General features: G+C 42.3%; 1 long non-coding RNA gene across 1 annotated transcript; it reads left to right on the forward strand.

The window, feature by feature from the left end:
• Positions 1-1,835: 1,835 nt before the first annotated feature.
• On the forward strand, positions 1,836-39,125 carry LOC117511624. Its single transcript, XR_004561004.1, has 2 exons — positions 1,836-1,977; positions 38,947-39,125. It is a non-coding gene; the product is annotated as an uncharacterized LOC117511624 (long non-coding RNA).
• The last annotated feature ends 32,964 nt before the right edge of the window (positions 39,126-72,089 follow it).

The raw sequence follows: 72,089 nt of genomic DNA on the forward strand, positions 1-72,089 counted from the left end.
AGCTGGACTGTGATTACAAATGTGAGAAGCAGCAAATGAATGTGTGCACTACTACTCATGAATGAAACAACAAAAAAACTAATGTGTTTTTTATGTAGTACAGTATTTTTTGAGTTTATAAATCTCACACGTAATGCAATATTTCAATGATGTAATTTTCTCATGTCATTACAATATAATGTAAAAAAAAGGCCCATATTTTGACTCTCTTAGATTTGTTACTTTGAAAGGTAATCATTGTAATTATTAATATTTGACAATTGGATATGGTAGTTCTTGTTCAGTAACAAACATACAAAATATTGGAAAAAATACACCAACTCTTCAGCACTGTTTGAAGCCATATAAGACTTTTTTGTTGTTTTTTGCCGACATTTTTCACAAATACTGATGGAAAAATTGCTATGAAAGGGGTGTTTTCCAATTGGTTAGTACACTTGTTTCCAGTGTGGAAGGTTCCCTTTTCAACACCACCCCTGCCCATTCTGCATGTAATATGAAGTTGCATCAGGAAGGGTATCCGGCGTAAAACCTGTGCCAAATCAGATCTGCTGTGGCGACCCTGAGTGAAACAAGGGAGAAGCCAAAGGGGTTGACAGAAAAATTGCTGAAAAAACTTAATTAAATAATTAATTAATTGCTTTGACTCACTCACTGCAGCAGCAAACTTTCCAAACCTCCACTCCACTATGTACGTATTATTATTAGCTGTAGCAGTTTTTTGGGTTGGTGGACTGTGATGCTTGCATTTGGGATTTTGGGAAACTGGAGTGAAGTAGTAGTTCTAGATAGGCCTAAGGCCCTATGGTACTGATTTTGTCTGGATTTTTTAGTGTGAAGTGGGTGAGAGTGTATGACTCCTCCTAGATGGGACCCCAGTTCATCACAGTTTGCTTCTCCAGCAAAGGTTTATGCCGCTTTGCAGCTGGGCGAATTGAGACAATGCAAATGAAGTCTTCTCCTCTTCTGTGCTGGTGCAGAATAAAATTTAAAAAAAAATCCACTACATGCAATGGTGAACTTTTGTGCTCTCAACTTGTTCTGATGAAGAATGGCTGCCTGTAAGATAGCCTGACAACCGGCCCTGAATTGGGCCAGATACTGGCCTCCATTTTGGAGTGGGAATTCCCACTCCTAAACGACCAATAGGAGAGCAGTGCCCGTGCCACATCAACGTGATAAAAAATCAGCATCTCAGCTGCATCCAATCACAGGCTAGGAGACAGAGGCCAGTATCTGGCCCAATTCATAGCCAGGCCGGTTGTTGGCTACCTGTAAGATTCAGTGGCAGAATGTTTGATCAAGTACCCATTATGTGTATGTGTCAATTTGGTGGAGTTACTGAGATGAGGTACTGCGGGGGCCTTTTCACTGCAACATATCTATTTCAGATTTTGCACCCCATAATTAATGGAGACAGCTCCCTTCTTTCTTGACATGATTGCCAGTGTCTTGCCCAAGGAGACAAACAGGCACTCGAACCTAATCCAGGTTTACATATTGATAGTCAAACTCGTTCTTACTTCATAATGCTTGAATTTTATTTTGAAGGAAGCACCATCAGGCGTCCTGTTTTTTGTGTCTGACTTGACGCCGCTGTCCTGTTCAAACCCTTCAGAAGGGAACGCTTGTCCTGTGCGCTGTCCACCGACACACACACACACACACACACACACACACACACACACACACACACACACACACACACACACACACACACACACACACACACACACACGACAGGCTGCGTTTGTTCTTTTGGGGAGTCACACCCACGCCCACACACATACTCACATACGCCAACCCGTGCACCCTTTACTTACACGGACTGTGTGTAACTTTTCCCCAAAAGTGCGCAGCTTTGGCTCAGACTGTGTGTTCGGGACGGTTCTGCTTCTTTGTGTGCTTCTGGACCTGAAGCTCGACTTTGCAGAATGGATCGGGACCGCGCATTGACTCACTTTGCTGACTAAACTGGTGAGTTCAAGTTGTTTTTCTGTTTTTTTTAAATTTTTTTTTTATTCTAATGTCATCAGTTTGAAGTGGAAACTTTGTGGTCTTCTGATAAACAGCCATCACACATGTTGTGTCTTCTTACACATTTATGTCACATTCATTCATTTATTAAGCATGAATGAGTCTGAAAATATGCTGAAATTCAAAATGATTGTTGAAAGAATGAACTATAACCTCATATCCAGCATATATGATGAATCACAGACATTTGCTCCCCAGAATGGGAGCAGGAGCTTTGGTCCATTGTGTGCACACATACACCCATATGCACACACTTTTGTCAGCTGGCACAGGAATGTGTGTGAGACAAATGTCAAATGCCTTGTTCACCTGCTGGCACTCTGCTGTGCAGACACAGCTGCCTCTTTGTCACCGCGTTCATTCTACAGCAGTTCTCTCTGACGGCGTTCGCTGAACTTTTCCGTTGGACATCATGATCATCATCATCATGGAAGTTCAAAGGATGCTCCCTTTCACTATGCTTCACAGCTTTTCACAATTACTTTGCACGTAATAAAAACCACAGCCAACTTTGGTCCTCTGTCCTGAGAAACCTTTACCGCCGGGGTCCGTGGATTGGATCAGGTCCACCTGTGACAGATTGACGGTGACTTCCTGGAGATGAGGTTGGACCTAGAGGGTCACCAGTGTGGACCCATGGTTGCTCCCACCTGACCTGCCATTATGCATGAAGTGGACCTGCACTTTTAAAACAGTTCTTACTATCTATATTATAATAGCCAAATGGCTTCTATGTGTGGTGTGTGTGTGTGTGTGTGTGTGTGTGTGTGTGTGTGTGTGTGTGTGTGTGTGTGTGTGTGCGCGCGTGTATGGCTTCAATCATGCAAAAACCAGGGAGAGCTGACATTTTCCATTTGGCATGCTTAGGGTATGTATTTTGGGTCAAATGAATGTTGCGAAAATGGAAAATTAATAAGACATATATTTTTGGAGAACTTGGCTAATTTTAGCTAACCAATCAACAATGGATACTGTGCTGCAATGCACCATGGGAGTTCAGGGTTTTGAGGTTTTAAATGTTGTTATTGCCATTTATGTTAGTTTTACAGTGTTGTTAGCATGATTGATTTATTGGGTTTTTGTAGCTCAATTGGCTTTGTCACTTTAAATAAGTCTCATGTTGCACTTACTATGAGTGAAATGTTTAGTGGTTTTAATGCCTTTAGTCACTGTCTTTGTTTGTCAAATTAAAACCACCTGCTTACAGCAGCTATGCATGCTTGCAGTTTTGCTCAGGGACAAACACAGCTGACATTTGCTGTTTTGCATGCTTATGTATTTTGGGTCAAGGATGAACAGCACCACAACTGAACACTGATAGGACTAAACAGGTTATTTATTTCAGCAACAACACAGCAGCATAAAGACAACATATCAAACAAATAAAAAAAAACAAGATCAAATTTAACACCGTGTGCATGAAAAGGGGGTGGGAACAAGCAAGCTTATAAATTACCCACCCCTCATACCCACATCCCAAAAGTCAAGTCCAACATATAATTACACTTATGCTCACACCTCCTATATACAATAAGCAATTAAATACATACATCCACAAATGTATACATCTTTTTTTTTTTTTTTTTTTATTATGATTTTCTTTATATCCAGAAAGTATTAATTTCTTATATGTTTCTTAAAACAGACTAAAGAACTACATAAGCTAATTTCCACAGGACATTTGTTCCAAATCTTCACCCCTTTAACTGAAACACAAAAACCCTTGACTTAGTGACGTACGGGAGCTTCTTAAAAACCATACATCCTCGTAAACTGTATTCAGATTTCTGATCTTGAACAGGCTCTGGACATAAGTGGCAAGGCCTGGTTATTAGCTTTGTACAAAGTTGTGTATGGTGATATAATCCACTAAATCTCTAAATTTCAGTAAATGTAAAGTCATAAACAGAGAATGTGTTGGCTCAAGATAAGGTTTATTACAGATGATTTCTGATGGCCTGTTTTTGTAAAAGAATACATGATTGGTATTGATTTGTAAGTGTTACCCCAGAGTTCGATACAATATGTCATATATGGTACAATTAAAGAATGATATAATCTGAGTAGCCCATCCTGGGACAAATATGTCCTTGACCCTGTACATGATAGCGATAGATTTTGACATTTTAAATTTTATATAATTTATATGAGGTTTCCAGCCTGAGGTTTATTGTCAATTATAACACCTAGAAATTTGTTCTCAGTTACTATCTGTATTTCCATATGTTAATGGTTACACTTTTACATTTAGGCACAAGTTTATTCCAAAAATCATACATTTGGTTTTCCCAAGATGAAGTGACAATTTATTAGCATCAAACCAAGCTTTGAATTTATCCAGTTCGTTTACCACCGTGTCCAGAAGCTGTCAAGATTATCACCCACTGCAAATACAGTGTGTCATCTGCAAAAAGAACCACACTCAGTACCCGTGACACATAACATATATCATTTATATATAAAATAAATAACAAAGGACCTAACACTGAACCCTGGGGCACCCCACACGTAATTTCCCGAAGTTCGGAATCAATGTTATTGTATTGAACATACTGATACCGACCATGTAAATACTATTTATCCAGTCATATGCTAATCCTCTGATTCCATATTTCTGTAATTTAGTTAGCAATATTTCATGATTGACAGTGTCAAACGCTTTCTGTAAATCAAAAAAAATACCTACTGTATATTGCTTGTTATCGACTGCAGTCGCTATATTTTCCACGAAATCCATCAATGGATGTGAAGTAGTCCTAGATTTTCTAAATCCATATTGTTCTTCACAGAGTATCTCTTGCTTTAGTAAGTAATTATCCAGTCTTTTTACAAAATTTTTTTCTAGTATTTTAGAAAATTGGGGTAAAAGTGAGATAGGTCTGTAATTTGAAAAAGTGTGTTTGTCACCAGTTTAAACAAAGGTATTACTTGGGCTATCTTCATCTGTGAAGGAAATTTACCAAAACTTAAATATATATTACAAATATAAGTGAAAGGTTTACTATACAATCAATGATTTTTTTTCAACAAAGCCATATCCAAATTATTGAAGTCCTTGATTTCTTACTTTTAGAATTCTGCACCAGATCAATATTTCTTTTCATTTGTTCCACCAACAAACATTGACACCGATTTATTAAATGTTATCTTATTTCAAAAGATTTAACGCTCAATGAATCAATATTACTGGCAGATTTTACCTACATTGACAAAATATTCATTAAAATGGTCAGCAATGGTCTCATTATCTTCTATCACAGTATTATTGGAAAGAAAAAAGAAGGATAATCTCTACCATTTTTGTTCTTTTTTATTACTTCATTTAAAATATTCCATGTATTTTTTATATTATTTTTAACAAGTAAGTCACTATAATATCTTTTCTTACTAAATCTCATAATATGAATTAATTTATTCTTATATATTTATATTTACTTTCAGCTTCCTTTGATCTCGATTTTATAAATTGTTTATACAGTAAGTTCTTCTTTTTACATGCCCTCTGAAGACCCTTGGTTATCCATGGTTTATTGCTATATCGGTTAGTATATATCTTGTTAACAAGAGGACAGTGTTTATCGTATAACTTAGAAATGATAGAAATAAAACCATCATAAGATTCATCAACATCATCAACATAAACATCATTCCAATTCTGGCATAATAAATCCACCCTTAAATTATCAACAGTTATTGGTGTGACATTTCTACTCAATCTATTACAATCCTTTTGAAACACTCGAGCATGTGATGCAAAACAGTAAATACTGGCAGGTGATCACTAATATCATTTACCCAGCAATCCCGCACTGACATTACCAGATATGACATTAGTTAAAATATTGTCAATAAGGATTGTTGAATTCACAGTTATTCTACTTGGATGAATGATGGTCGGAATACTCCCAAACAATATAAAGAATTTATAAATGAAGTGGGTTTGTGGATGATTGTGAGGATTTAGAAAATCGATATTAAAATCACCACAGATAAATAAATGTGAATTCTTATTTATTTTGTTGTACATTCCCATAATTACTTCTTCAAAAGTATCAATATTTGCTCTGGGGCTCTGTATAAACAACTAACAACCGTATTTTTTGAATTATGGATGTAATTTTAACCGTAACACATTCCATGATATTATCAACTGTGAATGACATATTGTGAACTAATTTACAGTTGTAATCAGACCTTACATATAATGCCACACCCCCGCCTCTTCTCTTCTGTCGATTTACCTGAAACAATTGATAACCTTCCAACTGTACAAGATCTTGATTGACATCAGTTAACCAATAATTTTGGAGAATTTACGAATATTACCTCATGTTGCTAATTACATTGTGGACTCACATGCCTTTCCAACAGGGGGCAGTAAGTGATTTTTATATTAAAAGCGTGAGTGTGAGTGCATATAATTGTCAATATGTTAAAAAAATACATGGTTGACACAAGAAAGTGAAAACACATATTTCCATTGTGGGCCATTAAAAATCAGATGTCAAAATAGAAGTAATAATAAAATAAAATAATAACAATAATAGTGATAATAATAATAGTGTGTATATGATAACAACAACCTAAACAATCCATAAATACATTAAGACAGTAAATTAACATTAAAAATTACATAATGAACAGGAAATAAAAGGGTTGAGCTCCCCTTCTAAAATTTGCTGAGGTCTAAGGTTCTAAAAACATTCTGGACTGACACGACATTCCAACTCACTGCTTAATTTATTCCACCCTTGAAAAATGTCAGCTACCTATTTTATAAACACAACCCAATCTAGAGCCCGTGGATCCCACAGGCAACACGCTAGTTTACATTATTTCTTCAGACAAGGAGCAGAGAGACTGTTGTACAAATTCAAGTTTTCAAATTATTTTTAAATGATCTAGGGAAAGTGATCAACACTCATCTGATAAATACCAGATACCACACTGTGAACTCAAAAACATTAAAGAAAAGCTTAAAATATGCCCTCTGTGTATAAAGGTTCTTCAAAGCCACCATTGGCCATCCACTCAGAATACAAACAGGGACATGTTCTTTCCCAGTTTTGCATAATCATTGTGCACAGTCAGTTAGGCAAGTTGTATTTGTGGAGGATTAATTTTATTATTGAACAACTACAGTTCTCTCAGGTCAGTCCAAAATCTTAATAAACTTTAAACCTGAATATTTCAGAAAGTAAAAGTGAGGTTTTGGCTTTGTGAGGAGAATATCTATTTGTGCACAAGTTTTTGGGCAATTATTACTTTGCAGAATTATTATGCAACTAAATGAAAAATTTAACTTTTTCCATCTCACTGTTTAGTTTCATCTGTTTAAAGTGTGAAAAATAAACATTTTGACATAAAAAAAAATCAGTGTCCAATATACTGTTCTTTTCAGTAACAGTCATAAACCTTCCATTCATGGAGTCTGTCAGTTTCTTGATGTGGCGGCGATCAACTTTTTGTGCAGCAGCAACCACAGCCTCCCAGACACTGTTCAGAGAGGCGGACTGTTGTCCTTCACTGTAAATCTCCCGTTTAAGAAGGGCCACTGTTGGGAAAGTGTAGTGACACGGACCCACAACAGGGGCGTAAATGAACGGACAATGGAAGGAGACAAATTATAACACTTTACTGTTGTGAATGTCACAACCAAACACAGCAGATTCAGAATGTGCAACAGTCAATTAATAAAGGTGTCGTGGGGGCAGGCTCGACGATAGGAGACGCCCGTCTGGAAACGAACCGGAACCACACGATTTCCACCGCCACCTGAACCCGAGGAATACTGGAGCCGCCAGTCCCGGAGTCCCCAGGTGGCCACCTTCCCGGCGTGTCGGATCTGGTACTGCTGGCAGAAAGCAAAAGACAGTCAAAGGTTGGGTGTGTGAACACCCAGTAACATGGTGGGAATGCCACCTCAACCTCTCACTCAACACGTTGCAGCGGTCTCAGATGAAAAGGAGCGCCGGTCTTGCACAGCCTCCACAAAAACGACCGGTTCTCCTGCAAACACTCACAATAACAGATTTATAAATCTCACAAAAAGGCTGAGAGTATTACCTCCAGATGAAGATGATATCTCGGCAGTTTGGTGGAGGTGTCTTCCTGCTTTTATACCAGATGTGATGATTAGTGACAGCTGTCACGGATGATGGGTGACAGCTGTCACCACGGCTTGTTCCTGAGGCGGCAGCGCCCTCATCGTGCTTGAAGCCCGCACTTCAGGCAGGGCGCCTTCTGGTGGTGGGCCAGCAGTACCTCCTCTTCAGCGGCCCACACAACACCCACAAGTTCTCAATAGAGATTAGGTCATGTGAGGAAGGGGGGCCATGTCAGTATTCTGGTCATCTTCAAGTCCTTTACTGACTACCCACACAGTGGAGTACTTCAGTGCATTGTCCTAAATCATGGCCTTCTTGAAAGAAGAACTTTTTCCTGTAGCATTGCTTGAAGAAAGTGTTTTATAAAAAACTGGCAGTAAGTTTGGGAGTTGATTTTGCGTCCATGATCGACCTGAAAAGGTCCAACTAGCTCATCTTTAGTAATACCTGCCCGTACCACTACCCGCCGCCGCCGACCCTTGCTCGCTTCTGAGTTGAAGTGGATCTCTGTGCTCTGTTACTGATCCAATTATGGATCCATCCATCTGGTCCATCAAGAGTCACTCTCATCTCATCAGTCAACAGAACCTTTGAAAAATCTGTCTTCAGATATTTCTTGGCCTAATCGACATTTCAAGTCAATGTATGTGTCCTTGTTTAGTGGTGGTCTTGTTTCAGGCTTCCTTACCTTGGCCATGTCTCTGAGCACTGAACACTTTGTACTTCTGGACACTCCAGGTAGGTTGTAGATCTGGAATATGAAAGCTTCCACGTCTTCTGTTGGCTGCTTCGGTTACCCTCCTTCAGCACATCCATAAACCTCCTCTTGGCCTCCCTCTTCACCTCCTACCTGCTAGCTCCATGCTTCATCCTTAGTGTCCTTCTCCCTATGCACCTGAGGATCATGGGTTCCAGGGTAGCTTCATGTTTGATTCTTCTCAAATCTTTGGCAGTTAATTTGCCTTTTTTTTTTTTTCTCAGCACATTTCTTGCGACCCTGTTGACTACATTTTTCAGAGGATTTTGCGTCACGAGGGAGCTGCAGAGACAGAGAAGCATAAATTAGGCTTTAATGTTTTTATTTTTATTTTAATAAGTTAGTTAATGAATTTTTTATTTGGTTCTTATTAATTCTACTTTGTGCAGCATTACAGTAGTTAAAGTGGAACCTCATGTTGATTTACATACTTGGATGGTTGAAGAGTGATGATTGTTGTTAAAAACCTCATTGTTTATTATTGTTGTGAAAGTGTAGGAACACGGACCCACAACAGGGGGCGCAAATGAACAGACAATGGAGGAAGTCAAATAACAACACTTTACTGTTGTGAATAGGCACAACAAACACAACGGATCACAACAATAGACAAAGAGATCAATTCACAAGAATGTGTCACGTGGGCAGGCTTGAAGATAAGAGACGTCTGTCCAAAGCAGAACCGGAACCACACGATTTCCTCCGCCACCGAACCCCGGGAATACTGGAGCCCGCCAAGTCCCGAACTCCCAGGTGGCCACTGCCCTCCGCGTGTCAGATCTGGTACTGCTGGCGAGGAACAAAAACAGTTAATGTGGGTGCGTTCGCACCCAGCAATCCGTATGGAGAGAAAACCACCTCCACCTCTCGTGGAAGAATGTCTGCTATTCAACACACAAAAGTAATAAAGGGTTACTGTCAAAACACAGTCAGCTGAGTACGTTACCTTCTAGGTAGAGCGATATCTCGGCAAAGAGGTGGAGATGTCGTCCTGCTGATATACCACTGCAGATCAGATGATTGGTGACAGCTGTTGTAGGTGATAAGTGACAGCTGTCACCCCGGCTGCTCCTGTAAGGCGGCAGCGCCCTCTGGTGCCTGGAGCCGCACTCCAGACAGGGCGCCCTCTGGTGGTGGTGGGCCAGCAGTACCTCCTCTTCAGCGGCCCACACAACAATTATAGTCAGTACTATTATGTATTAGAATGTTTTAAAATGTGTCTGCACTCAGAAAAATGTGTGTGTGTGTGTGCGTGTACGTGTGTGTGTGTGTGCATGGGGGGGTCCTGTCCCCCGATCCTCTCCCTCCCTCGGCTATGGGCCTATACATTGCTTGTTAACAAAGGAAAACATAAGACAGGATGGCGATAAAAAAATCATGTATTAATGTGGAACGCATTCCTTCACCGGGTGGTCACAAGTGTTCTACGTACGTCATCTGTCAGAAAAGATGATGCACATTTTACGTGAATGAGATCTTGCATGTGTTTCTGAGATGCTTCTGAAATGTGCCATGGTTCTCCTTGTGCAGTAGCAGTGATAGTGATGACAAAATAAGGTATCACAAAGCATTTGATTTTTTTTCCTACGTCCGCTGGTAGCCTGTTTGACCTTTACAATTTTTTTTACAACCGCTATGAAATTTAACGCTTTTTCAAAACTATTCACACAGTTACCACAACATCAGCCTGTGGGGGCTATACAGTGTACACAATTCTTCTTCTTTGACACAAAATACACACATTTACACATTTAACATTAGTTTGAACTCCTTTTACACACAAGCTCAGCATGACCAAAACAGTAAGTGTTAACTGGTGAATTTTCAATTGCTTTCATGCAGTTTTGTCAAAACAGAAAACCTCATGTTCAAAACGAATGGATGAAGACTACATTGATCACAGTTTTTCCCGTCTCACCCAGCTCAGGTGCTGGGCTTTTTTCAATCACATCACCAATCACATCACCTATATTTATAGGTGGATCTTGTGAGGGAAAAGAACAACAGACAAGACAAGGGACAAGGTGGAGGACTTGCAAAAAACAAGGGAGAAAAATGCCTAGAGGTAGAGGTAGTGGGGGAGTTAGAATGTGTGGTGGAGCTCAAAGAAGGGCCAGGAGATAGGGTGACAGATGAAATACAAGCTACCATCATTGACCGTGTCATCAACCATGGGATGTCACATAGAGAGGCTGGAGAACGTGTGCAGCCAAATCTGCAGATTACAGTTTCACTGTATTGTTTAAGGGCCTTTCCTACTGAACAGTGTAACATGAATTACAGTAACTGTATCTTCTGGCCCCGGCAGTAATATATAACTTTGTTCTTCTAAGGGTTCAAAGTTTATGTCCTTCAGGGGGCAGGGGCAGGCTTCTAAATGAAGAACAGGAGCTTGCCATTGTCATCATGGTGATTGCTAACAATAAAATAAAACTGAAAGAAGTTTGGGCCAATATTTTACAAGACAATCTTGTCTTTGAAAACATCAGAGCAATCAGCCGTACATCTGTTTCTCAGACTTTGGCTGAACACAGAGTCGTGATGAAGCAACTTTATAAAGTTTCTTTTGAAAGAACCAGTGTTCGCATCAAAGAACACCGTCACCAATATGTCCGGGTAGGGTATTACTGTAAATCCAAAATACCATGTGCTAATTGTGTGTTTTGCAGTAACCTAAAGTACTCTAAATCATTTACATCCATCTTGTTTGATTGCTTACAGAGAGTCATGGAGTTGGAGACCAATCAAGTCCCACATAACATAATATACATTGATGAGGCTGGCTTCAATTTGGCCAAAAAACGTAGGCGGAGCGGAAACATCATTGGTAAAAGAGTCACGGTTGCTGTGCCAGGCCGGAGAGGAGCCAAACATCACCATGTGTGCAGCAATATCTAACAATGATGTGCTCCTACATAAAAGTCAAATTGGCCCCTACAACACAGAACGCCTTCTCAGTTTTTAGAAGAGCTGTATGATAGACTGGTCTCTGAGGGGGAAAGGGGACAGGGTGAGTTGGGGGGTAACTTGCTAACATATGTGATCACCTGGGACAATGTCGCATTCCACCATGCACATGCAGTCACAGCTTGGTTTGATGCCATCCCAGGATGATGTCCTTTTTCCTTGCCCCTTACTCCCCTTTCCTCAACCCAATGGAGGTGTTTTTTTCAGCCTGGAGCTGGAAGGTATTTGATCACCATCCACATTACCAAATGTCCCTCCTGGATGCAATGGCTGCTGCATGCCAGGACGTCACAGCTGACAACTGCCAGGGCTGGATTAGGCATGCAAAAAGATACTTCCCAAGAAGCCTGGTCAGAGAAGACATCAGGTGTGATGTCGATGAAAATATGTGACCCAGTGCTGACGACCGAGCAGATTACCTTTTTTTGTCTTCCTCTTGATTTCTTCTACTCCTTTTTCTTTTTGTGGATTTGACAATACAGTAATGAATGACAGTTAAATGCTGATTTTTTTTTTCCCTCTTTACTGTGCTGTAAGTCATTTTCATTTGCAACACAGTAAAGTGTTTACTGCAAATCCTGTCATTTGCTGTCTTCTTCCTTTATAAACATTCTGCAAAGCTTTTCTGACATGGGTCGTTCACTTTTTGTGCTGAGTGTTATACAAAAAAAAAAGGGAACAAAATTCATGACCAACAAATGAAAAATGAAGAAATTCAAAAAATCATTACAAACATTAATTTACATGTATGATCAAAAAAGGAAAAAAGTAGATTTGACACATGCAAAGTGATTCAGTTTGTGTTATTCCATCAGTTGTCAATGTTTTTTATGACACTGTGCTGTGATTGACTAAATGTTTCTGTTGGAACACAATGTGTGTCAGTGCTTTGGTAGATTTGGTGAACTGTGTTAGTGTATTATTGTATTTTGGAAGTGTGTGTCTGTGTTTATTTACACTGCGTGAATTTGAACATTAAATTACCTGTTTGGGTAAATTGTATGTTTGAGGTGTGATGTGCGTTAACAGTTTTAAAAAAGTGTTTAAGGTTCTGACAAATGGGTCATAGCGGTTGTAAGAAACTGTATTGTCTTTTGTCTTCATAAACTTTCTGCAAAGCTGCTCTGACATGGGTAGTTCACTTTTTGTGCTGTGTTGTACAAAAAAGGGAACAAAAATTCATGCCCAACAAATGAAAAATGAAGAACATCATCACAAACATTAATTTACATGCATGATCAATACAATAATCTGTTGATTGTAAAAGAAAAAGGAAAAAAATAGTAGATTTGACACATGCAAAGTGATTCAGTTCGTGTTATTTCGTCAGTTGTCAGTGTTCTTTATGACACTGTGTTGTGACTGACTAAATGTTTCTGTTGGACGACAACGTGTGTCAGTGCTTTGGTAGATTTGGTGAACTGTGTTAGTGTATTGTATTTCGGAAGTGTGTGTTTGTGTTTATTTACACTGCGTGAATTTGAGAATGAAAATACCCGTTTGGGGAATTGTGTGTTTCAGGTGTGATGTACGTTAACAGTTTTGAAAAAGTGTTTAAGGCTCTGACAAATGGTTCATAGCGGTTGTAAAAAAAACCTGTAAAAGCAGGGTTCAGTGTACATTGAAGTCAAATACGTTTTGAATCCTTTCCTTTTTTAAGAGACTGCCATCTGGTGGGCTCAGAAATGAACAGCAAATGCTTCATGAGGCCCCATTTTGCCATCACTAGCAGCAAATGTTGAGTACATTGGTGACTATTATATTTGCCCTGTTGACATGCTGCTTATGAAATGTACTGATGATGGAATGCAGACTAGCGTGAGAATTAATAGATTCCATTCAATTAAAAAAATGCCTTGATTGGGCCTGATACTCGTCTTTGCATTGGATTGGATTAAGACATCCCTACAAAACTGATGTAATTGATTGACTTGGTTTGTTTGTTTGGTTTTGTTTTTTGTTTATATACTCAAAAATAATAAAAAGTTATTACAGCTTGCAAATTTGTAGTTAATGTTATGTATACCTTTTGATTGCAGCTATTTTTAAAGCAGTTAACTCAAAACATATAAGTATAAAATGAACTTAAAAGAGCATAATAGTGTAGTGTATGTAATGTAAAGAAAGCAGTTAGGACCAAGGATGTTCTGGCTATAATCAACCTGTTTTTTTCACTGATATTGCTTTGTTAACGTATATTTCAAATATCTTGTTTACTTACAATGTCATAATGTCAGAAAGAGCCTGACCGTTAATCATGGAGTGCATGCACTGTTCTTCTCTTTATTTTCAGTTCATTGAGGCAGAGTCAAATGGTATAGATAATGGATTCAAACAATGAATGTAAAATAGTTTGGGTATAGACTGTTATGGGAAGAAAGTATTTTTCTTTTGCGGTAATAGTGCAGGTGGTGAAGCACATTGTTCTGAAACTGGAAGTTTAGTGATCAGTCTTCAAGTACTTGTGTGAGAAGTCAATAATTCCCCTATGCTCAAGTCTTAGCTCCATTAATGACTCACACACTCTGTGTTGAATGTGAAACGTGAATTAGTCCATCCCAGTCAGATTTGTGCAAGCAGTAACTCAAAAACAGTAATTGGTGTCTTTTTGTTCCTCACCAAATCAAAAGCTACCATGTAGTGAACTCGCTGCATGGTGGTTATCTTTGATTTATCACGTCAATTGAAATAGCAACTTAATTTTACCTATGTAATATCCCATAGGTGTGTCACATGAGTAACTCACAAGTCAAGTGAGCAACTACAGAGAGAAACATGATTTTTATGTTTTGGGCAGAGTCAGACTCAAATACAACCCCAGTAAGCAGGTAGCAGGACACAGAGGTGTGAGTACAAAAATCCTCACTGTTTTAATAATCCAAGTGTAGATAATTCAAAAAAATAAAATTAATAAAAATAAAACAAACAAACAAAAAAACAAGGTATGAATACCAAAAAGTCCAAAACCAAAATACAGGACAGAGGTAAAACTGGAGGTGCAAAGGAGAAGACAAACTACTGACGGCTGAAAACAAAATGCGACAATGACACAAGGTACATACAAAGAGCACATGAGAACACATCATAACTTCAAATGAACGACAACGTTAATTGACTGGCAAACTAACGAATGGCTTAAAAGCAAAAAGAACTAATGAACAACAGGTGCATGAAACAGGGTGGACAGGAACAACAGAGACACATGCAATCCAAAGGAACCAAAGGAACACAAGGTGACGAAACACATCAGAAAGTATGAGGAAAATATGGGAATTGGGATTATGGATGCAAGATGGCGCCATTGTGTGTGGCCTGCTGTCTGCACTCACTTCTTTTGTTGTTTTTTTTTGTCCTTTTTTTATTGTTTTTGCATTTTGTTGTATGGACTGTGTCACTGCTCCTGGTGTATGATCGCCTGACTCTTATTGGCGTTCGGGCTTCGCTGGAGAATCTCGCTGTTTTTAGCTCTGGCGGACGGCCAGGGACGCTGCTACCCCCGCCACCTGTCTTAGCGTCCGTACTGGACTTTCTGCGCTGGCCGCTTGTCGTGTTGCCTCGGCGTCTGTGCCACAGGGGACGCGGGAAGAGAGGAGGAGTCCATGTTTGGCTCAGAGTGTGCCTGGCTGCTTCCTGCAAACACGCTCCTGGGAATTTCATGGCTGGATTCTTCACACCATATGATGGCTACGACATGCAGCGTTCCCTGACTTTTAGCTATCGGTGGCTCCGGCCGCTTGTCCGGGGTGCCGGGTCTCCACTACTGTGTCACTGTCCTGTGAGGAGCTGCAGACGGGGCTGCATGCAGGAGAATCTGCGCCCGCTCAGTCGTGTCTTCCAGCAGACTGAGGTGCGCTCAGTCCGTGTGGTGCTCGTCAACACAAGGTCACTCACAAGTAAGACTTCATTTTGAATGACTTTTTCTCCAGTCGTGCTCTGGATTTTCTCCTGTTAACGGAGACCTGGCTGAAACCAGGTGAAAATAGCGCCTTTTCACAGCTCCTCCCCCCCGACTGCTCGTTTTTTCAGCTCCCCACGAGCATCAGGTTGAGGTGGTGGTGTGGCCATGGTTTTTAAAGACAGCTTTAAATGCCGATTTTTATCTGCTAATGTCTACTTCACTTTTGAACTTCAGTTGTTTGTGATGGAGTTTGACTGTCCTGTGCTCTGTGCTGTTGTTTACAGTCCACCAAAATTTAATAAGGATTTTATTCAGGAGTTTTCTGAGTTTCTGGCAGATTTTATCCCAAAATATGACAAACTTTTAGTCTGTGGTGATTTTAATATTCATATCTGTTGTCCTTCTAATCAGCTGGCTGATGATTATAAAAGCCTCCTGAACTCTTTTGGTCTAACACAAGTTGTGGATGGATCAACACATAATCTTGGACATACCTTGGACGTGGTCATTTCTTATTGGCTCTCAGTTTCCCTTCAGGACATATCAGACATTGCTATTTCAGATCACTTTCCTGTTATTTTTGAATTTATTGCTCCTCCATCTGCTAGTAAGCCACTTGTTCCTGTCTCTTGTCGCCGTTTGGTCACCTCCTCGACGGCGGGGGACTTTGCTGCTGCCTTCATGGACTCTCAGTTTTATGCCATGAATGGACTGGTTTCTCCATTACTCCCAGATTGTTGTGTGTTGGGGGGTGTGGCTGGATGTTTTGGTGTTCTTTTCTTTTCTTTGCTCCTCAGGTGGCATGGAAACTGATTTGTCTGTGGAGAAGGTGCTGGCTGAAGAATCCTCACCCTCATCAACATCATGTGAAGCACCTGTGACTGGTGCTCACATGCAACCTTAAAGACTTTCAGCTGAAGCAGATAATTGGATGGCGTTCTGCTTTTAAAGCATGTGTGATTCAAGCAGAACTGCCGGGAACTCAACCTTGTGATGTTCGTTTGTGAGACGCTGAGGACCGTGCCTGGGTTTGACACATCAAGCCCGTGAAGCAAGGAAGGGTGAGGACACATGCTGTCAGCACACATTAAAGGTAATTAAGTATTTGACTAATTGTTGATAGTAACTTGGTGTTTTGTTACATAGTATACTGGAATTGTGATGAGAGTTGTGCAGTTTGCTTCTCACTGCTGTGGCGTGCAGGATAAGTGATCCTCCACTTGTTGTGAGAAGCTGCTCATTTGCATAAAGATAAAAAGTACAGACCTGAATGTGTTGCTGATAGCGTGTGTCTTTTGAAAGATATTGTAACTGCTGACTTACCTCACATCTTCTTTGCTTCACAGAGAGTCAGTTTGTCGTGTCCACCTGGGGGGTGTTTGTCTGGTGGTAGTGGGTCCAGGAGCGCCGGACTTCTCTCCTTGCGGGCGCTGGAGAGCGTGCCAGCAGTCACTCCTCCAGAAGGACGTTGGTTTTGGTTTTGTACATTTTATTTAGGCACAGGTGAAAAATAAATTGTTTTTGTTGTTGGAACCGCTTTCTGGTTATTTTTAGCGCTGGGTTCTGTCTGACGCAGGTTCGCTCCTCAATCCGCGTCGACACATAACACAGATAACATCCTCTCTTCTTTCCACTCCACATGCACAGTAATTTTGGACTCTGTTGCACCGATGCGCTGCAAATCCAGGAAATCAAAATCCGACCCCTGGTTAAATGCCACGACCTGTGCCCTCAGGCAACGCTGCAGACGGGCGGAGAGAAAATGGAAAAAGGACAAACTACAGGTGTCTCTGGGTATTCTGAGGGACAGTCTGACTATCAGAAGGCTGTGAAGGAGGCAAAAGCACAATATCTGTCTCATATTATTTTTAGTAATTGCCATTGTCCCAATGTGTTATTTCAAACTATAAACTCAGTTGTAAATCCACACACCTCTGTTCTGATGGATGCTACAACCACAACCTGTGAGGAATTTCTTCAGTTTTTTATTGACAAAGTTCACAGTCAGACAGAACGCTGATCAGAACTGTAATGTTGAGTTGTCTGTTACTTGTGCACATTCTACTGTGCTCGAGTAGTTTGAGCCCATTTCTTTTGCATCTCTTGGTGAAGTTGTGAAACACATAAAACCTACAAGTTGTCCTTTAGATGTTGTTCCAGCTAAGGTGTAGAAGGAGGTTTTTAATACTGTTGGGGCGGTTCTCCTAACTTTTATCAATGCTTGTCTTAGATCAGGGTCTGTTCCAGCTGCTTTTAAACATGCTGTGGTTCAACCCCTTCTTAAAAAACCTCACCTGGACTCGTCAGTTGTATCTAATTTTAGACCTGTGTCTCATCTGCCATTTCTGTCTAAGGTTTTAGAAAAGCTTGTATTTATACAGTTACAGTCATTTTTAGAAGACAATCACATCCTTGAAAAATGATCTGCAAATCTATCTGCCTATGAGGACCAATGGGAGTGATGCTTTGTCATCATTATTTAATTGTATTCATGATGTAAAGCAGTGGCTGTCCCAAAACTTCCTTTACCTGAATGATGGTAAAACTGAGATCACAGTGTTTGAGCGCTCTGTCATACCAAATGTGGTAACACCAAATTTTGGTGCTCTGGCTAATTATGTAAAACCAGCTGTCAAGGATTTGGGAGTGATATTTGACAGCTGTTTGAGGTTTGATCAACAGATAAACTCTGCTGTCAAAGCAAGTTTTTTCCAGCTTCATCTTTTGGCTAAAATAAAGCACTTCCTCAGTAGACGTGATCTTGAGACGGGGGTTCATGCTTTTATCAGCTCCAGACTTGATTATTGTAATGCACTTTATTCTGGTATTAATCAGTCTTCTCTTGCACGTCTCCAATTGGTGCAGAATGCTTCTGCTCGTCTTTAACAAACACTTTTAGACGGGAGCATATTACGCCCGTCCTGTACTCACTCCACTGGCTTCCAGTTCATTTTAGAATTGATTTTAAGATTTTAGTGTTTGTTTTTAAAGCTATTTATGGCCTTGCACCTCCCTACTTGTCTGAAATTTTAACTTTGCGCACTTACAGTAGGACATTAAAGGCATTAAAGGACATCTTTACTTAGATGCTCCGAGGTCAAGATACAAACGCTGGGGTGATCATGCTTTTGCGGTAGCTGGCCCCAGACTGTGGAACAAGCTACCTCTTGAATTATGTACTGTGCCTGACCTAGCACTTTTTAAATCTAAGTTAAAGACTTATTTATTTAAACTGACTTTTAACACCTAGTGGGGAGGTGACATGTTCTGTTTTTACGTGCTGTTTTAAAATTTTATTGTATATGTGTTTTATTTTTGTGAATTTGTGTTTTTAATGTTAAGTGCTTTGCACACCAGTTGGTGCTGTAAAGTGCTCTATAAATAAATGTTGATTGATTGATTGATTGAAAATAAAACCTGAACAAAACCTGAGACATGAAAACATCCAGAACACAAAATGCTAAAACAGGGGTAGGCAACCTGTTCCAGAAAGAGCCATGAGGGTGCAGGTTTTCTTTGCAGCCACTGACTCCACCAGGTGATTTCACTGATTAACTGATTCCATCTGCTCAAAGTGATATTAATCAGTAAAATCACCGGGTGGAGTCAGTGGCTGCAAAGAAAACCTGCACCCTCATGGCTCTTTCTGGAACAGGTTGCCTACCCCTGTGCTAAAACAACCATGGAACTAAAAGACAACCTCCTCGCATCCGTCAGTCTGCAGGAGACTATGGCACAGTATCCAGTTTGTTTTTTGTTTGTTTGTTTTTTTAATAGACACTGTTTCAATTCAATTTCAATTTATGTCATTTATATACCGCCAAATCACAGCAAAGCTGCCTCAAGGCGCTTCACACAAGTAAGGTCTAACCTTACCAACCCCTAGAGCAAGCACACAGATGACAGTGGTAAGGAAAAAATCCCTCTTGTTGTGTGGGCCGCTGAAGAGGAGGTACTGCTGGCCCACCACCACCAGAGGGCGCCCTGCCTGGAGTGCGGGCTCCAGGCACCAGAGGGCGCTACCGCATCATGGGAGTAATCTGGGTGACAGCTGTCACCCATCTCCAAACACAGCTGTTTCTACTCAGCACCGAGGTATATCAGGAGGACGGCGTCTCCACCTCAGTGCCGAGATATCGCCTTAAGACTGAGGTAACATTCTCTGCCTTCATATTCTGAATAACCAGCTAAGATTTGTAAACCGTTTCAGGACTGCTGACTACTAACAGCTAAATTGCTTGAATAAGTACTCACCTTCCTGCTGTATATTGTCAAGAGGTGGAGGCGGCTTCTCCCCTCTCCGTGGCTGGGTGCTGTCGCATCCACATCTGTGTGTTGTTGCTCTCTCCTGCCAGCAGTACCGGATCCGACGAGCGGAGGCAGTGGCCACCTGGGAATTCGGGACTTGGCGGTTCCAGTATTTCCGGGGGTCGGTGGCAGAGGAGATCTGGGTGGTTCCGGTTCGACTGAGACGGACGTCTCCTACCTTCGAGCCTGCCCACACGACACCAGTGGAATTCGGTGTAAACCCAAAGTGTCAATTGTTGTATTGGTTGTGCATTTTCACAACAGTAAAAATTGTTATTTACTTTCTCCATTGTCCGTTCATTGCGCCCCCTGTTGTGGGTCCGTGTTCCTACACTTTCACAACAGGATATCTCGGCCAGCGTCATGGACCCCGAGGGGCGTCAACCGGCTGTTGAACGGCCAATGGAAGACCAAGGCGCGGCGGAGGCTCCGGGAGGGGTACTCGGTGAGTTGCAGCGGATCCTCACCGCCTTCACCTCTCGGATCGATTTAATGACCGAGCAGTACGTTCTCCTAAACCGCAGGGTGGAGGCTCTCGCCGCACAAGTGGAGGCGCGCCCTTCGGGCGCCGCTGCGGCTCTCCCTCCCGAGGACCCTGCGCGCGAAAGTGACGTTCCACTGGTCGTTCAACGGTCCCTTCCTCCGTCCCCAGAAGCATACATAAGCCCTCCAGAGCCGTACGGAGGCTGTGTGGAGACGTGCGCGGACTTTCTGATGCAGTGTTCGCTCGTCTTCGCACAGCGTCCCGTGATGTACGCGACTGATGCTAGCAAAGTAGCTTATGTAATAAATCTGCTTCGCGGGGAGGCACGCGCTTGGGCTACAGCGCTCTGGGAGCAGCACTCGCGGCTCCTTCATACCTACGATGGGTTTGTACGGGAGCTCAGAACAGTGTTCGACCATCCCAACAGAGGAGAGTCCGCTTCAACCGCACTACTGTCAATAAGACAGGGGCGTCGGAGCGCAGCTGCCTATGCAGTCGCCTTCCGCATCGCGGCGGCGAGATCCGGCTGGAATAGCACTGCCCTCCGCGCTGCCTTTGTAAACGGACTGTCACTGGTCCTAAAAGAGCACCTGGTGGCTAAGGACGAACCGCGGGATTTAGATGGGCTCATCGATCTAGTCATACGACTCGACAACCGGTTAGAAGAACGCCGCCGGGAACGAGGCGAAGGGCGTGGCCAGGCACGCGTCGTCCCTCTCCCTTCCGGGTCCGGTCGGGCTCCGCCCTCCCCACGCTCCTCTGTTCCTGCGCTCCGTGGGGTCACAGCTCCCCCTACTGACGAAGCTAGGGACACGAGTAGGGCAACATTTAGGGCACCAGATGCACAGAGGAGATGGACCCACGGAGCGTGTCTTGTTTGTGGTTCAATAGAGCACCATGTGAGAGACTGCCCCGAGCGGTCAAACGCCAAACGCCCGCCCCTAGAGACTGGGCCAGGGGTGGGTCAAAACATTCACGTGGGACACACCCACATTGCTACACGACTCCCAGTCACGATCCTGTTTGAGGATTCAACCCTGAAGGCCCCAGCACTGGTGGACACGGGCTCTGAGGGGAATCTGCTTGACAGTAGATGGGCCAGGGAGATAGGGCTCCCTCTGGTGGCTCTTACCTCGCCTGTGCAGGTTCGGGCGCTAGATGGCTCCCTACTCCCACCAATCACGCATAAGACACCCCCAGTAACTCTGGTGGTGTCAGGTAACCACCGGGAGGTGATCGAGTTCTTTGTGACTCAGGCCACCTCCCGTGTGGTTTTGGGTTTTCCCTGGATGCTAAAGCACAATCCCCGGATCGATTGGCCGTCCGGGGTAGTGGTTCAGTGGAGCGAAACCTGCCATCGGGAGTGTCTAGGTTCCTCGGTTCCTCCCGGCTCCCAAGCTAAGGAGGAGGTCCGAGTCCCGCCCAATCTGAAGGCGGTGCCGGCGGAGTACCATGACCTCGCTGACGTGTTCAGCAAGGATCTGGCTCTCACGCTTCCTCCCCACCGCCCGTATGATTGTGCCATTGATTTGGTTCCAGGCAGTGAGTTCCCGTCCAGTAGGCTGTACAACCTCTCACGGCCGGAGCGTGAATCAATGGAGACCTACATCCGGGACTCATTAGCTGCCGGGTTGATCCGGAATTCCACCTCACCGATGGGTGCAGGTTTCTTTTTTGTGGGTAAAAAAGATGGCGGGCTTCGTCCATGCATTGATTACAGGGGGTTGAACGAAATCACGGTTCGCAACCGATACCCGTTGCCCTTGTTGGATTCAGTGTTCACCCCCTTGCATGGAGCCAAAATCTTCACCAAGCTGGATCTTAGGAATGCGTATCATTTGGTTCGGATCCGGAAGGGAGACGAATGGAAGACGGCATTTAACACCCCGTTGGGCCATTTTGAGTACCTGGTCATGCCGTTCGGTCTCACTAACGCTCCCGCGACCTTCCAAGCATTGGTAAACGATGTCCTGCGGGACTTCCTGCACCGGTTCGTCTTCGTGTATCTGGACGATATACTCATCTTTTCCCCGGATCCTGAGACTCATGTCCGGCATGTCCGTCAGGTTCTGCAGCGGTTGTTGGAGAACCGTCTGTTTGTGAAGGGCGAGAAGTGTGAGTTCCACCGTACTTCTTTGTCCTTCCTGGGGTTTATCATCTCCTCCAACTCCGTCGCCCCGGACCCGGCCAAGGTTGCGGCGGTGAGAGATTGGCCCCAACCAACAAGCCGTAGGAAGCTGCAACAGTTCCTCGGTTTTGCTAATTTCTATAGGAGGTTCATTAAGGGCTACAGTCAGGTAGTTAGCCCCCTGACAGCCCTGACCTCTCCAAAAGTTCCCTTCACCTGGTCGGACCGGTGCGAGGCCGCGTTCAAGGAGTTGAAACGGCGCTTCTCGTCTGCACCAGTTCTGGTGCAGCCCGATCCTAGCCGCCAGTTAGTGGTTGAAGTGGATGCCTCGGACTCAGGGATAGGAGCGGTGCTCTCCCAGAGCGGGAAGACCGATAAGGTCCTTCACCCGTGTGCCTATTTTTCTCGCAGGTTGACCCCCGCTGAACGGAATTATGACGTCGGCAATCGGGAACTCCTTGCTGTGAAAGAGGCCCTCGAAGAGTGGAGACATCTGTTGGAGGGAACAGCCGTGCCATTCACGGTTTTCACTGACCATCGGAACCTGGAGTACATCAGAACCGCCAAGCGTCTGAACCCCAGGCAAGCCCGCTGGTCACTGTTCTTTGGCCGTTTTGACTTCCGGATTACCTACCGCCCCGGGACCAAGAATCAGAGATCGGATGCATTGTCCCGGGTGCACGAAGATGAGGTCAAAACGGAACCGTCGGATCCCCCGGATCCCATCATCCCGGAGTCCGCTATCGTGGCCGCCCTCACCTGGGACGTGGAGAAGACCGTCAGGGAGGCCCTGACCCGTGTCCCGGACCCCGGAAACGGACCAAAGAACAGACTGTACGTCCCACCAGAAGCTAGGGCCGCAGTCCTGGACTTCTGTCACGGTTCTAAGCTCTCCTGTCACCCAGGGGTGCGAAGGACCGTGGCAGTCGTCCGGCAACGCTTCTGGTGGGCATCCCTGGAGACCGACGTCCGGGACTACGTCCAGGCCTGTACCACCTGCGCCAGGGGCAAGGCCGATCATAGAAAGACCTCAGGGCAACTACAGCCATTGCCTGTGCCTCATCGCCCCTGGTCCCACATCGGCCTGGATTTCGTCACGGGTCTCCCGCCGTCCCAGGGACACACTGTTATCTTCACGATAGTGGACCGTTTCTCCAAGGCGGCCCACTTCGTGGCCCTCCCGAAGCTCCCTACGGCCCAGGAGACAGCGGACCTCCTGGTCCACCACGTCGTCCGTCTGCATGGCATACCATCAGACATCGTCTCCGATCGCGGTCCCCAGTTCACCTCGCATGTCTGGAGGAGCTTCTGCCGGGAACTGGGGGCCACGGTCAGCCTCTCGTCTGGGTACCATCCCCAGACCAACGGGCAGGCAGAGCGGGCGAATCAAGAACTGGAGCAGACACTTCGCTGTGTGACAGCCGCGCACCCGACGGCCTGGAGTACCCACCTGGCCTGGATCGAGTACGCCCACAACAGTCAAGTGTCATCAGCCACCGGCCTCTCCCCGTTTGAGGTGTGCTTGGGGTATCAGCCCCCCTTGTTTCCGGTGGTTGAGGGAGAGGTCGGTGTGCCCTCGGTCCAGGCCCACCTACGGAAGTGCCGTCGGGTGTGGCGGGCCGCCCGCTCTGCCTTGTTGCAGGCCCGGACGAGGGCGAAGAAACATGCAGACCGGCGACGAGCCCCGGCCCCCAAGTATCGTCCTGGGCAGGAGGTCTGGTTATCCACCAAGGACATTCCCCTACAGGTTGACTCACCTAAACTGCAAGAACGATACATCGGACCGTATAAAATCCTCAAGGTCATCAACCCCGCCGCAGTGAGGCTCCAGCTTCCGGCCTCACTGCGGATCCATCCAGTTTTCCATGTTTCCCGGATCAAGCCTCTCCACACCTCACCCCTCTGCACCCCGGGTCCGGCACCGCCTCCTGCCCGGATCATCGACGGAGCACCGGCTTGGACTGTCCGCCGGCTCCTTGACGTCCGTCGGATGGGCCGGGGTTTTCAGTATCTGGTGGACTGGGAGGGGTACGGCCCCGAGGAGCGCTCCTGGGTGAAGAAGGGCTTCATCCTGGACCCGGCCCTCCTGGCCGACTTCTACCGACGCCATCCGGACAAGCCCGGTCGTGCGCCAGGAGGCGCCCGTTGAGGGGGGGGTCCTGTTGTGTGGGCCGCTGAAGAGGAGGTACTGCTGGCCCACCACCACCAGAGGGCGCCCTGCCTGGAGTGCGGGCTCCAGGCACCAGAGGGCGCTACCGCATCATGGGAGTAATCTGGGTGACAGCTGTCACCCATCTCCAAACACAGCTGTTTCTACTCAGCACCGAGGTATATCAGGAGGACGGCGTCTCCACCTCAGTGCCGAGATATCGCCTTAAGACTGAGGTAACATTCTCTGCCTTCATATTCTGAATAACCAGCTAAGATTTGTAAACCGTTTCAGGACTGCTGACTACTAACAGCTAAATTGCTTGAATAAGTACTCACCTTCCTGCTGTATATTGTCAAGAGGTGGAGGCGGCTTCTCCCCTCTCCGTGGCTGGGTGCTGTCGCATCCACATCTGTGTGTTGTTGCTCTCTCCTGCCAGCAGTACCGGATCCGACGAGCGGAGGCAGTGGCCACCTGGGAATTCGGGACTTGGCGGTTCCAGTATTTCCGGGGGTCGGTGGCAGAGGAGATCTGGGTGGTTCCGGTTCGACTGAGACGGACGTCTCCTACCTTCGAGCCTGCCCACACGACACCAGTGGAATTCGGTGTAAACCCAAAGTGTCAATTGTTGTATTGGTTGTGCATTTTCACAACAGTAAAAATTGTTATTTACTTTCTCCATTGTCCGTTCATTGCGCCCCCTGTTGTGGGTCCGTGTTCCTACACTTTCACAACACCTCTGGTGATTTGAGGAAGAAACCTCAAGCAGACCAGACTCAAAGGGGTGGCCCACTGCTTGGGCCATGCAACCAACACAGTTAACAATACAAATATACAGGAAATTTTTGTCTTTTGATTCTAACTGCACCTGTGCAAATGATTTATCAGTCCAATGCATGAGTGACAATCTGTGCTGCATTTGTTGCACATGTACTGTGATGCCTGGCACTGTCGCTCCTTCCTCCTAGCTTGTTGCTCAGCAAGGCCGTGGTTCCTCTCCTGCTCAGACCTCTGTCCACCTGTTATGGCAGCAGGGCGCCAGGCTGCACGGTCGACTGCACACTGCTCTCACACATTGACATTGATGCTGCGCATTTTCATATCCTTCTTGCAGACATCCTTGAATTGCAGGCATGGTTGACCAGCCAAACGAGTGCCCTCTGCCAGCTCACCGTACAGTAGATCGTTTGCTTTGGAAATGCAGTCCAGATCCATTTTCCTGACGTGGCCAAGCCAATGAAGGCACCATTCACCAAGAATGGTTAACATGCTACTCATTTTAATGCATTCCAAGACCTCTATGTTGGCCACCTTGTCCTGCCATTCGATGTGCAGAGTTCATCTAAGGCACATCAGATGGTAGCTGTTGAGCTTTTTCTCATGTCTGGTGTAGGTGGTCCATGCCTCACTACCGTAGAGGAGTGTGCTGAGCACACAGGTCTGGTAGATGCACAGTTTTGTCTTCTCAGTGTGGGTGGAGTTGTTCCAGACTCTTTGGCTTAGTCTTGTTGTAACTGCTGCTGCCTTCGCAGTCCTGCTGTTCATCACTGCATCAATGGAGAGTGAGTTAGAGATGGTTGACTCAAGGAATGTGAAGTGCGCCACGACTTCCAGGCTGTACCTATCAATGTCACTGTTAGGGGAGCAACTGTTATGTGTCGACGCGGGTTGAGGAGCGGACCTGCGTCAGACGGAACCCAGCGCTACAAACAACCAGAAAAGTGGTTCCAAAGACAATATATTTATTTCACCCACGAGTACATAAAAAGTGTAAAAACAGAAATAGCGTCCTTCTGGTGGAGTGAAGGCTGGCACGCTCTCCAGCGCCAAAAAGGATTGAAGCCCGGCGCTCCTGGACCCACTACCACCGCCAAACACCCCCCAGGTGGACACGACAAACCGACTCTCTGCGAAGCATAGAAGAGGTGAGGTAAATTAGCAGTTACAACTAATAACCTTCAAAAGACACACACTATCAGCAACACATACAGGTCTGTATTTAAGCTTTATGCAAATAAGCAGCTTCTCACAACAGGTGGAGGACCACTTGTCCGCATGCCACAGCAGTGAGAAGCGAGCTGCACAATCCTCATCACAATTCAAGTATACTGCGTAACAAAATACCAAGTTACTATCAACAATTAGTCAAACTCTTAATCACCTTTGATGTGTGCTGACAGCATGTGTCCCTCACCCTTCCTTGCTTCACGGGCTCGATGTGTCAAACCCAGGCGCGGTCCTCAGCGTCTCACAAACGAACATCACAAGGTCGAGTTCCCGGCAATTCTGCTTGAATCACACTATTATCTGCTTCAGCTGAAAGTCTTCAAGGCTGCACGTGAGCACCATTCACAGGTGCTGCACATGATGTTGATGAGGGTGAAGGATTCTTCAGCCAGCACCTTCTCCACAGACAAATCAGTTCTCATGCCACCTGGAGAGCAAAGAAAAGAAAAGAACACCAAAATATCCAGCCACACCCCCCAACACACAACAGTACCCCCCCTTTAACGGGAAGCCTCCCGGCAACCGAACAGAACAGGCCCGAGAACAGCACCTCCCTCCGGGGTCCTCGTCAGGAAGCAGACAGCACCACGCTCCCACGGTCCACCACAGACAGCAGGACAGGGCACCGCAGCTGGAAGGCCGGCTGGCATCAACAAAAGCCCCAAAACATTCCCCAATAAAAGCCAACACACAAAAAAAAACACAAAACCCACCCAAAACCTCCCCAGGGGACCGTCCCATCTAACCCCGGGAAGAAAAGAAAAACTCCCAAACGCAAAAACCCAACACAGCCCCACAAACACAGTACTAACATAAATGCATAAAAGAAAAATAACAAACAACCCCCCCAGAACGACCTGCAGAGCCCAATCCCCCCCAGAAGGCCTTTACCGCCGGTTCCAGGAGTACTAGCCAGAACCGGAATCCCACAAAGGTCCCCAGGTATACATGGAGCAAACGGCGCCCCCCAGAGGAACGTACCATCAAACCCCAGGAGGCACTCTCCCCACAACCCCGGAACCCCAGACCCGGCCACACCTGGCTAGTCGGCCCCACAAGTCAATTTCCCCCCCAGAGGACCGTCCCATCAACCCTGGAGGTGGAACCCGGAAGGAAACAAAACAAAATCAAAGTCCAACCCCCGGGAAGAAAGCCTCAAAGGATCCCAACAATGGCGAGTTGTTACTCCACAACGCTGTGACCCAAGCTAAGGCGTCACCTCGGAGCAAATTTGTCACATATGACACACGACTCCCATCAGAAGAGAAGGAAGCCGGTCGCTGAGCAAAAACCAGAGAACATTGCATCAAAAACGAAGCACAGGCTTCGACGTCTCCCGCATAAGGCTCCGGATGACATATAATCGGTTCGGACGCCGAATCTCTGGGTGACGGAGTTATCTGCACCGGTATCGATGATGCTGCAGCCGGAGCAGCAGGAAGTGGAACGGCTTGCACTGCGAGCTCCGTAACACGGGCGTCTGTTTGTTTGATTTGGTTTGCGAGATGCTGTAATTGCTCCCATATTTTCTCCAAGTGTTCTTGAACTTTTTCGGCAAAAGGAACCGCCTCTGCCACTGGGTCCATTATGGAATGGCCGGGAACTACTGTTATGTGTCGACGCGGGTTGAGGAGCGGACCTGCGTCAGACGGAACCCAGCGCTACAAACAACCAGAAAAGCGGTTCCAAAGACAATATATTTCACCCACGAGTGCATAAAAAGTGTAAAAACAGAAATAGCGTCCTTCTGGTGGAGTGAAGGCTGGCACGCTCTCCAGCGCCAAAAAGGATTGAAGCCCGGCGCTCCTGGACCCACTACCACCGCCAAATACCCCCCAGGTGGACACGACAAACTGACTCTTTGCGAAGCATAGAAGAGGTGAGGTAAATTAGCAGTTACAACTAATAACCTTCAAAAGACACACACTATCAGCAACACATACAGGTCTGTATTTAAGCTTTATGCAAATAAGCAGCTTCTCACAACAGGTGGAGGACCACTTGTCCGCATGCCACAGCAGTGAGAAGCGAGCTGCACAATCCTCATCACAATTCAAGTATACTGCGTAACAAAATACCAAGTTACTATCAACAATTAGTCAAACTCTTAATCACCTTTGATGTGTGCTGACAGCATGTGTCCCTCACCCTTCCTTGCTTCACGGGCTCGATGTGTCAAACCCAGGCGCGGTCCTCAGCGTCTCACAAACGAACATCACAAGGTCGAGTTCCCGGCAATTCTGCTTGAATCACACATGACTTAAATGCAGAACGCCATCCAATTATCTGCTTCAGCTGAAAGTCTTCAAGGCTGCACGTGAGCACCATTCACAGGTGCTGCACATGATGTTGATGAGGGTGAAGGATTCTTCAGCCAGCACCTTCTCCACAGACAAATCAGTTCTCATGCCACCTGGAGAGCAAAGAAAAGAAAAGAACACCAAAATATCCAGCCACACCCCCCAACACACAACAGCAACTGTGTCCTGCGCCATGGGTTTTGTCTTCTTCAGACTGATGGTCCATCTTTGGAGAGTGATGTCAAGGCTGCATTGTCGGCAAAGAGCATGTCACGGATGAGTACCTCCAAAACCTTGGTCTTGGCGCGAAGTCAGGCGATGTTGAAGAGCTTGCCCTCGGCCCTGGTGTGAATGTACACTCCCTCACTACAATCCTTCAAGGCATACTGGAGGAGTATGGAGAAGATGATTCTGAAGAGCGTCGGCGCAAGAACACAGCCCTGTTTCACCCCACTGTTAACTGGGAAGGCCTCTGATGTTACACCAACAACACAATGAATGATGAACAACTCAAACACTGATCAAATAACAACCCGAGAGACAAATGCAAACAACTAATATAGAACTGAATAGAGTGTAAGGTCAAAAGTGATGGACAACTACATAAAGAAACTGAATGAGCAAAAACCACAAAGACATTCGCCCTATTGACGTATCCCATAATCCCTTGCGTGCCAGAGAGTCACTGCAGCCAAACAACATATAGAGAACTCACATGATGACAATTGTAAATGAATACTATACTACAAAAATGTATTTTTTTGTGCTTTTCGTCACGTTAATAAGAGACTGCTGCATGATACCCTGAAAACTTGCTAAAACAATTATAACAATTAATCCATGTCTGCTATGTTTAATCTATGTGGAATTTAATAAACGCAAACCGAATTTCAGACATATTATATATTAGTCTGGAACAAAGAGGACAAACAGTGTTGTAAAGAACAATAATCAAGACGTTAAAGAGCAAATTGACTTTCCCACAGAACAACATGATCAGGAAGCGAGCGTAGCTCACAGCAGCTCCCGTTGAAAATAACGGAGAGACAGCCTGTGATTCTCGCATGTTTACATAAAACAAACGCAATAACAACGTCTATAAACCCAGAGAATATATTCATGAGAGTTTTAGGCACAATCTAAAAATAGTTTTATGTTGCGATGTTAATGGTGTTGTCTGTGTGCAGTGGTTAAAGTGCAGCCTGATCAGCGCGTCTCAGTGCAGTTCTCAATGTTACTGAGATCTCGCAGCGCAGCGACCTCTCCGAGGTTTGGCGGGATTTGACAAGTTAGGACATGCCTATCTCGGCTTTCAATACTTACCAGTTCAGTAAGTAAGAGCTGGGCATGTCCTAACTTGTCCCATGACACGCCGAAACGGAGGTGTTCTTTGTCTCGCTCAAACAGCGAATCGGTCGTTATGCACGAAGCCTCCGTGTGGCTTTCCATGACAAAATCTCTGGTTAAAAGTGAAATTTGCCAGAAAATGTCTGATGTCCAGCTCTTGTGATAACCAGAGAAAGTGCACACGACGGTCTCGTATCCACAGAGCCATCAGCTTAGAAATGATCTGGTGTTTTCTGCCTCGTCGTCGCAGCTCGGAGCGCGGCGCGCCGAGCGTCCTTAATGCCATCCTTAAAGCTGTAGTAACAGTCCTTATTCTCTGTGAAGCCCGTAAAATTTTCACCGAAAGCCAGATAAATTTTTCGAATGGTTTCCAGGTGCCTGTCTCTAACAGCTTCTGAAAAAATTGTGATAGAAAAAAAGTCCAAATCATTCCACCATTTCCAGACAATGAAAATCCGACGAGGGGGCGGGACCACTCCTTCCACAAGGCGTGCTCACAGGCGAATGACGTCACCGACAGGCGTGGAAAAACTCACGCATGCGCACGAGGGTTCAAGCATGTCTGACGTAAAAACATATGAATCAAATCCATATAGTTTTAAAAAAAAATACAAAGGACCATTACTTTATTGACAGACCTCGTACAAACACACTAAAAATCAAAGGAGGGTGTAGGCAACAGACAAAACTATATACAGACAAGGACAGGACTGAACACAAATCCAAAAGCCAAAGACACAGATTGAGCAAGTGAATGCACACACAATACATGATACCTTCTACTATATGGCCAAACAGGACAAAATATTTGGTAACACTTTACTTGGAGGTATCGTCATAATAGTGACAGTAACAAACATTATCTTGAATCAACACATTCCTTGTTTACGACTTTAAATTTATTGAAATTCAGAGATTTAGTGGATTACATCATAATACAAACTTTGTACAAAACCAGTAACCAAGCCTTACCACTTCATGTCCAGAACCTGTTCAAGATGAGGGACTCTGAATATAGTTTACGAGGATGTGCTGTATTCAAGAAGCCTCTTATACGCACCAATGTAAAGGGTTTTTGTGTTTCAGTTAAAGGGGTGAAGGTTTGGAACGAATGTCCTGTTAAAATTAGATTATGTGGCTCTTTAGTTTGTTTACAGAAACATTATAAAAATATAATAATTTCCAGATATAATGAAAATACAATTGAATTAATAATGTATAAATATGATGTATAACCTTGTTAATGTATGGTATGTATCTGTTGTGTATATATGTATACGAGGTCTGTCAATAAAGTATAGGTCCTTTTTATTTTTTTCAAAAACTATATGGATTTCATTCATATGTTTTTACGTCAGACATGCTTGAACCCTCGTGCGCATGCGTGAGTTTTTCCACGCCTGTCGGTGACGTCATTTGCCTGTGAGCACTCCTTGTGGGAGGAGTCGTCCAGCCCCTCGTCGGAATTCCTTTGTCTGAGAAGTTGCTGAGAGACTGGCGCTTTGTTTGATCAAAATTTTTTCTAATCCTGTGAGGCACATCGAAGTGCAGATATTCCACTGTTAAAGGAGATTTTTTTAATGAAAGACGTGCGGACGGATTGCAGCGTCGGCTCACAGCCGCTGCGACGCTCCACCACAGGAAAAACACCTCCGTTGGAAGCCTTAAGGACAAGTTGGAACATGTCCAGCTGTTAAACAATTTCTCATATACTCACTCCACTGAAAGCCATCAAAAGCCGCCTGGATTTTACAAATGGTTATCAACACGGAGGTGTTTCTCCTGTGCCGCCGCACTGCGCCGGCTGCATCCTGACGCGCGGACCCGTCCGCACGTCCTTCATTAAAAAAATCTCCTTTAACAGTGAAATATCCGGATAAAATGCTGAAACCGACTTCTTCTGAAACTTCTCTGTTCTCTCACGATGTCCTGGATCAATAGAGCCTGAAATGTGGAGGTTTTTAGCTTGAAACAGGCTGACGACGGCGCCTGGGACCGCTGCGCGACGTCCCGCTCCGTGGGAAGTCCTTAAAGCGACAGTATCACCTCAAAATCTCTCATCAGCCGTTAAAATTTTTACCGAAAACCATCTTAATTTTTTGAACCGTGTCCACTTCGATGTGTCTCACAGGTTTAGAAAAAATTTTGATCAAACAAAGCGCCAGTCTCTCAGCAACTTCTCAGACAAAGGAATTCCGACGAGGGGCTGGACGACTCCTCCCACAAGGAGTGCTCACAGGCGAATGACGTCACCGACAGGCGTGGAAAAACTCACGCATGCGCACGAGGGTTCAAGCATGTCTGACGTAAAAACATATGAATGAAATCCATATAGTTTTTGAAAAAAAAAAATGAAATCCATATAGTTTTTGAAAAAAATAAAAAGGACCTATACTTTATTGACAGCCCTCGTATATAGGAGCATAAGTGCTAATAGTGTTGGACTTGGACTTTTGGTATGGGGGGTGGGTAACTGATAAGCTTTGCTTCTTCCCACCCCCTTTCAGCCACACAGTGCAAATTTTGGTTTTGTTTCGGTTTTGTTTTAATACGATGTGACTTTGTGCTGTGTTGCTCAAATAAATTTCATTCATTTCATTCATTCACATGATGCTGTCATAGCTGTTACATGTCTCGGTCATGAATGTGTCAAAACATTATATCAATGTCATAAATGTTTATGACTGCTGTCATTAAGTGTCATTCGGTTTTTGTAATGACAAATTTACAAGTTGGCATACAACTGAAGACCAAAACGGCCAAAGACAACTTCTGGTTATGTCGCTTTGATTAATTGATGAATATCAAGTTGTCATATTCAAGACAACCCCAAAAAATATCAACTTGTCATTACAAAAACAAAACGACACTTAATGACAGCAGTCATAAACATTTATGGCATTGACATAATGTTTATGACACGTTCATGACTGTATCATGTAACACTTATGACAGTGTTATGTCATAATTATGACGATACCTTCAAGTAAAGTGTTACCAAATATTTAACAGAACAGAAAACTAAAACTACAATCAGTCACAACTTGAACATGGAGTGGAACAGAGAAGAATTTTCATATGAGAAAAAAAAAGATCAGATCTTGGCTCGTGTCTCCCATGGGCCTTCTGTCAACCTGCAGTTGAAATTTCACATCTTGTTGTTTTTTTAAAACATTTTCTGTTGCACTCCAACATGAAGCTGTAAAACGTAAAAGTTGCACTATGGCCAGTTTCTACAGTTACAGACACAGAAACGTATAACTCCTTTGAGGGTTGGCGAGGTTTCTTGGTGGCTCCCCTCACTTGTCTTGTACTTGCACAGTGACTCAGGTTTTGAGAACTACCTACTCCAGACAGGTTTACCATGCAGTAACATACTGTTTGAATTTCTTAATGGTTGATGGAAATGAAGTCCAAGACATATTTAGTGACATGGAAATGTTCATATTTCCATCCTTTGACTTGTTGATTTTTATTAATGCCATGTTGTAGTGATTTGTTTTCATCAGGTTAAAGAACAAAATTTCAGAAATTTAACAATCAAGAAACCAAATTTCCATAAAAAATGTGATGCCATTAAAAAAATTAAATAAAGCAAAAGCTCAAGAGGGTGCATTTTTTCAAAGTCTGTATAGGAAAAATGATATTTTTTAGAAATGAGTTGAGACATTTTGTTATTACAGACATTCCTTGTTTAAATGTCCATGTAATGTTTTCACTGTACACCTTATACTTTGAAATGTTGGTGTGGGCTTGTGGTGGTCCCTGAGTACTTCTGTGCTTAAATAGTTTTTCACAGAAATTACTCTTTCTATGCTGTAGATGTCATAACAGTAGAGCTGTTGTGATGTTATGCATCATCTCTGACAAACTGACCAACAGCAACAAGACTCTGCAATCTGATTGCTGCAGTATATAGTATGGATCTAACAATTAAATAATAATAATAGTAATAATAATACTTTGGATTTATATAGTGCATTTCAAGGAACCCAAGGTCACTTTACACAGTTTATGAATCGATAATCTATTTTAAAAGAATAGATAGGACTACATCCATCCATGGATCCCCGAGTCAATGTAAATATACTATAAACTGTTGGGGTTTGGTCCGGTTTGGTTGTTTTGTTCTTTTTATGTGATCCCTGTCCCCATGTCCTTTTGCATCTCTGGTTACTAGTCCTGTTCCTCCCATCATGCCTGGGTCCTGTGTGCATGTGCGTGTGTGTGGGTTGGTGTTGGTTGCATGGCTCTTCATTCCTTGTCCTACATATGTGTGTGTGTGTGTGGAAGTCCTGCGTGAGAGTATAGATGTGAAGTGCTGTGAACCAATGCGGTGTGTGTGATTGTGTGTGTGGTTAGTCTGTCACTTCAGTCCTTGAGTGTGCATGTTCTTGGAGTGTCTGTGAGTGTGTGAATGAGCATGCATTCCTGGTCTCATCTTCTGTTCTTCTGCAGCATACAGTTGCCTCAGCCTAGCCTAGCTTCCCTGTTTTGTCTTCCGGGTCCTTAGGGTCTGTTATTTCATCTAGGACTGAAACAATTAATCGAGTAAGTCAAATAATTCGATTACAAAAAATGTTTGAGGAAAATTCTTAGCGTCAAGGCTTCGTTTAAAGCTGTAGTACATTTGCCAAGCCTGTATGTAGCGCTGTAATGCTCCCACAAAAAAATGGAGAAAAAGACCATAGAGCATGTGCATAACTAATGTTAGAGCTAATCAATGTTGCAGGTGATGGTACAAGTTTACAAAGCCTCACGCTGAGTAAAATAAAGCCTTTTAAGAGAAAGGGTCCGTGCTGATCGTCTGAAACTGACTTATTGTGCATTTAAAGTGAAGTAGTGTGTTTGTATATACTATATTTTTTTAAAACACGGTTTGGTTTCTTTGTGATTTTTCACTCTGTTTTTTTTGGGGGGGGGGGGATTTGTCACTTGGTAGTGCTTTTTGTCACCTTGTCAATAGACACTGATTATATTTTTGGGATTTGAAACATTGGAGTTGCTACCTTTGGGAATAATTAAATACCTCTGATTTTGCACATTGTTAAAGTTGCTTTGCTGGTTCTTCTGCATCTTTAAAGACTTGTAAAATTTCAGAGGTTGGCCAGGCTTTTTCAGATTAGTCACAGAAATGGCAACATTTTTCTGGCAACAAAAACAAAATCAACATGTCTCAAGATGGTAGGCAGTCTTCTTTTTCTTTTGGCTGCTCCTGTTAGGAGTCGCCACAGCAGATCAATCATTTCCATCTCAGTCTGTCCTCTGTATCGTCCTCTGTCACACCAACCACCTGCATGTCCTCCCTCAGCACATCCATAAACCTCCTCTTTGGCCTCCTCTTCTCCTCCTGCCTGGTGGCTCCATCCTCAGCATCCTTCTCCCTATATACCCTAGATCCCTCCGCTGTACATGTCCAAACCATCTCAACTTCACCTCTCTGACTTTGTCTCTAAGCTGTCCTACCTGTGCTGTCCCTCTGATATATGCATTCCTAATCCTGTCCAGCCTCGTCACTCCAAAAGAATGCAGCTGTCATACAGGTTCAGAACAGGAAGGTTATGCTTTGCTAACAACATCTGTTGGCTTTTTTATGCTGCACTTTCTTTGGCTGCATGTGGCACTGCCCCCATTGGTGCCCAATAGGCAAGTAGAGGCAGCGCCAGTGTGCTGCAGTACAGTGGTAAAAACTAGAAGAAGCTCCCTGGTTTTTCATGAAATATGTATTTGAAGCTAAGCAATGCCACTTTTGGTTAATTCTAATTTATCATCGAAAATGAATGTCTCCAACAAAGAATTGTATCAAATTGCACTGTATCGTACCGAATCAAATCACACCAAATGGAATTGCTCCCAAATAAAAAGTATTGTTTGTGGATTTACCATAGCCCACTTTTCTGGATACAGATCATATAGTTTTCAGGATGGATGCACACTCCTTCTCTGTGGTATCAAGTTGGTCACACCGAGAAAAGAGCTTCAGCCTTTCCCTTTGTGGGCCGAGTATTTCTCTTATTGACTCTGTTTTTAGAGACAGTCGTGCTTTAATTAGAACAGAGTAATATTCACTCAGTCTCTGTTTTGTGTCTGATTGTGTCTGCAGAGATGCATCTGAAGAGCAAGAACTCTTCACTTTAGGGTGCAGTTGTAGTTTTTTGTGGTAAAATTGTACATTCTTTGTGTAACTGATAAAACAAGATGTGGAATACCTTTCATCTACGTACATAGACCTGGGGAATTTGGCCTAGAAATAAAATCTCCGATTTTTTCAGAAAAAAATTTGACTTTTGATTTTTTTTTTCAGATTTTTTTCCCCTACTTTTTAAAGAAAACATTTAGTACAAATGACAGAGATAACTCAAAACAAGTTTTGCTTTTATTTCATCAAAAACTTAACAAAACTAACCCCTATTTACCTCCTGCAATTGAAGCTCCAACTGTTCTTTTGATTTAAAAAATACACTTGGGTAAATGATTCCACCAGAGTAAGCTGGTTTTTAGCGAGAGGTTGCGCTCTTGTTCCCCTCATAAAGTGTGGCATTGCTCCCACGCAGCTGGATGCCTCTGTTTTAGATGCTGGAATAAGTTTGTTGTGCTGCTGTGTTTTGTTGCAATGGGCTTTAGACAAACTTTGCAGCCATGAGTGTCACAGCAATCCCAAACCACTGATGAAAGTCGCTCTTCCTTAAGCCCAGGTTACACATAGATGGTTTTGTCCGCGGGTACGTAGACCGAAGTTCGCGGTAGTTCTGGCTGTTTTTGCGGTGGAAAGGGGCGGAGCATTTCGCCGGCGTTTTGAGTGCTGTACTAGCCGCAAATATGCGGATAAAACGCCGCTAAATCCGCTGAATAAAGTTTTGACGCCATAGCATCTGGCACACGTCAGGCAACGGGGGTTAATACTCAGTTCTATCCTTTACAATCGCAGGTTAAGACGCGCGTGAGAACGGCGGTGTTCTGCTGCCGCCGATAATGCCCTGTGTACCGCTGGATTTATCTTGGCAAATCCTGCGTTACTCCAGGAAGTTTTGCTTATAGGCACCGCCCCCAGAGTATAGTAGGCTGAAGCATCTGTCAGTGCAGGGGGAGGGAGTGACAGGGAGCTCATCTCTCAGCCTTTTCTTTTTTCTCCTTTTTTCCCTCCTCAACATGTTGCTCGTCTGCACCACAGGACTACCCTATGCTTCTGAACCAGTCCTAAGTCCTTGCCGCTGCCAATTTTATTTTAGGAGGTATACTGGAGCTTCTCTGCAAAAATATCTGGAGCTGGCCACAAGTGAGAGACCTGCATGCAGCGTGCTAGCGTTTTTATACTGACCGCCGCCTATTGGCCGTTTGGAACGCCGTTAACCGGGAGGTAGCTTTTAGAACAGCGTACTGTCCGCTAGCTCCGCCGTTTTGTCTTCCTCTGTTGCCGGTTAAAACGCCTTTGAGGACGCCGATGTGGGCTCTATCGTCGTTTTACACGCCGTTGGTTAGGGATACAACGCCGGCTGCCAATTACGGAGGTGTAAACTGCGGGACTACATCAAGGGGCGGGATGACACGGCGATTAAAAAGTATCAAATGCCGTTGTTCGCGTTGTCTCCGTCGTCAGGCCACTTCTCCGGGAGCGCTCCCAGAATTATTCGACATGTTGAATAATTTTTTCGACGATTCCCGGTGAAGCTGGAACCAAACCACGCCCCGTGCGCCGGCATTAACTACGGCATGTGATCCCTAAAATGGCCAGGAGGGGGCAAAATCTCTGCCGGGATGCTTCCGGGAGAATTTACCGTCTATGTGTAAACGGGGCTTTAGTGGTAGCCATGTTTGTTATTGTGTGAAGGAAATGGGACGCAGAGGGGGAAGCTACGGAAGGTCCTGGGGATGAAAAGGTGCGCCGCTGTAAGAGGAGAAAAAAACTCAAATTTTATTTTATTTTTTAAATCGTCCGCAACAATAAAATTGAATTAATCGATAAAATCGATATATCACCCAGCCCTACATACAACAAACTGACTGATTTAATCACAAATCGTGTGGAAAAACTCCACAACAAGCACTTCACCCCTCTTAGCAGCCTTCGCTGCAGACACGCTTTCTTCTCAGACATATTCGATGGTTTAAATGTTGTGATTCCAATTTTTTATGCTCTCTATTAAAAAAAAAAAAAAAAAAAAAAACTTAAAAGTGGATAACCCGTCCTTGAACTTCATTCTCTCATTTTCTGTGGCTTTGTCCCAGCACTGAGACATTTTTGAATAGCTGGCCATCTGCTTGCTAAGGGTCTGTTCCAGACACACACTATCACATTACCCACACTTGACTACACGATACTGTGGGGGGTCGAGCCGACGTGCGTGTGGGTATTCAGGGAGAGCAGTGTTCATCCTGATGTGACACAATTGTGATATTTTAATTTAAACTTTCCTAAAAAAAATGACAACACATATTCTGCCTTTTTTTTGTCTGCAGAGTCTCTGAGATCCCACTGATGTCATACTTGCGATTCGCTGACATACAGGAAGTGGTTACAAGAGTTTAGCCTCCAGTCTTCAAACCTCTTAGACAAACAGAGAAAGGAGTTGAAGGCCACTTCAGCCGCAGCTGGTCTCTGAAAAGCTCCGCTTCCAACAGCAGATCCTCTCTATGAATCAAAAAAGTAAGACTGCTGTGCACGCACGCTGCTAAGATTCTGATTTATAGATGTCAAATGTCACACAATTGGCTCAGATGGAGCATTTTGTTTGGTTTTGCAATGAGATGCCACTGACCCTTCCTCAGCCGGCTGACTTGTACAGCTCACGTGCTACATACTGTTGTAGGATGAGAAATCTATTTTTAACTGGTTTGTCATAGAGACATTGTGTTAACTGTGTGCTATGCAATGATGAAAATATTAAAGGAGTGAGAGTAATTTCTGTGACTGAGGTATTTTGGGCGTTGGTTTGGACAGCAGCTGGTGGCTGTTTAGTCTTCAGCATGTGTTCAACCCGTTTTTCAGCTGGAGTCAGGGAGTGGATGAACATTTGTCCAAGCACCACAGACTGTCCTGGGAAAATAAGAAAACTCAATGTCTCTCTCTCGTTCTCCCTCTATACTTTGATTGGAGCCTCATGCCAGCACATTTGTCAGTTTACAAGCATGATTGAAGTGTTTCCTACATGCAGTTGACTCTGTTTCAGATATGATTTGTGTTTGCAGAGTGGATTACGACCTCATTAATATGTATGTTTGGTTTCCTGTCAGATTGACAGTGCAGTGATGAGTAGTAGCTTTATTCTTACATGGGAATTTTCTCTATTGTTTCACTATGTTGAACACAGTGTATTCACAGAAAAATGCTGGAATGTGACAAGTATTTTATTGCAAAGCAGACTTAATCAAATTATGGAAGACACCAAGTTGCTGTCCAACATTGCCTAATGGTAAAGTTTATCCCCGAAAAACAGTAAAAAAAAAAAAAAAAAAACTTTCTTTGTTACAAACACGTCAGTAGAAATGAGGTGAATTACAAATACAACCCCAATTCCAGTGACGTTGGGACATTGTGTGAAATGTAAATAAAAACAGAATACAATGATTTGCAAATCCTCTTCAACCTATATTCAATTGAATACACCACAAAGACAAAATATTTAATGTTCAAACTAGTAAACTTTATCGTTTCGCAAATATGTTCTCATTTTGAAAGGTATGCCTGCAACACGTTTCAAAAAAGCTGGGACAGTGGTATGGGAAAGTTGATGAATGCTCAAAGAAAACCTGTTTGTAGCATTCCACAGGTGAACAAGTTAATTGGAAACAGGTGAGTGTCATGATTGGGTATAAACGGAGCATCCCCAAAAGGCTCAGCCATTCACAAGCAAAAATGGGGGGAGGATCACCACTTTGTGAACAACTGCATGAAAAAATAGTCCAACATTTTAAGAACATTGTTTCTCAACGTTCATTTGCAAAGAATTTAGGGATTCCATCATCTACAGTCCATAATATAATCAGAAGTTTCAGAGAATCTGGAGAACCTTCTACACGTAAGTGGCAAGGCCAAAAACCACCATTGGTGCCCATGACCTTCGATCCCTCAGGCGGCACTGCATTAAAAACCAACATCATTGTGTAAAGGATCTTACCGCGTGGGCTCAGAAACACTTCAGAAAACCACTGTCAGTTAACAGTCGTCGCTACATCTACAAGTACAAGTTAAAACTCTACCATGCAAAGGGAAAGGCATACATCAACAACATCCAGAAACGCCGCCACCTTCTCTGGGCCCGAGCTCATTTGAAATAGACAGATGCAAAGTGAAAAAGTGTGCTGTGGTCTGATGAGTCCACGTTTCAAACTGTTTTTGGAAATCATGGACGTCGTGTCCTCCAGACAAAAGAGGAAAAAGACCATCCAGATTGTTACCAGCGCAGAGTTCAAACGCCAGCATCTGTGATGGTATGCGTATGAGGGTGTGTTAGTGTCCACAACTTACACATCTATGATGGCACCATCAATGCTAAAAGGTACATCCAGGTTTTGGAGCAACTCATGCAAGCAACATGTGACGTCATGTCACATGTCACATGTGTTGTCTTGCAAGCATCAGGGACATCCCTGCTTATTTTAGCAAGTCAATGCCAAGCCACATTTTGCACGTGTTACAACAGCATGGCTTTGTAGTAAAAGAGTGCTGGTAATAGACTGGCCTGCCTGCAGTCCAGACCTGTCACCTGTTGAAAATGTGTGGCGCATTATGAAGTGCAAAATACATCAACGGAGACCCCGGGCTGCTGAACAACTGAAGTAGTACATCAAGCAGGAATGGGAAAGAATTCCACCTACAAAGCTTCAACAATTAGTGTCCTCAGTTCCCAAACATTTATTGAGTGTTGTTAGAAGGAAAGGTGATGTAACACAGTGGTAAACATACCACTGTCCCAACTTTTTTGTAACGTGTTGCAGGCATCCATTTCAAAATGAGCAAATCTTTGCACAAAAACAATAAAGTTTATCAGTTTAAACATTAAATATTTTGTCTTTGTGGTTATTCAAATAAATATAGGTTGAAGAGGATTTGCAAATCATTGTATTCTGTTTTTATTTACATTTTACACAACGTCCTAACTTCATTGGAACTGGGGTTGTACAAATATGCAGTTCTATATAACAATGGTAATAATAATAATAATAATAATAATAATAAGAATAATAACAAGAATAATTGAATTCCATTTCTTTTATTTTATTTATACAGCCCAAAGTCACAACAGTGTTGCCTCAAGGCTCTTCACACGAGTAAGGTTGAACCTTGCCAACCCCCCCCAGCAAGCACACCGGCAACAGTGATAAGAGAAAACTCCCTCTGATGATAATGAGGATGAAACCTCAAGCAGAACAGACTCAGAAATTTTACAAGAATTTCTTAACAAACAAGAAACTGAAAAAAGAAGAGCAACAAAAACAGATTTGAAACTAAAAACCAGTAACCATAATTTCTTACCTAGCAAGTTAGTTTTGTTAAAAAGTGCTGAACAACAATGATAGTGAAATCTTGACAAACCTTTTCATAAAAGGTGTATGTAAATAAGGAAACAACAAACAGTACAGCAAAAAACAAACACACAAAAATACCAGTAAATCCAACTTACCTGTATATATGTGTCCTTTCAAGTATACACACTTGACACAGAATACATTAAAATTTCTTGTTTTTGTATAGGGATGGGTTAAAGGAGTTGGCTGTAGATCTGGGTTCATGCTACCTGTCTTTGTCCTCAGACAATCAACACTTCATCTACGAGGTCTGTCCAAAAAGTAACGGACCTTTTAATTTTTTTCAAAAACTATATGGATTTGAATCATGTGCGCTTGCATCAGCCAAGCTTGAACCTTCGTGCGCATGCGTGAGTTTTTTCATGCCTGTCGTTGTGTCATTCGCCTGTGGGCAGGCTTTGAGTGAGCACTGGTCCACCCCTCCTGTCGGATTTCTTTTGTCTGAGAACTTGCTGAGAGACTGCCGCTTTGCTCCATGAAATTTTTTTCAGAAACTGTTAGAGACAGGCAGTTGGAAACCATTCGATAGATTCAGTTGGATTTCGGTGAAGATTCTGTCGGCCTCACGTGGATTATGGACTGTTAAAACCTTTTTAAAGACGGCCCACAGCGGCGGAGCAGCTTACATGTCAGTGCCATTTGTAGTCAAATTTGCCTTCTTGCAAAAAAAGTGATCCAGATATGCTGTGATGAAAATTTTATTGATTGCAGTATTCATTCTTGTTTTTCTTATTTAGACCGTGGCTAACAAATGAAATATCCCAACAGAAACCACATATAGAATATGAAAGAAAAAATAAAATCCGTCACTGTGTAAGACATTAGGAAAATAAAATAATAATTCTGTACAATAAAGAAAAAAAATCTCTACTAGTCTATTCTCTCTTGATGAATAGGCCACATGGCCTCATCTACATCACACTCAATATTTTCCCTTGCGATGCACCTAGGGAAGAATCTTCTAGCATGCCTTATCCATCCTTGGCATGCCTCTGCATCTATGTCTTGGGCAGCAGCGGTCATTGCATCGAGCAAGGGCATCTGTTCATAGGGGCGGTGGTCGTATACCTTCCATCTCCATGCACTGAAGAATTCCTCTATAGGATTTAAAAATGGAGAGTATGGAGGAAGGAATTGCATCATCATCCTCGGGTGCCCCACAAACCACTCATTCACCACACGAGAGTGGTGGAATGCCACATTGTCCCAGATGATTACAAACAGTGGCATGCCAGGCCTCAACAGCCCTCTTTTCTGAGGCGGGATGAGCCTGTCATGCAGGGTGTCCAAGAATGCAATGAGGCACTCACTATCGTAGGGGCCAACAGCTGGAATAAGGCTGAGGACGCCATCATTAGAAATAGCAGCACACATAGTAATGTTGGCGCCCCTCTGCCCTGGAACTATAATAGTGGCCCTATGCCCAATGAGGTTCCTCCCACGGCACCTCACTTTACAGAGGTTGAAGCCAGCTTCATCGACATAGATGAATATATGATGTGCCCCCTCAGCTTCAAGCTCCATGATACGCTGAAGAAAAGAAAAAGCAAAATTACAATTACATACAGTAAAGGTAACTCCAGTTTACAGTAACTGCATGATATGCCAAGGCACAACAGTATAGTACTGTAATGTGTCCTTACCTCCACATATTGGCATCTGGCCTCCTTCACAGCATCAGAGTTCCTCTGGAAGGAAACTCTGTAGAGCTGTTTCATAGCCATGTTGTTCCTACTGAGGACACGGGCAATTGTTGTCTCACTCACAGTATTTACATTTCGAAATACCCCCTGATCTGCAATCACTGCTGCCCTGATTTCACGCAGCCTAATGGCATTATTTGCCAGAACCATGTTCACAATGGCTGCCTCCTGCTCAGCATTCAAAAGTCTGCGTCTACCACCACCGACGGGTAGCCTTTCGATTCTACAACCCCTGGCAAAAATTATGGAATCACCGGCCTCGGAGGATGTTCATTCAGTTGTTTAATTTTGTAGAAAAATAAGCAGATCACAGACATGACACAAAACTAAAGTCATTTCAAATGGCAACTTTCTGGCTTTAAGAAACACTATAAGAAATCAAGAAAAAAAGATTGTGGCAGTCAGTAACAGTTACTTTTTAGACCAAGCAGAGGAAAAAAATATGGAATCACTCAATTCTGAGGAAAAAATTATGGAATCACCCTGTAAATTTTCATCCCCAAAACTAACACCTGCATCATATCAGATCTGCTCGTTAGTCTGCATCTAAAAAGGAGTGAACACACCTTGGAGAGCTGTTGCACCAAGTGGACTGACATGAATCATGGCTCCAACACGAGAGATGTCAATTGAAACAAAGGAGAGGATTATCAAACTCTTAAAAGAGAGTAAATCATCACGCAATGTTGCAAAAGATGTTGGTTGTTCACAGTAAGCTGTGTCTAAACTCTGGACCAAATACAAACAACATTGGAAGGTTGTTAAAGGCAAACATACTGGTAGACCAAGGAAGACATCAAAGCGTCAAGACAGAAAACTTAAAGCAATATGTTTCAAAAATCGAAAAATGTACACCAAAACAAATGAGGAACGAATGGGAGGAAACTGGAGTCACCGTCTGTGACCGAACTGTAAGAAACCGCCTAAAGGAAATGGGATTTACATACAGAAAAGCTAAACAAAAGGCATCATTAACACCTAAACAGAAAAAAACAAGGTTACAATGGGCTAAGGAAAAGCAATTGTGGACTGTGGATGACTGGATGAAAGTCATATTCAGTGATGAATCTCAAATCTGCATTGGGCAAGGTGATGATGCTGGAACTTTTGTTTGGTGCCTTTCCAATGAGATTTATAAAGATGACTGCCTGAAGAGAACATGTAAATTTCCACAGTCATTGATGATATGGGGCTGCATGTCAGGTAAAGACACTGGGGAGATGGCTGTCATTACATCATCAATAAATGCACAAGTTTATGTTGATATTTTGGACAATTGAAAGGATGTTTGGGGATGATGAAATCATTTTTCAAGGTGATAATGCATCTTGCCATAGAGCAAAAACTGCAAAAACATTCCTTGCAAAAAGACACATAGGGTCAATGTCATGGCATAGGGTCAATGTCAATGAGCAGATCTGATATGATGCAGGTGTTAATTTGGGGGATGAAAATTTACAGGGTGATTCCATAATTTTTTCCTCAGAATTGAGTGATTCCATATTTTTTTCCTCTGCTTGGTCTAAAAAAAGTAACCATTACTGACTGCCACAATCTTTTTTTCCTAATTTCTTATAGTGTTTCTTAAAGCCAGAAAGTTGCCATTTGAAATGACTTTAGTTTTGTGTCATGTCTGTGATCTGCTTTTTTTCTACAAAATTAAACAACTGAATGAACATCCTCTGAGGCCGGTGATTCCATAATTTTTGCCAGGGGTTGTATAAAGAATACATGACATGTGGAATAAAATTACATGACATACTGTATATCACTACAGATATATCTGTATATACTGTATGAGCAACATTACCTGTTCTCCAGTCGAAAAACTCTGACAATGGATGCAACCGTGTTTCTATTGAGAACAGGTTGGACTCCTTGTCCAGCCTCTCTATGTGAAAGACCATGATTTACCACATGATCAATCACAGTTGCCCAAATTTCATCTGTGACTTGAGCCCTTCCAGCTACACCCCCACCTCGCACACGGACTCCTCTTCCTCGGACTCGTCTTCCCCCGAGCCCTCTACCTCTCACTCTCATGTGCCTTAGACCATCCATGCTTGCAAGTTACAACACACAACGTGGCACCTTTTGAACCTGCAGACTGATTGCAGATTGAAAAGTTGTGTGAAGCAGTGTCAAACAGGTGCTCCAGTGATTTCATGCCGGTCAAGAGGTTTCTAAGAGATGGGAATATATGGTTTCTGTTTGGTTACCACAGCTAAAGCAATGGAGTTTGGACTGCTTGAATGACATCTGCGTTAACTGATTTGCAAAAGGGTGGGGGAATTGTGTCATTCCAATGACAGTGGGTTAACTCATTTGCAAGAGGTGTTTTTTGCTCTGCTGAGAGAGTGATGATGAGGACTGAGAGGTTACCAGTTTCTTCAAACAGGTTAAAGCAATCAATAAAAACTGTAATTTTACCACTTCGTTGGGTATGATTGCTAAGTTGTCATATTGTCATTTGTTTGTTTGTTTCTTTTTCTGCTACACACACACACACACACACACACCGCACACACTTTTGTTTTCATTCGTTATTCATTAAAGTATCTATATATACAGTTAGCTGTCATACAGACAATGCAGAGAATTTATTGCATTGATTTCATATGACTAGCACAGATCAGCGTAACATTTAATCAAAAATATTGTTGAGATCAAATGTGTCTATTTTGATTTTTATAGCAACAATCACAGATTGTATTTAATTGTATCAACAGGACTAATCAATGTTTGGGTGCCAAAAATACAGTAAACATCTTATGCTCCATTGGTCTCAAAATCATTATATTAAGTGTTAGCAATGCGCTTGATTTTATTTCGATCACATTAGCTGTTGATTTCACTGATTAACTCATCCCCTCAATGCAAAGTGTTAATCAGTAAAACCAGCAATGAAAAGCTGCTCTGTCATCGCCATTCATAATGTTTGAGGCAAAAGATCGAATTCAACAATAAGGTCATACTTAACCTACGTGTAATCCTTTTAAAAAATCAGATCTTCTTATATAAGGGAGAGAGAGACATACTATAATAAACCCAGAGGGTGTGGTTTTTGTTCTTGTGAAGGAGCTCTGGGCCACACCAGAGTTTTGTGTGTGTGTGTGTGTGTGTGTGTGTGTGTGTGTGTGTGTGTGTGTGTGTGTGTGTGTGTGTGTGTGTGTGTGTGTGTGTGCGTGCGTGCCAGCCGTTCCCTTCACCCACAGCCCCCTTAACCAGCTCCCTGGAGAGTCTCAGCCAAGCCAGTAGTCAATCCTCTAGACAAAACCTTCAACTCCCATCTGCCTTCTTTATGTATTTATGCCCCAGACCAGAACAAAAAGAACAACTTTATGTCCATTGTAAAGTTTAGTGTATAGATTGATAGTTAAGCAAATTCATTTTTATGCCAACTAATTTGATATAGATTTTTGTTCTGTTGGAGCAATTGCAAAATTTTACCAGAGATGTTGCGGATGATTACAAAAGTGTTTGTTCAGGTGGAGAAAGGTAAATGTTAATGATGTAGTATTAGAAATTCTCATCAGCTTTGAATTTCATCCACAACACTATTGTCATTCAAAACCGCAGTTACTGAGAAAACTTGTGGTGAATGGCACTCCTCCAAACAGATCTTCTTAGCACGTTAGCATTTGAGCTTGACACACATGTGAATGGAAGTCAGGTAATCAGAAATCAGAAAACATGAAAGCAGTGCAAAGAACAATTTTTCAATTAATGTCTAACTTTAATATGATTCATTTAACAAAGAAATTATATCTACATTTCTCCTTTCCATCAAGTAGCTTGCCCATTCCATGTATAAGTCATGTTGCCAACATTCAAATTCCCATCTCTCACTTCCACACTTCTAACTTTCCTCCTCTCCCGCGGCCTCACACATGCTGTGGGCACCCTGGTGGATAACAGTTGGTATTTGTTGTTAATCTAGGCCTTCATTGATCCACTATGGAAATTCAATTTATAATCTGTATGTTTCCTGTGTTTCTCAATTTGAAATGTAGAAAAAAGGATGTTATTTGGACACATTCTGATCATGTGCAATTGATGTACATATTTAAGTCATGTTTCCTTTATTTTAGCATAGATGGATCTTCAGGCTGTTTTATCTTCAAAAATTAGTTTTATTGAAGCATACTAACTCATACTCTCCACTGATGACTGACATATCCTTCAGCTCATTTTTTTTGGCCACAATATTTAAACTTCCAGAGGCCAAGTTATTTAAGCTACTGCAATGACAGAATGGTGTAATTTACGAAACCATTATATTTTATACTAGAATTTTTTTAAGGCTCTATTGCTTATTGCTATTGCTATGTACACTCAACAAAAATATAAATGCAACACTTTTGGTTTTGCTCCCATTTTGTATGAGATGAACTCAAAGATCTAAAACTTTTTCCACATACACAATATCACCATTTCCCTCAAATATTGTTCACAAACCAGTCTAAATCTGTGATAGTGAGCACTTCTCCTTTGCTGAGATAATCCATCCCACCTCACAGGTGTGCCATATCAAGATGCTGATTAGACACCATGATTAGTGCACAGGTGTGCCTTAGAGTGTCCACAATAAAAGGCCACTCTGAAAGGTGCAGTTTTGTTGTACTGGGGGGAGATACCAGTCAGTATCTGGTGTGACCACCATTTGCCTCATGCAGTGCAACACATCTCCTTCACATAGAGTTGATCAGGTTGTCAATTGTGGCCTGTGGAATGTTGGTCCACTCCTCTTCAATGGCTGTGCGAAGTTGCTGGATATTGGCAGGAACTGGTACGCGCTGTCGTATATGCCGGTCCAGAGCATCCCAAACATGCTCAATGGGTGACATGTCCGGTGAGTATGCCGGCCATGCAAGAACTGGGACATTTTCAGCTTCCAAGAATTGTGTACAGATTCTTGCAACATGGGGCCGTGCATTATCCTGCTGCAACATGAGGCGATGTTCTTGGCTGTATGGCACAACAATGGGCCTCAGGATCTCGTCACGGTATCTCTGTGCATTCAAAATGCCATCAATAAAATGCACCTGTGTTCTTCGTCTATAACAGACGCCTGCCCATACCATAACCCCACCGCCACCATGGGCCACTCGATCCACTACATTGACATCAGAAAACCGCTCACCCACACGACGCCACACATGCTGTCTGCCATCTGCCCTGGACAGTGTGAACCGGGATTCATCCGTGAAGAGAACACCTCTCCAACGTGCCAAACGCCAGCGAATGTGAGCATTTGCCCACTCAAGTCAGTTACGACGAAGAACTGGAGTCAGGTCGAGACCCCAGTGAGGACGACGAGCATGCAGATGAGCTTCCCTGAGACGGTTTCTGACAGTTTGTGCAGAAATTCTTTGGTTATGCAAACCGATTGTTTCAGCAGCTGTCCGAGTGGCTGGTCTCAGACGATCTTGGAGGTGAACATGCTGGATGTGGAGGTCCTGGGCTGGTGTGGTTACACGTGGTCTGCGGTTGTGAGGCTGGTTGGATGTACTGCCAAATTCTCTGAAACGCCTTTGGAGAAGGCTTATGGTAGAGAAATCAACATTCAATACACGAGCAACAGCTCTGGTTGACATTCCTGCTGTCAGCATGCCAATTGCCCGCTCCCTCAAACCTTGCAACATCTGTGGCATTGTGCTGTGTGATAAAACTGCACCTTTCAGAGTGGCCTTTTATTGTGGGCAGTCTAAGGCACACCTGTGCACTAATCATGGTGTCTAATCAGCATCTTGATATGGCACACCTGTGAGGTCGGATGGATTATCTCAGAAAAGGAGAAGTGCTCACTATCACAGATTTAGACTGGTTTGTGAACAATATTTGAGGGAAATGGTGATATTGTGTATATGGAAAAAGTTTTAGATCTTTGAGTTCATTTCATACAAAATGGGAGCAAAACCAAAAGTGTTGCGTTTATATTTTTGTTGAGTGTACTTATAATATCTAATCTGCCCGCAGTTGGGAGGTCAGTTTGTGCACAATAAGCTATCAACTATGAGTGGCACTGTGGCATCGTGGTTAGCATTGTTGCCTCACAGCAAGAAAGTTATGGGATTGCTTCCCATCTTGATCTTTCTTTCTGGTTTGCATGTTCTTCCCATGTTTGCATGGGTTCCCTCCAGGTGCTCTGACTTCCTCCCACTTCCAAAGACATGCAGCTTAGGTGAACTGGAAACTTTAAAATTGATCATATATGTGAGTGAAAGTTTGGTTGTGTTTCTCTGTGGCTCTGCGATAGACTGATGGCCTGTCCACGGTGTACATAGTGAGAGACATTTTAAAATGTTCTAATGTAATTAAGTAATTATGGTTTTTAGCCATTTTTATGTAAAAAAAAAAAAAAAAAGACTGACTGGATGATGTCATATCATGCTTCAAGGGTTATGCCACATGGACTTCAGATGATATCTTGCATGAGACGCCAAAAGGAGGAGGATTTCTTTCCCATGTTGTCTGGTGTGGCCTGTATGTCCTGTCTTAATCTGGAAGTCCATTGTTTCCTACAGAATGATCATTTGGTAGCCTACTTGGAGAAGTTCTTGTCCTTGGGTCCTTCCAGAGGCTTGTCCACAGGCTCTAGCTCAACCACCAGTCCTTGCCTGACCTCTACCTCTATCAGATCCTGATCACCACACTTTGGGCATTACATATCTGTCTCAAGGCTTCTGCAAGAGTTAATCTTGCTATTATAGATCTGTTTGCCATGATTCACTGTAAAATATTACAATAAAATCAAAGCCTATAATGTTAAAAAGCACACATATCTTCCTGGTTTCATAAATGACTCCACACAGCTTTATTTATCCTTGTTAATTGGCCAATTCTTGAAAAAACTATGAAATAGTGTAGGGGAGGTGGATTAACAAAATCATGGTAGGAAACATTTTTTCAAATTATGCAACATTGGCACATATTAATATGTGGTCATGTGAAGGTTAACAGTTTCCTTGATGTCAGACAGCCAGACACTGTTTAGAGTTTTTATTGTGCAGTTGTATTCAACAAAGATGAAAAAATAAAGATGAAAAAGTGACTGATTGGTGAACCATACTAATCAATGCACAAATGGCAATTGCATGGGCATTCTCTTTCTGTCTTCATGCTTCAAGATTTGACTGATGGAAGGGGATTTGAGCCCAGTTGCCTGTAGCCCTAAATGTAACACCCCACCCCAACTCCATTGGCTGTCTTGTCTTGCTCCTGAACAGTTGCCTTTGGGCCCAGTACAGCTATGTTTTCAATCTAACTCGTGGTGCATTCCCTTTCTTGAACTGCTGGTGCAGTTGTCTGTGGTGGTTTTTGTGTAAGCTGTCGTTGTGCTTCCAAATGGCATTAACCCTCAAATGCCAAAGTAGTGGCTCTTATCTTGCCATGTTCTAATTCTGTTACAGTTTTTAACCATTTGTCACACAGAAGCAAATGGACGCCCAGTGTGTCGGTATCAGTGTGATACCCATTTGTCATATAATTGGATATACAGTATCTGTGGCCAATAAATGTAACACTGCCCACTTATAGTAAGCCTACTGGGCAGCAGTGATGCACACATCCATTCACAAGTGACTTGAACTTGCCCCATACTTCAGTTCAACCTGACCGTGACCTGAACCACGAATACTAACCGAGACAAAATGATGCCCACCCCACTACATGACCTACAAAGTGGCATTGCAATAAATATACAGAACATAACCAGCACTGCCGTCATCTTCATGAGCAGCCTCTGTCTGCAAATGCTTCCATACTTTACTTATCTTTGAGAATTCAAGTCAAGTGCTTTTGTAATTTTAAATTGTAAGTTCTTGAACTTCTCATGCAACACATGCCTTCAGCACTGACAGGCTTAACATCTCGAACAAATCAAGCAGTGTTCAATCAATCAATCAATTTTTTTATATAGCGCCAAATCACAACAAACAGTTGCCCCAAGGCGCTTTATATTGTAAGGCAAGGCCATACAATAATTATGTAAAACCCCAACGGTCAAAACGACCCCCTGTGAGCAAGCACTTGGCTACAGTGGGAAGGAAAAACTCCCTTTTAACAGGAAGAAACCTCCAGCAGAACCAGGCTCAGGGAGGGGCAGTCTTCTGCTGGGACTGGTTGGGGCTGAGGGAGAGAACCAGGAAAAAGACATGCTGTGGAGGGGAGCAGAGATCGATCACTAATGATTAAATGCAGAGTGGTGCATACAGAGCAAAAAGAAAAAGAAACAGTGCATCATGGGAACCCCCCAGCAGTCTACGTCTATAGCAGCATAACTAAGGGATGGTTCAGGGTCACCTGATCCAGCCCTAACTATAAGCTTTAGCAAAAAGGAAAGTTTTAAGCCTAATCTTAAAAGTAGAGAGGGTGTCTGTCTCCCTGATCTGAATTGGGAGCTGGTTCCACAGGAGAGGAGCCTGAAAGCTGAAGGCTCTGCCTCCCATTCTACTCTTACAAACCCTAGGAACTACAAGTAAGCCTGCAGTCTGAGAGCGAAGCGCTCTATTGGGGTAATATGGTACTACGAGGTCCCTAAGATAAGATGGGACCTGATTATTCAAAACCTTATAAGTAAGAAGAAGAATTTTAAATTCTATTCTAGAATTAACAGGAAGCCAATGAAGAGAGGCCAATATGGGTGAGATATGCTCTCTCCTTCTAGTCCCCGTCAGTACTCTAGCTGCAGCATTTTGAATTAACTGAAGGCTTTTTAGGGAACTTTTAGGACAACCTGATAATAATGAATTACAATAGTCCAGCCTAGAGGAAATAAATGCATGAATTAGTTTTTCAGCATCACTCTGAGACAAGACCTTTCTGATTTTAGAGATATTGCGTAAATGCAAAAAAGCAGTCCTACATATTTGTTTAATATGCACTTTGAATGACATATCCTGATCAAAAATGACTCCAAGATTTCTCACAGTATTACTAGAGGTCAGGGTAATGCCATCCAGAGTAAGGATCTGGTTAGACACCATGTTTCTAAGATTTGTGGGGCCAAGTACAATAACTTCAGTTTTATCTGAGTTTAAAAGCAGGAAATTAGAGGTCATCCATGTCTTTATGTCTGTAAGACAATCCTGCAGTTTAGCTAATTGGTGTGTGTCCTCTGGCTTCATGGATAGATAAAGCTGGGTATCATCTGCGTAACAATGAAAATTTAAGCAATACCGTCTAATAATACTGCCTAAGGGAAGCATGTATAAAGTGAATAAAATTGGTCCTAGCACAGAACCTTGTGGAACTCCATAATTAACTTTAGTCTGTGAAGAAGATTCCCCATTTACATGAACAAATTGTAATCTATTAGACAAATATGATTCAAACCACCGCAGCGCAGTGCCTTTAATACCTATGGCATGCTCTAATCTCTGTAATAAAATTTTATGGTCAACAGTATCAAAAGCAGCACTGAGATCTAACAGAACAAGCACAGAGATGAGTCCACTGTCCGAGGCCATAAGAAGATCATTTGTAACCTTCACTAATGCTGTTTCTGTACTATGATGAATTCTAAAACCTGACTGAAACTCTTCAAATAGACCATTCCTCTGCAGATGATCAGTTAGCTGTTTTACAACTACCCTTTCAAGAATTTTTGAGAGAAAAGGAAGGTTGGAGATTGGCCTATAATTAGCTAAGATAGCTGGGTCAAGTGATGGCTTTTTAAGTAATGGTTTAATTACTGCCACCTTAAAAGCCTGTGGTACATAGCCAACTAACAAAGATAGATTGATCATATTTAAGATCGAAGCATTAAATAATGGTAGGGCTTCCTTGAGCAGCCTGGTAGGAATGGGGTCTAATAAACATGTTGATGGTTTGGATGAAGTAACTAATGAGAATAACTCAGACAGAACAATCGGAGAGAAAGAGTCTAACCAAATACCGGCATCACTGAAAGCAGCCAAAGATAACGATACGTCTTTGGGATGGTTATGAGTAATTTTTTCTCTAATAGTTAAAATTTTGTTAGCAAAGAAAGTCATGAAGTCATTACTAGTTAAAGTTAATGGAATACTCAGCTCAATAGAGCTCTGACTCTTTGTCAGCCTGGCTACAGTGCTGAAAAGAAACCTGGGGTTGTTCTTATTTTCTTCAATTAGTGATGAGTAGAAAGATGTCCTAGCTTTACGAAGGGCTTTTTTATAGAGCAACAGACTCTTTTTCCAGGCTAAGTGAAGATCTTCTAAATTAGTGAGACGCCATTTCCTCTCCAACTTACGGGTTATCTGCTTTAAGCTACGAGTTTGTGAGTTATACCACGGAGTCAGACACTTCTGATTTAAAGCTCTCTTTTTCAGAGGAGCTACAGCATCCAAAGTTGTCTTCAATGAGGATGTAAAACTATTGACGAGATACTCTATCTCCCTTACAGAGTTTAGGTAGCTACTCTGCACTGTGTTGGTATATGGCATTAGAGAACATAAAGAAGGAATCATATCCTTAAACCTAGTTACAGCGCTTTCTGAAAGACTTCTAGTGTAATGAAACTTATTCCCCACTGCTGGGTAGTCCATCAGAGTAAATGTAAATGTTATTAAGAAATGATCAGACAGAAGGGAGTTATCAGGGAATACTGTTAAGTCTTCTATTTCCATACCATAAGTCAGAACAAGATCTAAGATATGATTAAAGTGGTGGGTGGACTCATTTACTTTTTGAGCAAAGCCAATAGAGTCTAATAATAGATTAAATGCAGTGTTGAGGCTGTCATTCTCAGCATCTGTGTGGATGTTAAAATCGCCCACTATAATTATCTTATCTGAGCTAAGCACTAAGTCAGACAAAAGGTCTGAAAATTCACAGAGAAACTCACAGTAACGACCAGGTGGACGATAGATAATAACAAATAAAACTGGTTTTTGGGACTTCCAATTTGGATGGACAAGACTAAGAGACAAGCTTTCAAATGAATTAAAGCTCTGTCTGGGTTTTGGATTAATTAATAAGCTGGAATGGAAGATTGCTGCTAATCCTCCACCCCGGCCCGTGCTACGAGCATTCTGACAGTTAGTGTGACTCGGGGGTGTTGACTCATTTAAACTAACATATTCATCCTGCTGTAACCAGGTTTCTGTAAGGCAGAATAAATCAATATGTTGATCAATTATTATATCATTTACCAACAGGGACTTAGAAGAGAGAGACCTAATGTTTAATAGACCACATTTAACTGTTTTAGTCTGTGGTGCAGTTGAAGGTGCTATATTATTTTTTCTTTTTGTGTTGTCTCGCCCACAGTGTTGTGGGCGAGACTTTGCTACAAACCAGATGTTGGGTCTGCACCCTGTTTTAAAGAAATGAGAGGCACAGACACTGTAAAGAAACCAGTCAGAGAGAGGCAAATATCTTTTATGCTCTGCGCAGAGGAGGAGAGTAGGAGCGGGCAGTAGCAGCTTGTAAGTGCTCAGCTCCAAAGCTCTCCTAAAATCCCCTCCTCTGGCTCAGCTTTTTATTTAGTTCACCAACATGAGAAAAAACAAACAAGGACAGTCAGGGAACGGTTACACATGAGTCATGTCTCCATGAGGGAGATAGCAAAGCAAGGTGGCAGCTGAAACCTTCCATTCCTGCGACATGAGCCTTGTGGCTCGTCAAAAGCAGGATATGGCACTTATGCAAAATGAAAAATAGTTTGCTCAATCATGAAGAATGCAGACAACAAGTCTTTCTTTTTAAAACCTCCTCACATAATCATAAAAGGAAATAAATGATAATATAAGCATGAACTATATAAAATAAATGATAATATAAGCATGAACTATATAAAATCCTTGACATAATCCTCCCTGTTTATCGTTTATTTACATAAGTTTGTCATGTCCAAAACACACTTCAGTAGAAAATTTGTCCACTTTAACCACTTGTCTTATTACATTTTCAGCTAAAGCTTCATAGGCTAAGAGTGTGTTAACTCATCACGTCAACAGTTCAAGCTTAAACTGGAATTATGGGCTTTTCAATATCATCATAATTCTCAACACAGTCATTATAGTTTTCTCCACTAAGGTCTGACTGTTTCAATGCTTGATATTTTGGCATAATTTTTGGAAAGCCAGATTACACTGTACAAATGTATTTGAGACCATTTTGTCAACCATTGTTTTGATATAAGGGATCACACAAAACATGCAAAGTCCAGTCAGAATTAGGACTACAATAACTGGTGTCATTATTTTCATTAGTAACTGCCACCATGGTCCTGAAGTCAACCAGGACCAGGGATCCCACTGGCTCACGGCTAGGGTGTCTTTATGCATTGCATCACAAAGTTTATTCAGCTCTTCCAATGCGTCCTGCACATCCACTGAATGAATGGAGTCTGGGATGAAAGTACAGCATGTTGTGTTCAGCAGAACACAAACTCCTCCCTGTGAACCAGTAAGCAAGTCTAAAACCATGCGATTTTGCATCACCATGGTACATAAAGCATCTATTTCAGTATTTTGAGCTGCTACTATTTTCTCAGTTACTTTCATGAACAGACCCAATCGATAATTCAGTTTCAATCATTAATGAATTTTTTACCACTCCTATCCAGGGGAACAGTGAATGTGCTATTTTATCTCCTACAGACCACAATTTTTGGTCCTCCGGTACATCCGAGCCCCACATGTGATCATGTGGCAACACATCTGGGTATATCGATCTCCTCCGTCTGGTGCTGCCATTCTTCTCTGTGGAGGTCCTTGGCACTACCACATATGTATGGTCAGTCACCTGGGTAGGTGCACACACACCACCCCAATTTGGTGGGAGACTCATGTACAGCCTGGAACCACAAAGCCAATAGATGTCATCATACACCGGAGTACCATTTATAGGTGGTAGCAAAAACTTACTAACATAAGCACATGATTCATCCGTTCCCCATGGACAGGAGCCTGTATGATTACATTTACGTCCAATGCAATGAAAATAAGTATCATTCTCAAAATATATTTTGGTTAGGCTTAAATCATTTGATAAAACATAAGTTTGGTTAAACAGACGTTTCCTAATTTTACCTACAGTTGTATTCCCTGTCCCTTAAAAGCAAATCGGGAATGGCCGTTGTGATGATAATTTAACGTGTGATGATATTTTTGCGTTTCCCTTCAGTCTTGTCAATGGAGCAGCACTTGGGCAGGCTTGTACATCATCTGTTGGAGTCCCTATCATAAAAGTGGTTGCATTGAAACAAGTGGTATTACGTCTTGTCAGATTAGCTGAGAACTGTTGTCCCTGAAATACAGTTTGATTATGCATCCGTATGATAAGACATTCTGTCACCCTAGTGGAGTACGGTTTAGCCGTCAGAGCTGGGTGTGTTGAGGATATAGGCATATGCGAACAAACATAACAATTAGTAACATGTAATTCCATAGCCAATAAATGAACATATCTGTACCACGAATTAGTATGGTATATATGAGGGTGTCCATCTGTCTCATTCACATTATGAATAAACCTCTTCTGACGTTGCTTCCGTTGTTCTCTGGCTCGGTCCACAGTGAGCTTCAATTCTTGGGTCAACCACCACGCCAGGAATCCGAGGAGCACGAAACACACTAAGGTCACAGCGCAACCGGCTGCCCTACCAACAGTCCGCTGAGCACGCCGCTCCGGGGTCTGCTGTAGTTCAGTCATGATTGCTAGGATACAGTGCCGTTGACCAACCTCACCTAATAGTGCAAGGATCTCCCTGCTTCACTGGCGTTGAGACAATCTATTGCTAATTAAATAGACTCCCTTTGTAGCCAGACTTCCCCTTACACTGTGGAGGCAGCCAACACATGCTGTATCTTACAGTGACTTAGATGTATCCACGTTGATCTCTCTGCTATCTTTACTGCAGTTGGTGTTGTTAACAGCACTTGGTATGGACCTTCCCAATGAGGACTGGACCAGTTCTTCCTCTTAATCACTCTGATGAACACCCAGTCTCCTGGTTGGACTACTGGAAGGCCGTCCTGTGGAAGATCAGAATTATCTGGCAGTAAATGTGTTTGAGTTATCTCTTTTTGTGTTAATGTCTTTTTCATAAAATCTGCTAATGTTTGTTCCTCATCTGCTGTTTTAGTGTCCATATCAAAAATTGGTAGACGATATGGTCATCCATAAAGTATCTCAAATGGTGTTAAACCTGATGGTGTTGGTGTTATTCTCATATACAATCTTACTAGGTCCAAGCATTCAATCCAGGTTCGTTTTGTCTGTTCCATACATTTCCTTAATCTTGTTTTTATTGTGCCATTTGTCCTTTCCACTAATCCTGCACTTTGTGGGTGGTAAGCACAATGATGTTTTAACTTAATTTTCATGTGTTCCGCTACTTTTTGTACAACTCCGCTACTCTTTGTACAACTTTATTTACAAAATGTGTTCCATTATCACTGTACAATGTCTCTGGTATTCCATAATATGGAATAATTGTCTTACACAGTGCTTTTGCTACTGTTAAAGCATCTGCTTTTTGTGATGGAACGATTTCTACCCATTTTGAAAAAGCATCAATTAATACTAGACAGTATTGATAAGGTCCACATTGATTTAGTTCAATAAAGTCCATATGAACAATTTGAAAAGGATACTGTGGTTTTGGGAATTGCCCTCTCCGGGGTCTTGTATTTCCCTGTGGGTTGTGTTTCAATCAGGTAACACAAGCTTTACAAAATTTTTTTGAATATAAATTAAATCCATAGGTAGTAAAGTGTTGGTCTACCATATGTACCATCCCCCCTGTCAACACATGTGTTGACCCATGTGTCGCAATTGCAGCTGCTTTGAATAAACTTTTGGGTAGGATGGGTTTGTTATGTACACAATAAAGTCCTTTGGGGTTTGGGGTTGCCCCATTTTTCAACCACAGATTTTGTTCCTGTGTTGGTGCTTGTTTTTGCATATCCAGTAAAAGGTCAGAGTCTATTAATGGTTCATTGTCTGTCTGAGCTGTGTAAGTAGAAGAAGTGCCATATCGACCAGCTGCTGCTTCTTTCGCTATTTTGTCTGCGAGACGGTTTCCTCTGGAGACAAAATCTGTGCCTCTGGTGTGGGCTGGGCATTTACATAATGCCAGGTGTGATGGTAATGTCACTGCTTCTAGCAAATTTGTAAGTAAGCCTGCATGTGTCACTGGTTTCCCTGTAGAGGTTATCATACCTCCCTGTTGCCATTGTTTTGCAAAGAACCAAATTGTTGAAAATGCATATTGACTATCTGTATAGACTGTCAGTTTCTGTCCTTTAGCCAAGATACAAGCTCTGGTTAATGCAATGAGTTCTGCAGCTTTGGCTGATTTAAAATGATCAATCTGTTTTGCTTCGATAACAGTATTTGGTAATTGAACAACAGCATAGCCTGTTAATATCTGTCCTTTCTGATCCTTGAAACATGAGCCATCCACAAAGTAATGTAGTCCATCTGTAAATGGTTCGTCTGTTAAGTCTGGTCGAGGTAATTGTTGTTTCTGTGTGTCTGCCAAACAATCATGCGGTTCACCATCTGTCTCAGTAGGTAGGAGCGTGGCGGGATTCAAGGTGTTGCATCTTTCAATGGTAATATGTGGCTGAGACAATAGCATTGCTGTATAAGCTATCTGTCTAGCAGGCGATAAGAATGTATCCAAACGTTTGGAATAATAGCCAACTGGTTTATTTTATTACCATGTTGTTGTAGCAAGACTGCACACATGAATCCCTGTTTTGTGTCCACCATGAGAGTGAATGGCTTGGTATAATTGGGCAGAGATAATACTGTGGAACTCACAAGTTCTTGTTTAAGAGCTGTAAACTGTTCTTCAGCTTCTTTATTCCACTGTATTTTGTCAGTCATAGCCATTGGTATAGAATGTATTAAATCCTGCAATTTCTGTACCTTCTCTGCATAACATGGAATCCAGGCTCTGCAATAATTACAGATATCTAAGAAAGTTATCATTTCCTTTTTTTGCTTCAGGTTTTAACGGATATTGTTTGATCCGTGGTCTCCAATCAGATTGTGGCTTAATTTTGACTGGCGGAATGTTTTTCAACAGTCCTACATCTGTGGGTGCATTCACCCAGAGATGAGGAGGCAGTTTGGCCAATAAAGTCTCATCTTCCTGTGTCAACAACACAGATATTGTTAAATTTCAATCGTCCAGATCTACTTCATGTATCACCGGTGTCGACCAAGCACTTACAAACATAAATTGAAATCCACACCGACATTGCATCTGCTTCGTGCCAATCAGTCGCTTCCTCAGCTATTTTAGCAATTCCTCCAAGGTCCTTCCAGGACTGAGTGTCTGCCCTTGTCAGTGAAATATGCGGCACAGCCTCAGGTTTTCCTCTGTACCATTTGTCTGCACTTTGGGTCAGCACTACACTACACACAGAGGTGGTTTTTCTGTCTGTGTATAGGTGTGCTACTGTCTGTAATTCTGATGGAATTTTCAGAAATCCTGCTTCATACCTTTCATCCTTTTGTGGAGTGAATAGCATAGTTATGTGTAGATCTTTTGGTGACATCATTACTACGTGTTCTCTGTTTTCACAGGTCGTCAGACCTTCCTCCAATAATTGTTCAGTTTGTCTCAACTCCGACAGATCCAAAGAGTACTGCCAGGCCTGGGCCAAATTTGTATATACAGTAGCGGGCTGTCTCACAGCTCTCATTGGTTCGGAGGGCGTCAATCTACTACGGCGAGCGGAGGTGGACGTCTATGGTCACCGGCCCGATGGAGAATTCACTCCTCAGGACTTTCTTCAGTGCACGCTGTCAGCGGTGCGTCTCCCTCCGTTCGCTCAAGAAGATCTGTCGACGCCCCACGTTGGGCGCCAGGAAAACTGTTGGGTCTGCACCCTGTTTTAAAGAAATGAGAGGCACAGACACTGTAAAGAAACCAGTCAGAGAGAGGCAAATATCTTTTATGCTCTGCGCAGAGGAGGAGAGTAGGAGCGGGCAGTAGCAGCTTGTAAGTGCTGAGCTCCAAAGCTCGCCTAAAATCCCCTCCTCTGGCTCAGCTTTTTATTTAGTTCACCAACATGAGAAAAAACAAACAAGGACAGTCAGGGAACGGTTACACATGAGTCATGTCTCCATGAGGGAGATAGCAAGCAACGTGGCAGCTGAAACCTTCCATTCCTGCGACATGAGCCTTGTGGCTCGTCAAAAGCACGATATGGCACTTATGCAAAATGAAAAATAGTTTGCTCAGTCATGAAGAATGCAGACAACAAGTCTTTCTTTTTAAAACCTCCTCTTCTCACAAAGAGGAAAAGTACACGTATTCATAAAAGGAAATAAATGATAATATAAGCATGAACTATATGAAATAAATGATAATATAAGCATGAACTATATAAAATCCTTGACACCAGAATATGGCGATTCATATTTTAAAAGAGTGGTACAGGTTAATAGCCCCTCAGTGTCTGAAGTAAGGGGCTATTTGCTCCATATGATGGATGCAATTCAGACATCAGTCGGTCTATGTGAAGCAGAATAAATTAAAATAAGATGTTTTGTAATCTACTGTAAGAGCCACAATTTGAGTGTATGGAGTAAACATGCACTACATTTTTTTCATGATGGACTTATTCAGCTAATGTTTTATGAACAATTATTTCTTAAACATTGATATTTGCCATTAGGTAATGTTTGTTAAATCTACTTAAAGGTATAGGGCCACTAAGCTCTATAAGATTTAATGCATAAAATAATTTTATTTGGCACCACAATAATTTTTATTTATTAGCCTTTAAGTAGGGGATTCATAATATGACATTACCAACACAATCAAAATTCATGTTGTCTAGGAAAAACAATAAAAGTTTCCCCTGAAGGGTAGATTTTCAAAACAACAGATTACGGTGGCAATGGTTGAGACAAATACAGTCGATGACAATGACATCATAGATCACATGGGGGCTTCCACAGACTTGCGCAAGGGATCTGGGAAGGACACGGTGAAAGCCAATCAGAAAACGCTTCAAAACTGACAGCTGTCTGGGTAATCCTAACGTGTTCTACCAACATTTGTACTGCCTTCGGGGACTCATTTGGGGCGGGTCGCAGTGCAGTCTGAGTATTCGGACGGCTGTCTGCCGCAGTTCGTATATCCTGGTTGTTTTGACATTGCCTGATTTGGCTTGGCTCATGCTCATTCATACGAAGTGCGATGGGGGTCTAAGAGTGTCTTAAACAGACAAGACGGCAGAAAGACAGAGAGGAAGGAGAGATATTCTCTGTATGTTGAATGGCAGTGATTCAGTAACACACTACCAGGCTGACCGTTCAGGGATAATGTTTGTGGTTCACCTCATCAGGAACGATCTTACCTTTCCCACCCAGAATCTATGTACATAAATGGCTACTTTGTCTTTCTGTCTGTCCGGAATAGGCTCTAAAACTACAAAAGGTGAACTCCCCAAAGTTACATATTCTGAACCACCATGACATGGGCTACAACCTGGTACTATTTTCAAACAAAAAAATTAATATTAAGACAACAATATTAACAATAATCTGATACATACAGTTGAACCCCAAAGTTACATTTTCTGAACCACCATGACATGGGCTACAACCTGGTACTATTTTAAAACAAAAAATTAATATTAAGACAACAATATTAACAATAATCTGATACATACAGTTGAACCATATGTACCTCAGTGACAGTTGTACTCCAGCACAAATCTCTCAGCTTTAATAGCTGGCCGCTGGCCCTATGCATATATGCAGGAGCTCAGTAGCCTGCCTACTGCTATAAACAGAGCCCAGACTCCTGGGCTATCTGCTGCTGGCTGCTGGCTAGCACACATAGCGTGGGTGTGCATGCCAGCTTGGTTGTATAACCAAGCAGATTCAAATATCCCCCTTGATATGAATGCATCCTTTCTCTGCACATGCTGCACGTGGGTGCTACAAACCTGTTTGACTCTCCTTGAAAAGATTTGAACAATACAAACTTTAGTGTTTTCAGACCTGTTTATAGCAAAAACAAATGTGAGTATTCTGTCATTTACTGACTAATCATATACTGAACATTTTGATTGTAAGAATATAAATACACAATTCAATACAAAGTAACTTTTTTCCTTGTGCTTTGTTATCCCCATACTCCCCTCTACCAGTATTACACCCATGATATTTGACACCATGTGTGAATGAGTAGATATGCCATCCTACTTAAAAATAGTCCTTAAATCTGGTTTAATCATTATGGCAATATGCACCCTCAAATTGAGATTTTTCTGCACCTAATGGCCAATACTGCGTCATATTTATCAACTTCAAAATAAATACAGGGTAAACTCTTCATAATGCTGTCCCCAGGAACAAGGATTTAGACCTGCAGATAAGGTGCCAGCTCAGAGATGTAGATGGGTTCTCCCCATGCCAGGCATTGGTGGCTGAGAGGGGGTGGGGGGGTCAATCCACATGAATTTTGATAGTTCTCCCCATGCCAGGCATTGGTGGCTGAGAAGGGGTGGGTGGGGTTGGGGGGGTCAATCCACATGAATTTTGATAAAACGTATACACAATCATTATGATATAATAACAGAATACAGCCTATTCCTTCTTGGAATGAAGGTTTTCACTCTTAGCAGAGAGCTTTCAACCACAGGCTGTAAATTAAACTTTAAAAGTTTACTGGAAAACTGTAAATTAAACTTTAAAAGTTTACTGGATAAAATATCAAGCTTTGTCTTTTCTTGCAATTTGTACATGTATTTCTAAACATTTGCACATTTTCTAAAAATAATGGTGTCAAGTGTACATGATGTGTATCACTTGCCTAGCGTTGATCATAATGTATCAGGCAAACGCGTGTTTTCTGTTATCACAATGGCACTCTGCAGATCATTTGAAAAAGTGATGTAGTTCTAACTGCTGATGGGGCAGCACCCTTTCAATCAGCCAGTAAGCGGGCATAGAGCGTGTTCTCCAATGGCGCGTTGTATATAGGCTGCTCATTATGATGTAAATATCATAAATTAAATTTTGTTATTTATCAACTCTTCACAACCTGCTGTCCTATTATAATAGTGCACTAGCTTTGGGGTTGATCTAATAGTTTTGGTATGTTGATGTTTCATGGCTCAAACTGTTTTTAGTGGTCAACCTCTTTTTTTACAATTGAAAAGATTGTTTGTTCTCTAAATATACCAATGAATGCATAACTTTAAGAAATATGCAAGGCAACATTTACACCATTTAAAGATGGAATGCCTCAAAGTGTGCAAAAAGAAACCACTACTTTTGCTGATAATGTGGCTGGCCTGAATATGGCAGAACCTGCGATCTTCCACAGTTAGTTAGTCAGATGCTCCAGAGTTGGTAACCCCAATCAGCTGTATATCCACTTTCCTGACAGAAGGACAAGGAACATTGTCTACCAAGAGGCTCTTCAGAACTATTGGTCAGTAAAAGCTACATTTAAATATATATTCAGCATCTCAAATCCAAAATTAACATTTGCTTAAAAGCCATTTTTTTTTGTAGCATTCTTATAAACTAGATTTGCAATGTATCAACAATTATAAAGGTCATAACATCAATTCTGATTAATGATTATGAGCACACTTGATCTGCAATATAAAGTCTGAAGAACTTCATTGTTGTTTCTTGCATGCAGCAAAATTCAGTTTTCTCTCTTGGTTTGGGGATTCCACCTATTTTGGGTTTTTAGTTCAAACCTTTGCCTATTCGGACTACATATATACTTATAAGATATCTACAATTATGACAAAATATAAACTTTGGAATATTTTGTAGATTATATCTTAAACAGGTTAACCTGGGCAACGCAGTGTACCCCAGCTAGTAGTAACATAGTAACACCTGAGATGAAGGTCATCACAGCATTGCCATACCTGGCTATGGGAAAAATATAAATTGCATGTAAATTGTATAACATTCATACAATTATTAAAATCAAAGTAAGTCTGCAGCCATAGACTAAACTCACCTGTTTGAGAAGAACTTCGCTTGTGTGGTGCAATCTCTGGGCTTGCTTTGGATTGCAGCATGTATTAGCACTTCTCACACTCCTCACTTGTGCGCAATTACCAGAATGGAGAGTAAACAAAACAATAAGCTAATCAGCTTAATAATTGGCATGTGAATGGGTATGTTCAAACATTTTAAAGCTGTGTAATGATTCATTTAATTTTGCTGAGTTTCATCATCATAACATTACATTAATTTCATGAATACACATTTCTTAATACAGGTCAGGTTATATGATCAGTTGATTTTACAGCCTATTCATAACTAGGAGCATGGAGCGCATTTGTTTTTTCTCTTTCCCTTTTTGTGACAACCAATCACAGTTCTTCAACCCCACCTCTTAACAAAGATACGTTTCTGTGCACTCCTTGCTCAGAGTTCCTCTCAGATACTTCCTGGATCACTTTTAAGCTAAGATTCCTTGCTAGGAATTTTTAGGCTCATTTGGGAGCTCTCTGAGAGTACAGACCCCTGGATTGCACAGTCTGGGAACAGGGAGAAATGAAAACTTGTGTATTAATGTGTGAAGCACTGCCTGATTGACAGGTAAAAAGGTTTTAACTGTGCTTTTATATCGGTCCATCCTCAGAAGAAGACTTTGTGCATATGTGGAAAAAAGGCATAGTGTCAGTATTTTTTAACTTGCTGCAGATCCACGGCTCCATTTGTAGCTGCTGTTTTAGCAGCACCAACACGGCCAGAGGATATGCATAGATTCTGAAATAACACAAAGCATGAATATGTTTGTTAACCTCACTGCAGATGTGCTGCTCTTGCTTGTTGCATTGCCACCAAATTGTGAGGCACAACAACATGGCATGACTGTTTGAAAATGATCAGAGCTGTTGCACAAAACAGTGGATTAACTGCTCCACCACATCTAGTGCTCATATATCAAAAATATAACACCTTATTCCAGTATTTTGAATGCCATATTCCATTTCTGCTAATAACCACTCTTTAAATCTGCAAATTGTCACTTCAAGTAGAAGAATTACAGGAGAAGTTTCTATTATTTCTGACCATTGTTGCTGTCCTCGAATGGTCAAACCTCTCAAATGTCAGACAAGTCTCCCACTGACACCATCAGCATTTTGTGTTTCATTGTTAGCTTCACTGAATGAATTATTTCACCTCCAGCAGTCAGGAAATTATCAATATAATTTGCGGACATGTCAAGATAACACTGAGGAAATCAATTGGCTAAACAAACATTGAAGGGCTGCTTTGCTCTGGCAACAATCAAGCTAATGAATTTGGGATTACTTTTCTGCAATCTATTGCTCTGTCAGCTCTGCTCTTCTCATTGTCTGCAAGGTCTGGTTTTATGTGAGAGTTCATCAGATTATCCAGTTTATAAGCATTTCCGAGTGTCATTTTAGATCCCAGTGGATAATTGATGGGCTAAATCCCCTCAGGCTAGTCAGGAGAAACAGATGAATATTTTATTTGTCTCTTTCTGAATGAATGAGTTTATTCGGCACACAATTCAACAACAAAAACATAACAAAGCAACTTTACAAAGGTCTTGCCTGGCCGAAAGGGTGAGTGCAGAAGCAAAGTTATAAATACCCACCCTTTATATATATATATATATATATTAGGGGTGTCTGAAAAAATCGATTCATGTCTGAATCGCGATTCTTATTTATTACGATTTTGAATCGATCCAAAATGTCCAAGAATCGATTTTTAAAAAGCAATTTTTTAAACATTTTCTTGCTTACTCGCTGCGTGTACTGTTTGATCCAAAAAATTCTCACAGGAGTGAAAAATCGGCTGAAAAAGGGCCAAAACCCGCACAGTGTAAACCCGCCTTAATTCAGCCAGTACCGTCTTTGCTGAAGGCAAATGTTTAGGCGCATTTCGGATTTTATTATTTGCTGCGTAAGAAGGACCTTGACATGACTTATGCAGTGTGCAAAATCTGCAAAATGAAAGTCAAGTACTTCGGAAACACTTCAAATCCGCAAGCCCACATGCTACGCCATCACCCGGAGCTAAAAGAGGGGAGCAGCGGTATCTGCCAACTACTGACAGCGCTTCGCTAAACTGCCATTCAACTCCAAACGAGCAAAGCACATCTAGAATCACTTGATTAACCTTGTAAAGCTGCATTTTCTTAAACATAAACATTTTTTAAGTAATATAACTATTTCTCAGAGCTCTTTGAATCGAAAATCGATTCTGAATCAAATCGTCACCCCAAGAATCGGAATCGAATTGAATCATGAGTTGTTGTAAGATTCACATCCCTAATATATATATATACACACACACACATACCTACATGTACATACATACACACACATGATGACAATACTAAAAAGAAAAAAATGTGCAAAGTTAGTCAGTGAACTCAAATTTACAAAATACAACCAGACAAACACTGGCACACAGCACACAAACCCGAAAGTAATAACAAATCAATAGACCTAAGTCTTCAACTATAGCACATAATTTTGTTATTCTTGTAATGTCTTTTAAAGCCTACTAACGTACCAAGTACTTTAATATTGTCAGGACAGTTGTTCCAGATGTTAACACCTTTGACAGCTACACAATGACTTTTTGCAGTAGTTCGGATCCTTGATTTCTCAAAAAATAAAATTCCTTTAAAATTATAACCAGAGTCCCTCAGTTTAAACAGATCCTGGACATGTTGTGGCAGCAGTTTATTTTTTAACTTTATACATTTTAGAATACATTTTAGAATATGTAAACAGTCAAACAGTGGATTTGTTGGCTCGCAATGTGATTTGTTACAAATAATTCTTACAGCTTTCTTTTGCAACAAAAAATATTGGATTAATATTAGTTTTATATGTATTTCCCCACACCTCAATACAGTAGGTCATGTATGGAATGAGCAATGAATGATATAAAATAGCTAATGAATGTTGGGAAATTAAATCTTGTGCTTTATGCAGAATTGCAATGGCTTTTGACATTTTGGATTTAACAAAATTAATATGTTTTCCAGCTGAGTTTATCATCAATAACAACACCAAGAAATTTTGTATCAGTTACAATTTCAATTTCAGTATCATTTAATAATAAATTTCTGCAGGAACTCCTGGACTTGTTTCCAAATATGATACACTTTGTCTTATTTGATCTCACTTTGTTTTTCTTGATTGCATCTTTTTATTATTAATTTAATTGTGTTTAATTATATTCATTTGTTTAGTCACTGTATTGTATTTTTAATTCTGTTTATTTTTATTGGTGTATGGCAATTAAAAGTATAGGGCCACTAAGCTTTCTAAGATTTAAGGCATAAAAAGAATTTTCATTGGCACCACTACAATTTTATTTATTAGCCGTTAAATAGGAGATTCATAATATGACATTGCCAAAATGATCAAAATTCACATATTCTAGAAAAACAATAATTAAAAGTTTCCCTGAAGGGTTAAATAAAAACAAACAAACAAACAAAAAAAACAGATGGCCTTGAACTACTTGTGTATGGCTGGTGCACATTTACAGCTGATTGGACTGTTCATTCATTTTCAGCAACTTCTCCAGGTCCAGGTCGCAATGGCAGCAGAGCAAGCAGCTTATCCCACACTCCCTCGGCCAACTCCTGTAACTCCCAATGCCTTTCCATGCCAGCTGGGAAATATAATCTCTCCAGCGTGTGGGTCTTCCCCCACGCTTCCTCCTTAGAGAGATCACCAAGGAGGAGCCTCACCAGATGCCTGAACCACCTGAACTTGCTCCTTTCAATGTGAAGAAGTAGCAACTCTACTCCAAGTCCCTCCCAGATAATCAAGGTTCTCACCCTGTTCATGAGTGTAAGCCTAGATACACGATGGAGGAATCTCATTTCTGCCACTTGCATCCGCAATCCTATTCTTTCAGTCATTACCCAAAGCTCATGACCATAGGTAAGGATAGGAGTGTAAATTGAATGGTAAATTCTTTACCATGACACACTGGTACAATGTCATAAAATTTCAGATGGTGCCCCAATCCATCTATTGATCTCCTGCTCCAATTTACCCCCACTCGTGAACAAAACCCTGAGATACTTAAACTCCTCCACTTGGGGCAGTTACTCTCCCCTGACCCAGAGGGGACAGTCCACCATTTTCTGAGAGAGGACCATGTCTCAGATTTGGAAGTGCTGAGTCTCATTACGGTCGCTTCACTCTCAGCCACAAACAAGAGGCAGCTCTAGTGGAGTCCATCTCCAACCAGAAACATGTCTGATGTAATGCTGTCAATGCAGACACAGCTCCTACTTTGGTCATATAGAGACCAGATTGCACATTGGAGCTAATTCAGTACCCCATACTCCTGCAGCACAACCCACAGGATTCCCAGAGGGACCCAATCTTACATCTTTTCCAAGTCCACAAAACACATGTAGAGTGGTTGGTCATACTCCCAAGACCCCTCCAGTATCCTTGCGATGGTCCACCATTCTATGACCAGGATGGAACCTGCATTGCTCTTACTGACTCTGAGGTTTGACTAATGGTCTAAGTCTCCTCTCTAGTACCCTGGCATAGACTTTTCCAGGGAGGCTAAGAAGTGTGATTCCTCTATAATTGGAACACACTCTCCGGTCCTCTTTTTTAATGGTGGGGACGACCATGCACTATGCCAATCCAAAGGTACTGTCCCTGACTTCCATTCAACGTTACATAAGTGTGTCAGCCATGACAGCCCAACAACATCCAGAAACATTAACAACTGAGGACGAGTCTTGTCCGCCAACTGCGACTTGCCACAGAGGATTTGTGTGACTACCTTGGTAACTTCCATTAGGGTGATGGCACCAGATCCACTAAAGTCTTCCGTCCCTGCCTCCTAGATGGACGGCATGTCAGTAGGGTTGAGCAGATCTTCAAAGTGTTCTTTCCACTGCCTGACTATATCCTTAGTCCAGTTTAGTAGCTCTTCTCCCCTGCTGAACACAGCCTGAGCCAAGAACTAAGCCAAGAATGGCCTCCCTTTCCTGAGACACCTGACAGTTTGCCTGAACCCCTTTAAGGCTCGCTGAAAGTCATTTTCCATGGCCTCTTCAAACTCCTTCCATGCCCAAGTTTTTCCTCAGCCACCACTGAAGCTGCCGATACCCATCCGCTGATTCCGGAGACCTCTCTGCCAACCAAACATGAACGGCCTGTGTTTTCAGCCTGACACCTGTTTGGACTGTGATGATGCAAATGAAGTGTCTTGTCCAAGGACACAGACAAGTAGTGTGATGGGGAATGGAATGCCTGATTCTGTTTTTTGTCTCTGTTTGAGGTGCGACTCCATCCGGAGATAGGAGTGCGTCTTCTTCTGCAAGCCTACCGTCTTGCGCACCAGCATGGACTCCCAAAATTTCCTGTATATTCGTATTGTTAATTGTGTCGGTAGCATGGGCCAAGCAGAAGGTCACCCCTTTGAGTCTGCTCTGCTTGAGGTTTCTTCTTCAAATCATCAGAGGGAGTTTAATCTGTGTGCTTGTTCTATGGGTTGGTAAGGTTAGACCAGGGGTGGGCAATCATGTGCCATAAAGGGCTGAGACACTGCAGGTTTTCCGTGCAACCAGTCACCTCAGCAGGTGATTTCATTAATGATCAGGTGTCTCAGCAGGTGATTTCATTGACAATCAGGTGTTTATGTTCAGAGGAGAAGCTCATCAGCAACCCACCTGCTGAGGTGAATGGTTGCATGGAAAACCTGCAGTGTCTCGGCCCTCGATGCCCACCCCTGGGTTAGACCTTACTTGTGTGAAGCACCTTGAGGCAACTTTGTTATAATTTGGCACTATACAAATTAAATAAATTGAAAATAAATTGAATTGAATTATTCTACATACTGGTAGGCAGTATGCATGGTAAGTTGAAGGAATGCTATTTGAGTTGAGGAATGGTTTGTGGAATTCCCAAATTAGATTCTCCATGTTTAAAAAGGTATGATGTCATGCTCGGATCATCAGTATTGGGCAATACTGTGCACCAAAAGAACAATTCCATACCAAATAGGAATATGCACCTAACAGTTATTTTTATTCATTAATCTAATGAATAAAAATAATCGGTCTGCCGGTCTGCTCTGTGATCAGGCTGACACAGAGAAGCTAAGCAGTGCAGGACCTGGTTAGTACTTGGATGGGAGACCTCTTCGGCTGCACACACCAGCGGCTGTGTGTGTTTCTCTATGTAAAACAGGAGTTGTGTCAGGAAGGGCATCCGGCGTAAGACCTGTGCCAAATACCAAAGCGGATCTGGCTGTATCCGCTATGGTGACCCCAAACAATACGGAGCAGCCCAATGGGCAACAACTCAGTTCATATAACAATGAATTTACCAGTGTTGCATTTTAAAAACTTCTCATTAGTAGGTTAATATCGAGTCAACTTCTCTTACAAAAACAAAATAAGGCAAAGAATACAGTGCTGGACATTACCCCCCCCAAAAAAAACAAACAAACAAACAAACAAAAAATAGCACAGTCTTCAGATAAGACTTTACGTGTTCATTCCCAAAGGGACTTTAAGTAAGTCTTAACAATCTTTTATTGTCCAATATAAAGTCTCTCCCAAATAAAGTTAATGTAAAAGCTTCTTCGTACAATTACTTTGTTGTTTTGTTTTGTTTGGTTGTTGTTGCTGGCAGTGCACTCTTCATAACACAACATTTCACATCACACTAAGTTAGATATTTCTATTCTGCACAGCACACTCTTTGTGTCAGTGTGTGTGAAAGCTGGCCATGCGGCTGGCAGGCGGGAAAGAAACATACAGAGCTAAACTCACACACACATGCATGGACCAAGGTAAAACACGACAGATGAACAGAGCTAAACTCACAAACACACACCAGGGGACAAGACAACAGAGCTAAACTCACATGCATGCAGCAGGGGGAGAGAACAACAGAGCTAAATCCATGCACCTCATACAGTTACCGGGGAGGGAGAGAGAAAGAGAGCACTCTTTGTCTCCAGTACTGAAGCAATACTGAACATCTGAGCTTATTGATACTGTGGTCTTTAATATTTAGCCCTGGCACATTTAATACCAGGTTTTGGTACCCATCTCTCCCACACTTGAGATAAAATCCTGCCAGTGGGTGAGGTTTTTTTTTCTTCAGCTTTCCCTTTTGTGGAGCTCATGTTCTGACTAAGCATAGCTGCACAACTCTCCTTGTGATGCTTCAACAAACATATTTTCATAATTGATTTTTGTTTTTTTCATTTTTTTTGTCTTTTTATTTTCCCAGGGTGAACATGCTCCTGCTTCCTATCATGACACTTCATTGAATCAGTGCTTTTATTTCTTGTGCATTTCCTCTTTCAGTGCTGCTGCATATTGTGCTCACACTGTGGAAATGGTTCTGTCAGTATACATTAGATTTTTATGTTCTTATGTTCATG

Source organism: Thalassophryne amazonica, chromosome 6 (assembly GCF_902500255.1).
Source record: "Thalassophryne amazonica chromosome 6, fThaAma1.1, whole genome shotgun sequence".
NCBI classification, from domain to species: domain Eukaryota; kingdom Metazoa; phylum Chordata; class Actinopteri; order Batrachoidiformes; family Batrachoididae; genus Thalassophryne; species Thalassophryne amazonica.